The sequence below is a fragment of the Podarcis bocagei genome (assembly GCF_964188305.1).
Source record: "Podarcis bocagei genome assembly, chromosome: 15".
NCBI classification, from domain to species: domain Eukaryota; kingdom Metazoa; phylum Chordata; class Lepidosauria; order Squamata; family Lacertidae; genus Podarcis; species Podarcis bocagei.
Window position 1 is genome coordinate 44,998,769 of NC_138141.1, and position 69,184 is coordinate 45,067,952.

At 50.5% G+C, this 69,184-nt stretch overlaps 3 protein-coding genes and 2 long non-coding RNA genes across 21 annotated transcripts in view; 3 read left to right on the forward strand and 2 right to left on the reverse strand.

The window, feature by feature from the left end:
* Positions 1-5,434: 5,434 nt before the first annotated feature.
* LOC308574019 lies at positions 5,435-7,064 on the forward strand. Its single transcript, XR_014002304.1, has 2 exons — positions 5,435-5,966; positions 6,842-7,064. It is a non-coding gene; the product is annotated as an uncharacterized lncRNA (long non-coding RNA).
* A 10,983-nt stretch (positions 7,065-18,047) lies between these two features.
* Positions 18,048-38,559, forward strand: NUFIP2 (nuclear FMR1 interacting protein 2). Of its 2 annotated transcripts, none has more exons than XM_081172055.1 (4): positions 18,048-18,955; positions 30,194-31,888; positions 35,843-35,875; positions 37,584-38,559. In XM_081172055.1, the coding sequence occupies exons 1-4, from the start codon at positions 18,691-18,693 to the stop codon at positions 37,634-37,636; spliced, it is 2,046 nt and encodes a 681-aa protein (XP_081028181.1). In that variant the 5' UTR covers positions 18,048-18,690; the 3' UTR covers positions 37,637-38,559. The 2 variants fall into 2 exon arrangements, with proteins under 2 accessions (XP_081028181.1, XP_081028182.1); XM_081172056.1 differs by lacking the exon at positions 18,048-18,955 and adding an exon at positions 19,877-19,927.
* A 4,020-nt stretch (positions 38,560-42,579) lies between these two features.
* Positions 42,580-44,414, reverse strand: LOC308574413. Its single transcript, XR_014002483.1, has 2 exons — positions 43,177-44,414; positions 42,580-42,955 (listed from the first exon to the last, which is right to left on the reverse strand). It is a non-coding gene; the product is annotated as an uncharacterized lncRNA (long non-coding RNA).
* A 3,947-nt stretch (positions 44,415-48,361) lies between these two features.
* Positions 48,362-65,530, reverse strand: CRYBA1 (crystallin beta A1). Of its 6 annotated transcripts, XM_081172220.1 has the most exons (9): positions 64,651-65,530; positions 62,215-63,193; positions 57,023-57,224; positions 56,670-56,942; positions 55,511-55,575; positions 54,043-54,161; positions 51,029-51,170; positions 50,014-50,156; positions 48,362-48,886 (listed from the first exon to the last, which is right to left on the reverse strand). In XM_081172220.1, exons 4-9 carry the CDS (start codon positions 56,698-56,700, stop codon positions 48,739-48,741), a joined length of 648 nt encoding a protein of 215 aa, XP_081028346.1. In that variant the 5' UTR covers positions 56,701-56,942; positions 57,023-57,224; positions 62,215-63,193; positions 64,651-65,530; the 3' UTR covers positions 48,362-48,738. The 6 variants fall into 6 exon arrangements, with proteins under 6 accessions (XP_081028346.1, XP_081028349.1, XP_081028348.1 ...); XM_081172223.1 differs by lacking the exon at positions 57,023-57,224 and having other exon boundaries at positions 62,970-63,038; positions 65,269-65,530; XM_081172222.1 differs by lacking the exon at positions 57,023-57,224 and having other exon boundaries at positions 63,039-63,193.
* A 107-nt stretch (positions 65,531-65,637) lies between these two features.
* MYO18A (myosin XVIIIA) overlaps positions 65,638-69,184 on the forward strand; it is a 145,316-nt gene continuing 141,769 nt past the window's right edge. For all 11 annotated transcript variants that reach the window (XM_081171931.1, XM_081171932.1, XM_081171924.1 and 8 more), the window contains exon 1: positions 65,638-65,765. The gene's annotated coding sequence lies outside the window, so the exon portion shown is untranslated. The remainder of the gene's footprint in view (positions 65,766-69,184) is intronic.

Below are 69,184 nucleotides of genomic sequence, written 5' to 3' on the forward strand. Positions count from 1 at the left end.
CAACATCTGGGGACCCAAGGTTGAGAAACGGGGAAGCAGCCACAACTGCTTAAAGCAGAACGATGCTCCTTTAAATGCACAGTGCCGATGGGGCTTTAGATTCTTTGGCCTGATTCCCTTTCTCTGTGGTCTCTTTCTTGTCCTGCTTCCCCAGTCTCTCTCTGTCTCCTCCTCCTCCAGAGAGACACACATTTTTCCTGCTGGCGCTCAGCCGATGCAGCACCAACGAAGAGCCTTGTTTCCAAGAGAACAAGGAATCTCATCGGAAGAGACCTGAGGGGGATTGGCAGGCAGAAGAGAGAGCAGCCAATGCTCTTGAGGGATTCTAGGAAAGCCAACAAGTAACCTCAGCACCTGAGGATCTTACGGGGCTGGAGCATCCTTCTCAAAAGGCTGGCAAAATCTGGTTTGTGAGAGGCTTCCTTCCCTGGGTGTAGCTCCCATTCAACCTGTACACCAGCCAGTGTGGTATAGTGGTTAAGAGCACTAGATTCGTAATCTGGGAAACTGGGTTCGCGTCTCCGCTCCTCCACATGCAGCTGCTGGGTGACCTTGGGCCAGTCACACTTCTCTGAAGTCTCTCAGCCCCACTCACCTCACAGAGTGTTTGTTGTGGGGGAGGAAGGGAAAAGGAGATTGTTAGCCGCTTTGAGACTCCTTCGGGTAGTGATAAAGCGGGAGATCAAATCCAAACTCTTCTTCTTCTTCCGTACACCTGTGCAAATGTGAAACAGCAGGGACAGTCTCCACTGCCAGCTGACAAACAGATTTGATTGAGTGTTTTATTTCCTCCAGGTTGATGGTTTCAGACTGGGTCATCCAGAACACCCCCCCCCCCTTCTTCCAATGAATGAATTGTCTTTTCATATCACAGATATAAATGACTTTCCAAAACTTTGATTCTGCCTCTTGACAACACGCTGCACTCTCTTGACCTGACACTGGATTAGATTCAATATATATTTGTATGTATCTCATCACATCTGGTGTTTATTTTTGGTTATTTGCTCTGGTTTTATGTGGTTTTGCTTGCCTTCCTTTTAGTGAGGCAACTATCTTACACTTTGGAACTCCCTGCCTATTGACTCCAGACGAGCGCCTACACTGGACTCATTTCAGTGCTTGCTATAAACACTATGGTTTAGGCAAGCCTGCCCAGATATTTAGAAAGCTGATGCAAGTTTCAATCTGTTTTTAAACCCATTGTTGTTGTTTTTAAATTTTTTGAAAGTCTTAAATTATAATTGTTAATTCTTCTTATTGATAAATTCGCTGTTTTGATTCAAAAGCAGCTTAAATTGAGAAAACAAAAACCCATCCAATTCATAATGTATTGACAATGCACCTAACAGGCTGAGCTGCTGTGGCTTCCTGGACCTGAACATCACAACCTGGTCTCTGAAACTACCAACATTTTGTTGTGTGGTTGTGCCCTCTGGAGGTGACAAGCAGAACTGCTGAATATGAGAACAGAACACTAATTATTCTCCCAAAACAAACCCAAGTGAAGTAGGAGAACCCTTCCTCCCCCAGATTGCAGAATCCCATGGGAAAAGGTTATTCCAAAGGTTCAAATAGGAGTCCTGCATTTGATGTTCTGTTGTGCATGTGATGAAAGGAGATGGTGCCTCTCTAAAACCGTCTTGGTCCCTCCAGCTAAAGCTGTTGGGAAACTGCCAGGGAGATATAGTCCATCATGGCCCAAGCCGGCTGCCGGACATCCATTGATCTCCTGTAGACAGGCAGATCCAGCAGTTAGCGACACGAAGCCGTTCTGGAAATAGATTGCCACATTCCAGAGCTTGTGCACACTGTCTATCAGCAGAAACACACAGCCAGAAAAGCTGCACCGCAGAAGAGCATAATTTACAGACTTTATTTAGCGTTGAACAGAACAAAAGAAAACATGACCGTTCTGTGTCAGCATCTCTGACCAACTGAAATCGAAAGGAATAGCAAACATACACATCCTGTGAACAGGACATGCACAGACTCTGTTACTTACAAAGCCTGCTCCCTTTTAAGGTGGAACGGAAATATCCTAACATGGGAGATTGCAGAATCCCAAGGGGGGAGGTTATTCCAAAGGTTCAAATAGGAGTCCTGCATTTGATGTTCTGTTGTGCATGTGATGAAAGGAGATGGTGCCTCTCTAAAACCATCTTGGTCCCTCCAGCTAAAGCTGTACGTGAACCACAACTCTGTTAGCCTCACATTTAGACTAGTGGAGACAGAGCAAAGCAATCGTGACTTGCAGCTGTTGATAGGCTTAAAGGTAAAGGTAAAGGGACCCCTGACCATTAGGTCCAGTCATGACCAACTCTGGGATTGCGGCGCTCATATCGCTTTATTGGCCGAGGGAGCCGGCGTACAGCTTCTGGGTCATGTGGCCAGCAGGACTAAGCCGCTTCTGGCGAACCAGAGCAGCGCACGGAAACACCGTTCACCTTCCCGCTGGAGCAGTACCCATTTATCTACTTGTACTTTGACGTGCTTTCAAACTGCTAAGTTGGCAGGAGCAGGGACCGAGGAACAGGAGCTCACCCCGTCGCGGGGATTCGAACCACCGGCCTTCTAATTGGCAAGTCCTAGGCTCTGTGGTTTAACCCACAGCACCACCGGCTTACTATTGTCCCACTAAAAGTATTTTGAAGAAATCACTTTAAGCAATGCTGGCCCATTTTCCACCCATCTGCTGCTTTGAAGGCTTATTGGGCCTATTTCACAAACATTTAAAGGGATTGATTGCTGATTATACTTTTTGCATCTCATTACCAGTCATCTGTCCCTTTTCATTTTTCTCCTTTGAACTGAGTGAAGTGCTTCCTTCTGTCTGCACTGAATATTTTCCATTATTCCCATTTTCCATTATTCCCATTATTTGTTAGTTTTCTCTTCACAAACTTTTTTTAAACCAAGAAGTACATAACATTATATTTATCTTTGTCGTCTCTCTCGTATTTTATTGAGGCAGGTATTTCAAACCTTAAAAAAAAAAAACACTTTAAGGGTGTCTCCCCCCCAATTGCTGAATCATTGGACGGGATTCTTTATCCATTCACAGTCTGCAGAGTCATAGATGTTGTACAGTATCCTTTTATCTCTTGGAGTGCTTGACTTTTAGGGCTCACTTTGTAAATACGAGATGAGTCAACGGAATTGCAATCCGGACCAATGAAGTTTGGTGTCATCAACTTGTGGGTTAAAACGATTTGTTTAAAATCACTGTACGTGTTAATTCACATACGAAAGCGAAAATATCTCTGCTATCTCTGTTCTTAATCAGTGGCGTAGCGTGGGGGGTGCATGGGGTGCCGGGCGCACCGGGCGCAACATCTGGGGGCGCGCGCTCGCACTCGCAGCTCTCTGCCCCTACCTGGCTCACTCACTCTCTCTCACTGCAGTGCTGGCTGTGCGAATCCGATCCGAGCCGCAGGGTCGCCGCCCACTGTGGAGGGGGTGGGTGCCAGGCGTGTGGTGCGGAGAGAGAGCGAGGGACTATCTGGGGGAGGGACAGTGCCCAGTGCAGCGCTGAGCGCGAGAGAGAACCACACCAGACCAGACCAGGCAGCAGCAAGAAGAAGCTGGCAGCGGCGGCAGGTTAGGGGTTAGGGGGTGCAAATTACTTGCTTTGCCCCGGGTTAGGGGGCGCAAATTACTTGCCTTGCCCCGGGTGCTGACAACCCACGCTACGCCGCTGTTCTTAATACAACCATCTTGGCCCTGCCGAGTCAATGATGACCAATGTGGTGCAGTAAAAGGGGCTCCTTTTCAACATCTTATCAGGACAAAGAAAATGCTTCTTCACACAACACATTGACAAAATAATGGAGGAGGGATAGGCTATTGATGGCAGCAATGCTTCTGAATACCAGTTGCTGGAAACCACAGAAAATACACCATATTTTTCCATGTATAAAATGCCCCCTATTTTGGGGGACTCAAATTTAAGAAAATGGTGGGGGGAGAGAAGGCTCAAAGTTGTTGAGCTTTTTTTAGGGGGGGGGTTTGCTGGAAATTGCTCATCCATATGCGGTGGAAAAAAATCCCCTCATCCCTCTCATCTGTCCCCTCACCGTCAGAAACTGCCAATTGCCCACCCAATTCCCGCAGCGTCAGCCTATCAGCACCAGCCCTTGATGCACCATCTAATGACACGCCCAATAGCTGATGGCAGCCGCAGCGGCAACCAATCAATGTCCGCCCTATGCACGCTCCATGTATAAGATGACGATCCCCACTTTTTAGCATATTTTTAAAGAAAATACCTAGTCTTATACACGGAAAAGTACGGTATATATACAGTGGTACCTTAGGTTAAGTACTTAATTCGTACTGGAGGTCTGTTCTTAACCTGAAACTGTTCTTAACCTGAAGCACCACTTTAGCTAATGGGGCCTCCTGCTGCCGCCATGCAATTTCTGTTCTCATGCTGAAGCAAAGTTCTTAACCCGAGGTACTATTTCTGGGTTAGCGGAGTCTGTAACTGGAAGCGTCTGTAACCCGAGGTACCACTGTAAATGTTTACTTATTCTCAGTTCCTTCTCACGGAGGGGCTTCCATGGCCATCCAACCTCTGCTTAAAAACCTTCAAGGAAGGAAAGTCCACAACCGTCCGAGGGAGTCCGTTCCACTGTGGAACAGCTCTTACCGCCAGAAAGTTATTCCTGATGTTGAGTCGAATCTCCTTCCTTGCAACTTGAATCCACTGGATCGGGTCTTTCCCTCTGGGGCAGGAGGAAACAGGCTTCCTCCATCTTGCATGGGGCAGCCTCTCCTTCGACTTCCATGTGGTGGACTCTCCTCCATGGCACGTTTTTCAACAGAGCTTAGACAGACGGCCATCGGGGTTTCTTAAGCTGTGACTCTGCAGTGTGGGATGTCGGGCTGGATGACCCTTGGGGGAATTCTGAGATTCTTGAGTGAAATAATAAATGTGTGTGTGTTAGTGGGCAGGGCAGAGTTGGGGTGGGTCATGTTCACCGGAGCCTGGCCAGGCAGGAACGCCAGCTGAGTCAACTGCATTCCTCCAGCGTCACAGAGCAATCTCTCTGGAAGCCACTAAATCCTGTTAAGGCAGGCGACTGGTACGGCAGCTCAGGTCTACCCTCTTTCTTGCTGAAGAACATTCCCCTAGAAGATAGGAACCAGAGAAGGCATGAGATGATCTAGGTTCGTGTGTATGTGTGTGATGTTCAAAAAGAGGCTTCTTCCTTTGTGTTGCAAGCAAGACAAGCCTTGCCTTTTGTTTTCTCCCTCTCAATGAGGCTGTGCTCTCCAAACTATCGCTGTATGGAGTGCTCCTGCAAAGGGTTTGCACACCTTAGAAGCTGAGGATCCAGAGCATTAAGTCACTGCCCACATGTCTGCAGATCTTGAGTTTAGAGGAAATGCGAGTATGAGATGACAAATGTAGAAAAGAATGCATGGCATGAGAAAGCGGGCAGAGAGACCTTTTCTTTCTCAAAACTCTAGAACTCTTGGGCATCCAAAGAAGCTGAATGGGGAGAGAGAGAAGTTTCAGGAGGAGACAGGACTAACATTGGTTAAGAAAGTGAAATATTTAGGGGTTAACATGACTGCTAAAAATGTGAATTTATTTAAGGATAATTATGAAAAATGTTGGATTAACGTGAAAAAGGATTTAGAAATATGGACAAATTTGAAGTTATCATTGTTAGGCCGAATTGCTGTGATAAAAATGAATGTGCTGCCAAGGATGTTGTTTTTGTTTCAAACATTGCAAATTTTGGATAAGATGGACTGTTTCAAGAAGTGGCAGAAAGATATTTCCAGATTTGTTTGGCAGGGCAAGAACCCTCGAATAAAATTTAAGATACTAACTGATGCCAAAGAAAGAGGTGGATTTGCCCTGCCAGACCTTAAACTTTATTATGAATCAGCTGCTTTTTGTTGGCTGAGAGAATGGCTGCTTCTTGAAAGCACTGACGTGTTGGATCTAGAAGGTTTCAATAATGTATTTGGTTGGCATGCATACTTGTGGTACGATAAGGTAAAAGCACATAAAGCGTTTAAAAATCATATTGTTAGAAAAGCATTGTTTAATGTCTGGATAAGATATAAGGACTTGTTAGAAAAGAAAACCCCAAGATGGTTGTCACCAATGGAAGCGAAGGCACAGAAAAAACTCAATATGGAGGCCAAATGGCCGAACTATAGGGAAATTCTGGAACAAGATAGAGACAGATTAAAATTGCAGAGCTTTGAAAAATTGAAAAACAGAGTGCGAGATTGGCTCCATTATTATCAAAAAATGGAGGCATACAATCTGGACAAAAAAGTTGGTTTCCCGGTGGAAAAATCAAAATTGGAAACAGAATTGTTAGATCCAAAAATCAAGAATTTGTCAAGAATGTATAACTTGCTGTTGAAATGGAACACTCAGGATGAAATGGTGAAATAAGCTATGATTAAATGGGCACAAGATGTTGGACATAACATAATGATGGCTGACTGGGAACAGTTATGGACCACAGGTATGAAATTCACGGCATGTAATGTCCTAAGAGAAAATTTAATGAAAATGATTTATAGGTGGAACATGACACCAGTCAAGCTTGCAAAAATTTATCATCTGCCCGACAATAAATGTTGGAAATGTAATGAGACTGAAGGTACATTCTTTCACCTTTGGTGGACATGCCCAAAGATTAAGACATTCTGGGAGATGATTTATAACGAAATGAAAAAGGTATTTAAATATACCTTTCTGAAGAAACCAGAGGCCTTTCTCCTGGGCATGGTTGGCCAATTGGTGTTAAAGAAGGATAGAACTTTTTTTATGTATGCAACAACAGCAGCAAGAATACTCATCGCGAAGTATTGGAAGACACAAGACTTACCCACCCGGGAAGAATGGCAGATGAAGTTGATGGACTATATGGAATTGGCGGAAATGACTGGCAGAATCCGAGACCAGGGAGAAGAGTCGGTGGAAGAAGACTGGAAAAAGTTTAAAGACTATTTACAGAAATACTGCAAAATTAATGAATGTTAGAAAAATGTTGGAATGAAGTTATATGGCTTTAGTAGAAATGTTATAAGGAATTAAGTATAAATAGATTAAAGGGGAAAATAAGGTTAGAATCTGTTAAGATAATTAAAGGATAGAAAGCAGAGGAAGATGGAAAGGAATTGCTGAAACAATTAACAGAAGTGGAATACAAAAAGGGAGGTGTGAGGAGGTCATTTAAATAAGTGAATGAAATATAAGATATTGAAATTGTTTGATGTGTTTTAAACTGTCTTTGTTTTGTTCTGTTTTGTTAGTTTAATGTGTTATGTAGTGTTTTTGTATTGTTTTGTATTCTTTTCTTTTCTTTTGTAGTGAAAAATTGTTGTTAAATTGTTGGAAAAGTAATAAATATTATTTTCCAAAAAAAACAAAACAAAACAAAGAAGCTGAATGGGGAAGGTTCAGTAGAGAATTTTATTTTATTTTTTAAAAAGAGGCCTTGTTCATGCAGCACAAACTTTGGAACTCACTGCTGCAGGAACAATGCTGGCTTTCAAAAAGGACTGGGCAAATTAATGGAAGGTAAGCCTATCAAACCACAGAGCCTAGGATTTGCCGATCAGAAGGTCGGTGGTTCGAATCCCCGCAACGGGGTCAGCTCCCGTTGCTCGGTCCCTGCTCCTGCCAACCTAGCAGTTCAAAAGCACGTCAAAGTGCAAGTAGATAAATAGGTACCGCTCCAGCGGGAAGGTAAACGGCGTTTCCGTGCGCTGCTCTGGTTTGCCAGAAGCGGCTTAGTCATGCTGGCCTCATGACCCGGAAGCTGTACGCCGGCTCCCTTGGCCAGTAAAGCGAGATGAGCGCCGCAACCCCAGAGTCGGCCAGGACTGGACCTAATGGTCAGGGGTCCCTTTACCTTAGTAAGCCATCATATCTATTCGGACCCAACAAGTAATGCCAAATACCTCAACTTCTACATGCAATATTTAATAGGAGTTTGTGTTCCTTAAATAATGCTATTTTGCTGATCTGCAAAGATATGCAAGTTCAATTGGTTAAATACAGTGGTACCTCAGGTTATAGACGCTTCAGGTTACAGACTCCGCTAACCCAGAAATAGTACCTCGGGTTAAGAACTTTGCTTCAGGATGAGAACTGTGATGGCCTGGGATTCCGAGTCTGAGAGCGATCCGGAGGAATCCCAGCCGGCACAGGAGTCCCCGCCTCCAGGGCCGGCTGAACTGGGGCAAGGCCTAGATGCTGAGGAAACTCAAGAGCAGGCACCAGGTGAAGCCATTCTGGCCCCAGAGGTGCTGGAAGACTCAGTGGCCACAGGTGAGCCTCCTCCAGGGCCCAGTAACCCTTCGGCCTCTCCTGATCTGCAGAGGCTTAGGGCAGAGAGGCGAAGGGAACTGGTTGCCCCCAGGAGGAGTGCTCGCCTTAAGGCCAGAGTAGGCGGGGCTCCTGGGGGTCGGGACCGCCTCTGACCTTAGAAGAGGATAAAAGCCCACTCATCCCGGCCCCAGGTTGCGGGAGCAACGTCGTTGTTGGCTTCGGACCTTCCTGTGATCCTGATCCTTGCTCGGCCTCCTGTTCCTGACTAACCGGTACTCCTGTTCCCTGCTCGGCTTCCTGTTCCTGACTATCCAGTACTCCTGTTCCCTGCTCGGCCTCCTGTTCCCGACCATCCGGTGTTCCTGTTACCTGCTCAGCCTTCTGTTCCAGCGTTCCTGTTCCCCGCCCGTCTCTCTGCATCGGACCTCGCCCCGCTTCGTGTGGACTCTGCTACACTCACGGTACCTTACCCCGGGACCAGCACAGTTTGCTCCCGCCACACCCGCACTCCCCCTTCGTAGGGGTGCGTTCGGGAAGAGCCAGAGGCCATGGAGGACCAGGCGGCTGCACTAGTGACTTTGGCCCAGGAGAACCAGGCCTTGACCCACACCGTGCAGCAGCTCAGTGACGCGGTCGTGGCACTTCAGCAACGCTTAGAAGCCCTACCGGCTCCTGGGGCCGACGCCCCGGCTCCTGGCAAGTACCCAGTGGCTTTGCCTGAGAAATTTGATGGAGCCCCGGCCAGCTTTCCTATGTTCCTGGCCCAGGCCAAGTTATATATCCAGGGGCGAGCCCGGAACTTTCCTGACGACCGCACCAAGGTGCACTTTTTGATTAGTTTGTTAAAGGACCAGGCGGCCAAGTGGGCGTTGCCGCTACTCAGGCAAGACTCCCCCTTGCTAGCAGACTATACGGGATTTTGCAATCGTTTGGAGGCCGCGTTCGGCAACCCCCAGAAAGGGAGTCAAGCCAACCGGGCGATTCGGCGTTTGAAACAGGGCAAGTCCACGGTGGCCGCATATACCACGGAGTTTCGGCTGTTTGCACAGGACTTGACCTGGAATGATTCGGCACTGCGGGACCAGTATCTCGAAGGGCTTTCGGATGAGGTACTGGACCAGTTGGCCACAATGGAACGCCCCACCACGCTAGACACTCTCATTCAACGGAGTCTACAAATAGACGACCGGTTGGAGGATCGTCGTCAGGCTCGGGACCGCCGGCACCTCCAGTTCTTGGCCCCAGTGTCGACCAGCAGCCCCACGGGCCCAGCTAAGTCATTGGAGGAACCTATGCAGCTTGGGGCAGTGCGGCCACGCCTCTCCCCCGCAGAGAAGTCGCGGCGTCGGGAGGGGAATCTTTGTCTCTATTGTGGCGGAAGCGGACACTATGCAAGGTCCTGTCCTGAGAAACGCCAGCCGCAGGGAAACCACCAAACCCCAGTAGCTGATGGCCCTGGCTACCGGGGGTCCCAAACAGCACAGAATGGGGCCGCACCAATTGAATTACAACACCTTATGGTTCCGGTACATCTATACCCTCCAGGAGGGCCATGGATTCTTACCCATGCGCTGGTGGATTCGGGCGCAACCCGCTCTTATATGGACGCTGCTTTTGCTGCCCAGCATCGGGTGCCACTGCGGAACAAGCCAGAACCGGTGCAGGTGGAGGCAATCGACGGACGGCCCCTGCGTTCGGGTGCCGTCACTCAAGAGACCCAGCCCCTGGTCCTGTGCCTCCAGCAGCACCGTGAGATGCGAACTCTGGATATTGCCTCCATGCCCCGGTTCCCCCTGGTGCTTGGGATGGACTGGCTGGAGGCTCACAATGTGCGGATTGACTGGGTCAAACGGACTGTACACTTCCCAGACCCCAGTTCTCCGGCTGAGACTGAGATGCTAGCGGCTGCGCCCACTGAGGAGGTTGCTGCAACGCTCCCCGCTGAATACCGGGACTATCACGACGTGTTTGAGGAACGGGGGGCAGACCAGCTGCCGCCGCATCGGTCCTTTGACTGTGGCATAGACCAGTGTTTCCCAAACGTTTTTGGGCAACGGCACACCTGTGTACTAAAAAAAAATCTCGCGGCACACCACCATTAAAGCCCCGCCCCGTGACGTCAGCGCGCAGCGTCACGCCGGGAGGGACGCACAAAAGTGAACGTTTTTTCCCTCGGCAGCTCCTCTCAGCTGCGCTCAATCCGCCTCCGCGCAGGCTGAGGGAGGGAGGGAGGGGCGCGTGTGACCCGTCTCTGCTGGGAGACCAAACCCAGCGAGACAGAGTCGCGCGGAGGCGCCCAGGCAGCGCTGCCGGCTGCGAGGAGGAGCGCCAGGCAGCAGCAGGAGGCGCGGCCTCTCCTCGCCGCCCCCGCCCCGCCTCTCGCCGCCCGACTCGCCCGCCTCCCTCCAGGCATCTCGCGGCACACCAGCCGGTGTCTCACGGCACACTCGTGTGCCGGGGAACACCGGTTGGGAAACACTGGCATAGACCTCCAGCCCGGAGCGCCTCTACCGGTGAGTCGCTTATACTCGTTAACCGAGCCAGAGCGCGAGGCTTTACAGGACTTCTTGCGCAAGAACCTGGAGCGTGGGTTCATTAGGCCTTCTACCTCGCCCACTGCTGCGCCAGTGCTCTTTGTTAAAAAGAAATGTGGGGAGCTCCGCCTTTGCCATGATTACCGGGCCCTGAACAAAATCACCATCCCGGACCGGTACCCTTTGCCCCTTATTTCGGAGTTACTGGAGCGGGTGCAAGGGGCGCAGGTGTTCACCAAGCTAGACCTCCGGGGTGCCTACAATTTGATTCGGATCCGCGCCGGGGATGAGTGGAAGACCGCATTTGGGACCCGGTACGGTCAGTTCAAATACTTGGTTATGCCCTTTGGTTTGTGCAACGCGCCTGCTGTGTTCCAACGGTACATCAACCACGTGTTCCAGGACTTGCTAGACAAGTATGTGGTGGTGTACTTGGATGACATTCTGGTTTACTCCCGTGACCCGGCGTGCCACGAAGGCCATGTCCGGACCGTGCTGCAGCGCTTGCGCGAGCATCGTCTGTATGCAAAGCTCAGCAAGTGCGAGTTTCATCAGCGGTCAGTGGACTTCCTGGGTCACCGACTCTCACCAGGTGGGGTGCAGATGGATCCTGGGAAGGTGGCAGCGGTTCGAGAATGGGCAGCACCTCGGAACCGCAAGGACCTACAGCGTTTCCTGGGGTTCGCCAACTATTACCGAACCTTCATTGCGGACTATGCTCACCGCACCACCCCGTTGACCCGACTACTGCGCCCCAAGACGCCGTTTTCCTGGGACAAGGAGGCGGAGGAGGCGTTTCAAGGGTTGAAGGCCTGTTTCCAGAGAGCGCCAATCTTGCAACATCCGGATCCTTCTCGACCCTTTGTGGTAGAGACTGACGCCTCCAGTACGGCTCTCGGTGCCGTCTTGTCTCAGCAGCACGGACCGGAAGCGCCACTTTTACCCTGCGCCTTCTATTCCCGCCAGCTCCTCCCAGCGGAGCGTAACTATACTGTGTGGGAGCGGGAACTACTGGCCATCAAGGTAGCCTTTGAGGTCTGGCGCCACCATCTTGAGGGGGCACGACATCCGGTGGAGGTGAGAACCGACCACCGGAACCTGGAGTACCTCCAGACCACCCGCAAGCTGAACCAGAGACAGATCCGGTGGGCGTTGTTCTTTTCCCGGTTCCAGTTTCGGATCCGCTACATCCCTAGCTCTCAGAATCAGAAGGCGGATGCTCTGTCCCGGAAACCTGAAGACAACGCAGACACGGTACAGCAAGCAGAACCCACCACGATTCTACCTTCGGCTGCATTCCTGGCCACCCAGGAGGCGCAGCCACTGCAGGTTCGGGTGCGGGAACAGCAGCGGGTCGACGCTTGGGCCCAGGATCGTCTCCGGGAGCTGGCTGAAGGGTCCAGTCCACAATATCCGGGGCTGGTCCTGCATCAGGGCCTGCTGCTGCACCACGGTCGTCTGTACGTCCCGCCAGGGCCACTACGGCTGGAGGTTCTCCGGATGGCCCATGATGCCCCAGCAGCGGGGCACTTTGGACGGTATCGGACCACCCATTTGGTCAGTCGGGAGTTTTGGTGGCCCCGCCTGAAGGCTGACGTGGCTCGTTACGTTGCTGGTTGTGATGTCTGCCGTCGCGCCAAGGGTCCTACCGGGCGACCCCCCGGCCTACTTCAGCCATTGCCAGTTCCACCGCGCCCTTGGCACACGGTTTCGTTGGACTTTATAGTGGAATTACCCTCGTCTCGTGGCTGTACCTGCCTTCTGGTTTTCTCCGACCATTTCACCAAGATGGTACACTGCGCTCCCTGTCCATCTGTACCCACAGCCAAGGAAACGGCGCAGCTGTATCTTCAGCATGTCTTCCGCCTGCATGGACTACCTGAGCGCGTGGTGTCCGACCGGGGCGTTCAGTTCACATCCCGGTTCTGGCGAGCATTACACCAGACCCTCGGGACAGAGGTCTGTCTCTCGTCAGCCTACCACCCACAGACCGATGGCCAGACGGAACGGGCGAACGCGGTGCTAGAGCAGTACCTCCGGTGTTACTGCAGCTACCAGCAGGATGACTGGGTCGACCACCTGGCATTGGCGGAGTTCGCCTATAACAACGCGGTGAATGCGTCCACCCAGCAGACCCCGTTCCAGGCCAGCTATGGTTATCATCCACGGCTGTTTCCAGAGGTGCTGCCGGCATCCGCGGTCCCGGCAGTGACGGAGTGGCTTCAAGAGCTCCAGTCCCAGCAACAGCTTTTGGTGGAGCAACTGCACCAGGCCAAGGAAGCGTACAAAGCCCAGGCCGACCGCCACCGCCAGGTGGGGCCGGAACTTCGCGTCGGTGACCTGGTTTGGCTCTCCACTCGCCATCTCCACCCTTCTCGACCTTCGCGGAAGCTGGACGCCCGGTTCACCGGCCCATTCCCTATCGTGAACCAGGTCTCGCCTGTGGCATTCCGTCTCCGGTTGCCAGCACACCTGAAGGTTCACCCGGTATTCCACAGGTCCCTTCTGAGTCCGGTGGCCCCACCCGACGAGTTCCACCCGAACCGTCCCCGACCGCAGCCAGTTTTGGTGCAGGGAGAGCCTGAGTACGAGGTGGAACGCATTCTGGACTCCCGATACCGCAGGGGAAGGCTGCAGTATCTCATTGACTGGAAGGGATATGGGCCAGAGGACCGTTCCTGGGAACCAGCGGCCAACGTCCACGCGCCTGCCTGCATCCGAGAGTTTCATGCGGCGTACCCCAGCAAGCCGGGTCCGGACCCTCAAGTGAGGGGGGGGGCCTGGGAGGGGGGATGGTGTGATGGCCTGGGATTCCGAGTCTGAGAGCGATCCGGAGGAATCCCAGCCGGCACAGGAGTCCCCGCCTCCAGGGCCGGCTGAACTGGGGCAAGGCCTAGATGCTGAGGAAACTCAAGAGCAGGCACCAGGTGAAGCCATTCTGGCCCCAGAGGTGCTGGAAGACTCAGTGGCCACAGGTGAGCCTCCTCCAGGGCCCAGTAACCCTTCGGCCTCTCCTGATCTGCAGAGGCTTAGGGCAGAGAGGCGAAGGGAACTGGTTGCCCCCAGGAGGAGTGCTCGCCTTAAGGCCAGAGTAGGCGGGGCTCCTGGGGGTCGGGACCGCCCCTGACCTTAGAAGAGGATAAAAGCCCACTCATCCCGGCCCCAGGTTGCGGGAGCAACATCGTTGTTGGCTTCGGACCTTCCTGTGATCCTGATCCTTGCTCGGCCTCCTGTTCCTGACTAACCGGTACTCCTGTTCCCTGCTCGGCTTCCTGTTCCTGACTATCCAGTACTCCTGTTCCCTGCTCGGCCTCCTGTTCCCGACCATCCGGTGTTCCTGTTACCTGCTCAGCCTTCTGTTCCAGCGTTCCTGTTCCTCGCCCGTCTCTCTGCATCGGACCTCGCCCCGCTTCGTGTGGACTCTGCTACACTCACGGTACCTTACCCCGGGACCAGCACAAGAACAGAAATTGTGCTCCGGCAGCGCGGCAGCAGCAGGAGGCCATTAGCTAAAGTGGTGCTTTGGGTTAAGAACAGTTTCAGGTTAAGAATGGACCTCCAGAACAAATTAAGTACTTAACCCGATGGAAACTGATGGAAACTCACAAACTTGCAAGGCAATTGTGTACATATCGGCTCAGGGGTAAGAATAGGACTTATTCCTTCTTCTTTGGCGACCACTCGTAGCTGAGTAAGATTGTTTACATAAACACGGTTATGTATATGATTGTAGCCCTAAATGAATACAGTTGCTGTTCCAAGTGTAGATCATTGTAGTCCTAAATAGGTTTGGAAGAAATTAAATAACTCCTTCAACAGCAGAATGTCTTCTAGAAATTTTGGACTTGTTAACAACTCCCATCAGCCCCAGTCAATACAACCATGTTTAATTTTGTTTCATGATGTGTTTAATTTTGTCTTAATAGCATAATTCCACATTTTACTTATCCAATACTCAGTGGAGGGTATTGTGCAAAATACATGTTTTACTAGAACAGAAGACCTCGAAGCTATTTACAAGACAGTGTTTAATAGGCATTTAAAATACCAATAAAAAGATTAGAAAAGTAAAATATAAATCCAGCAATTGTGTTGAACAAGGGGAAAAAATGTAATCAAAGGTCCAAAACAGAGGTTATATTTTCCAAATGAATAGAGTGCATATTTTGAAGAAAAATGAAAGCAGCAAAACACAAAGTGAACAGCCAAATTATGCAATTCTGTGGTGGAAGAGAGTTTTGTATATTTGAATCTGACACATAAGGAATGAAATCCTACCCAATGGTGTAGGCATGTTCTGGATCTTAGGCTTAGTGAAATCACATGCCTTGGCAGGCTTGCTGGGAAAAAATGTTTATAGCAGGTGCTGCAAAGAATTCATTGAAGGTGCCTTTCGAATATCAATGGGCAGGGAGTTCCAATGGTGAGGTTTGCCCCCCCCCCCGCAAAAGAGCATTTTGTGTTATTACATGTTGTGCTCTTATATATTTATTATTGCTTGCCACCTTGTGTGAAATGTTTCACAAGGCTGGATAGAAACTGATGAAATAAACATGAAAACAAATGGATAAATTGCATATTTCCTCTATCGATTTGAGGTTAACATGTGACCCATCCCATTCCCTCTTGTTTTATATGTTTGCCAAAGTTCATCAGGCTTGCCATACTTCAGGAAAATTTCTGACATGTCCTGGTTTTCGGGTGTACAAATGGCATCAGGGTCAGGGGGGAATTTTGCCCAATCGGAAACAGCTCCAAAAGTTTAAAATCACTGGTTTTTTGGGGGGAGGTTCCCCCCAAAAGCTTAATAATTTTGGGGTCTTCCTAAAAAAAGGCAAACAACTTTGCAGGAAATTTTGAAATATGGCAACCTTAACTTTGTATTACCGGTCAATAAAACAACATAGCTCAGTTGGTTACAGCACGGTGCTGATAACACCAAGGTTCCAGGTTCGAAACCTGGGGAAACTCAGCCAGATGGGCAGGGTATAAATAGTATATTATTATAATTATCTGTGTATTCCTGCATTGCAGGGGTTTGGACTAGATAATCCTCGGGTCCCTTCCAACTCTACAATTCTATTTTTCTATGATCAATGCTAAGTTTGCCTTGGTGACCATTCCTTCTCCATATCCATTCCTGGCTTTACTTGTAGCTGGTATTAAGTAGTTGGAAAACTACCCCCTGTCTTACGTCAAAGGGCATAAGCTGTTTTTAATATAATGTTGCAACTCGCCCTGGGACATTAAGATGGAGGGCGGGCAATTAATCAATTAATAATTCGCAGCTGCCTTTATTGTTTCCTGGGGGCCCTCGTGCGCCTCCCCTCCTGCTTTTCCCAAAGCAGCATCTCTTGTGTGGTTAAGCATGCCTGCGCGCGCGTGCGCGTGTGGATCTATAGAGATCGCGTGGGGGGGGGGAGCGGCTGCTTGGATGATCCACGTGTCTTTCCGGGAAGTGTCGCTCCTTCCTGATCCCAGCTCCGGTAGTGAGGTCATCGCCCGGATTTAGGGCATGAGACCATCCATTGCCAAGACTGGCAAAAGGTTGGTGGCTGGGGAGGGAGGGAGGGGCGGGGGGCTCAGAACAAGTCACTCCTAGGATGGCAAGGGGGAGGGAAGCGCCCCCTGCCGCCCAAATCTGCGCTTGCAAAGTTTGGCGTGCCCGTGTTGGAAACATGCAAATACTGTACGTCTGCATATATTGCCGCTTTTCCTCGCGCGTAAACGACGCGCGTTTTAAGTCCGCCTGCGCCTCTTTGCGCAAGAAAATAGAGAGGGAATAAAATATGAAAGCAAGGGCTGTGCCCAACTGAGTAGACCCATGGAAATCAATGGCGCCTGGAACGTGCATTCATTCCGATGAGTCTACTCTGAGCAGAGCTCGCGTTGGCTCCAACTCCAAGCGCAAGGAAAGGCCGCAAGGCGCTTTCTAAGTTCACCCTGGCAACAAAAAAGGGAAGGGAATATCCAGCTGATTTTTTTTCTTGGAGAGGAGGAGGGATCAAAACAAGTTCAGTAAACCTGGGCCCTCGTGTTTATGGGGCAACGATCCTTTAACCAAGCTTCCCTGGGATTAAAGCCCCCCCCCCCCGAACTCAGTAGGGGCCGACTTCGAAGTCGCCTCACCTAAACTGTGGGCTCTTAGGCCTGCCTACCCCGAGATCAGTGGGGTTTACTCCCGGGTAAGGAGACACACAATGCACACGTGACGGAGCAGGATGCGTGCTGAATTCTGCCTAGTCTGCAGGCATATAGACAGTCGAAGAGCCAGCGGTCAGTGTCGGACGAGGCCCGGGTTCAAATCCCTCTCTCAGCCATGAAGCTCCCAGGATGACCTTGGGGGTCAGTCCCTGCCCGCACAGGGTTGTTGTGGGGCGTAATTGAGGGGGAGGAATCAAGTATGCACCACCCTGACCTCCTTGGAGGGAAAAAAGGGATAGAAGTGCAATAGATAAATACAAATAATTAAATTATATATCACGTACACATATACATACATGTTTGTGTAAGTTATTTAAACTGTTTTAATTACTGTACTGTATTTGTGTTTTACTTGTAACCCGCCCTGGACCTTAGGGGCGTAGGGTGGGTAATTAATAATGATAATAACAATAATAAATGTAAGTCTATTGGAGACGTTATTAGATAACAAGTGACCGATAAAGACCAAGTAATAATAAAATAATAATAATAACAGCATACACACATGTACACACATCCACATCAGGATAATGTCCCATTCCCATTCTGGAATAAATATATGTGGTTGTGTGGATATATATATAGAGAGAGAGAGGAAGGAAATTGACAAAACCCTGATCATTCCGGAAAAGGGAAATGGACAAAACCCTGATAGTGACCACAGAGGATAGCAAAACAGACCCGGATCCCTTTTCCTCTCAGGATCGCCTTGGGTTTCCTTGTTTTTGTCAACTTTCTATTCTTTGCTGCTCCTCCTTGCAGCCCCAAGCCGCGCCGCGTCCATCCCGGCAGCCAGCAAAGCCCCGAAAGCTCCAGAAAGGGGCGGCGGCGGCGGGGCGGGCGGCAGGAGCGCGCGCGCGGGTGGCGCCCCGTCCGCTCCCAGCTTTCCACGTCTCCCTTCCTGGGGCCGGGAGGAGGCGGGCGGAGGGGGGGTGGGGAAGCCGGAGGGGGCGGGGAGAACCCAGGCCGGGCTCGGGAGCGCGCGCAGCGGCGGCGGGGCTGCGTGCGAAAGCCTTTGGCGAAGCGAGAGCCGGATCGAGGGGAGCCGCCGCCGCTTCAACGCCTCGCCAACGCCGGCTTGCCGGGGAAGAAGGAGGCGAGACTCCGAAGTGCCGACGTTGGATTTGGCCGGAGAAAGCAGCCCGGGAAGCCCAGGGGGAAAAAAACCTCGGGAAGGAGACCCCCCCCCCCAGCCCGTGCCAAGAATGATGGTGCTGAAAGGAGGAGGGAGTTTGGCACTTGGGAAGTAATACCGGAGGAGAAGAAGGGGGCGCAAAAAACCAAAGGGGGGGTCTGGCTAGGGCGGGGCCAGCGAGGCCCGGAAGCTTCTTGATTGCTGGAGATCGGTTGTCAGTCTGCTTGGATTCCCCCCCTCCACCCCCCCAGCTCTCTTTCCAGGCCGGGAGCGGAGCGGCAGACGGGCTGGGTGGCTGGCTGTTGCGCGCCGCGCTCCCCCCGGCGAGCTGTGGGCAGGGGCGTCCGGGAAGCGAGCGCGCGAGCCGAGAGAGACTCCCCTTTTCCCGGACGGTGCAGCCAACCAAGGGAGGATCCGGAGAGAGGGGGGCGCCAGAAGGATCGGGGGTGGGGGGAGAGCCAGCCGCCGCCGCCGCCATCATCATCCGGAGGCCCCGTGGCTTTTCAATGGAGGAGCAGCCCGGCCATCAGCCAGCACAGCAGCAACAGCAGCAGCAGCAGGCGCCTCACCACCACCACCAGCACCACCACCACCATTACTACTACTACAACCACAACCACCACCAGCACCACCAGCAGCACCTGGCCGAGGGCAGCGCGCCCGCCAAGGCCCCGCCGAAGGCGCCTTTGCAAGCCCTCAAGCATGAGCCCAAGCACGGCGCCGGAGGAGGAGGAGCAGGCCAGCAGCCCGACGCGCCCAGGAAGAAAGCAGGTCGGCGGCCCAGGGCGCGCGCAAAAAGCCGGCCAGGGGTGGAGAGGGCGGCGCCGCCGGTCGGGGGCACACATATCGGGGCTGGGGGGGGGCAAGGCATGCGGGCGGTTGAGAGGGGGGCTAAGCGGCTTGACCTCCGAGTTCTTTTTTGGGGGGGGGGTGGGAGATCCCGGCTGGAGGTCTCCGGGCGTGTTGCGCGCTTTGGAGAGGCCGAGGGGGACCCCTTTGCCAGGAGGGAGGAAAAGGCTTTCTGGATATCGGATGGGAGCTGGCTGGTTTTTTTTCGGGAGCAGAAGTAGATGGGGGTATGGATCTGGGCCTTTTTTGGGGGCGGGGGAGAAAGCCAGACCCCGGTGTTTCCATGGTGCCTCGCCACCCCAGACCTTGAGCGGCGTCGGTCTCCCCACGGCTTGCCTCGGATGGGGCCAGAGAGGAGGGAAGGCAGCTCGTTCTTTGGGGACAAGAAGAATAAAAATATGCTACCAGGAAGGTTTGGGAGGGGGAGATTCCCACTGGATCCCGGCCAGAACCAGGATGGTGGTGGGATTCGTGGTTTCTTGTTTTTTTTTGGGAGGAAAAATCACATCCCGGATCTGAATCGGGAAGGCAGTAGAGAGGGTCTTTATTTGCTTTCACTTTTTAACAGGGTACACTCGGACCTTCACAACCTGAAATGTGGGAGCTGTTTTGGGGATGGAGAGAGAGAAAAAAAATCAGATTATTTCTGGTGGCGGGCGCATTTCGTGCCGCAGACAAAACATTACACCTTTTGGGGGGAGATGAGGGAAATACCTGGGACCCCCAGTCCGAGCCAGGAGCGACCCTTAGTTAATGTATGGGAGGGGGTTTAGGGCGACCAAGAAGGGCTGGGGTCCCTCTGCTGGTCCCCAAATATCTTATTTTGCCTGGGGTCGGGAGAGAGAGACTCTCAAGCCAGGACGGGGATGGAGGTGGGGGGCGAGTCGTGGGCAGGTGCGTGGGGGGCTGGGGATATGTGAACCATGGCTTGGGGGGCTGGGAATGATGGCGTGTGTATTGGGGGGGGGGCTTAAATGTGTACTTTTGGGGCGAGGCCGAGGCTGGCCTCGCTTAGGCCCGAGCGCGGTGCTTCTCTCCTGGGGGAGAAGAGGGGGCTCTGTTTGGGGCGGGGGTCTTGGGCCTGGCTGGGCCCGGGAAGAGGCGGCGGCAGCGGAGCGCAGAGACCCGGGTTTTCCGCCCAGGCCTCCTCCCTCCTGCCGGCCCTTTCGGGGGGCCGGGAGGGACCCCGTGCTCTCGAGGCCTGGCAGCCGGCGAGGCCGCCTCCTTCCCGGGCCTTCTCCTCCTGCTCCGCCGGGGCCTTCGCCGCCATGTTGGGCGGGAGGAGAGCCGCCGAGACCGCCACCGCCCTGGCCTGGCTCGGGCCTAGATGGGCCCCGGCCGGCTCCGCGCCATTGTCCGCCAGGGTCGGGGGCTGGGTGGGTTTTGGGGGGGGCGGCGGCGGGAGGATGTCTGGAAGCAACAAGGGGTTTTTGGGGTGGGGGCGCGGGATGGAGGAAGGGGGCTTTCTTTTGGGGAGACGGGGGTGGGTGGGTTTTTAGGGGCGCAAGGCAGACCGGGAAACCTGCGAAGGACAGGCAGGGTTTTTTGGGGGGGGCTTTGTTAAGATTTATGGTTGAAAGTCTTGCCTCCCCCTCCCCTGCAAGGGATTTGGGGTCGTGTGTTACGTTCACCCGGTTTTGCCCTCCTAACAACCCTGCCAGGTAGGCTGGCTAGAGGAAGAAGAGGTGATTGTTCCCAAGGTCACCTGGTTAGCTTGGGGGTGGGGGAGATGATTTTTGAACCCCGTGCTTTTAACCTGCAACAGCTTGTTTTCTTCTAATTATCAACAACTTCTCCCTAATGATGATCTCTGTCGTGCAAGCGGAAGGGAGCTCCAAAGGTCATCTAGTTCAGCCTTGGATAACGTGGTTGCAGCTGATGGGAGTTGTAGTCCAAAACATCTGGGGGGGGCACCAGGGTGGCCAAGCCTAAGCAAAGGGGAGCCCACCACCTCCCAAGATGGATTTGTTCCATGGTTGTTACTACCCCACTCATAGGAGCTTAGGGATTCTTGCTGTATTTTATCCTTGCAAAAGCTTTGCAATGAGGCTGGGTATGTGTGTGTGTGTGAGAGAGAGAGAGAGAGAAAGATTTGCTTCTTGGCTGATTCGAACCCAGGTCTCCTAGACCTAGTGTGCTGCTTGAGCCACAGTGCCACAAGGGCTTCTGTTTACAGATAGGTAGCCGTGTTGGTCTGCCATAGTCAAAATAAAAAAATTCCTTCCTGTAGCACCTTAAAGACCAACTAAGTTAGTTCTTCTGTTGGGCTTCTGTTGTGGAAGTGTCTGGGAAGATTTGTGTGGGTACCAGAGCCTCCAAATGTATAGCAAGGACTTGAGCCGTGGGTGCCATGGGGAGAGAGGCAGGTCTTGGACAGAGAGTTTAAAGCCCCCTTTCACCAGTTGAACAGTCATGGCCCTCTCCATCCCATCCACCTCCCAAAATGCTGGGAGCTGTGGTCTGTTAAGGATGTTGGGGGTTGTAATTCTGGGAAGGATCTCCTGGTGGTCTCCTCAGCACCCTTTGCAAACTACAGTTCCCAGGATTCTTTTGGGGGATGGATGTGTCCCTTAAGCAGGTCCAAGGGATGCCTCTTCCTGAAATGTTTTGAGCACTAACTGCCTGGAAGAGTGGACAATTCTGGGCCAGATCAGAGGAATTTGTGGCCCCCTGGAAGTTGCTGGGCTTCCTATAGCCAGTGTGCAAGTGGTTCGGGGATGGTGGAGCCGTGGTCTAGCAACATCTGGAAGTCTCCAGGTTCCCCTTAGATCAGGCATGTCCAGCAGGTAGACCGCAATCTACTGATAGATTATGGGGGTATCCCAGGTAGATCGCCACCTCCTAGGCCAATTCCCGCTCCCCCTAAAGAAGCTCAAGAACTTTGATTTCCCCCAAAAAAGTTCAACAACTCTGGTCCATCTTCCAGTGACAATGGCCAGATCACTGCTAGTTTTTTTTAATACTGTGAGTAGATCGCAGACTCTTGGAAGTTGGACATCCCTGCCCTAGATGAAATTCCTTGTAGGGCAGCTGCTTTCTTCTGCTGAGGCAACCACTTCCCATAGTATTTTTGTATGAAAACATGAATGCTTAAGAAACAAACCCAACCCTCAGTTATGTCCCTTAAGCCAATACAATATGGGGCATTTCCTATTAAAATCATTTTGTGGAGGATGTTGGCCAGATTTTGCGTGGTCCAGATCTTTACCCTGCAGCTGGCAAAAAACTTGAATGAAGCCTCCCTGCGTTCTCTTCATGGGCCTTATAAGTGACCAATTCTGAAATAGTGAGCCCCCAGACATGAAGTGTGCAAGGTGGTCCAGGAGCCGTAAACTTCCCTCTCCCTTTTTAGTGATCCATTAAAACCTTCCTTTCATGGATAGGAAGGTGTGAGGACACTGATGTCCCTGTTCTGTAGAAAACTCCCCATCCTGTCTCTCCAAATAAATCTTCAGTAAGTGGACAGAAGAGGACTTGTGGGGGAAATCTTTGATTCGATTCCTCTCTTTTGGGTTGTTTTAGTTAGGAACCAGCGTGCGCGCGAACACACAGATGGGTATTTGTACGAAATAGTAATAATACAAATAGCAACAGAAATTTATATATTGTTTATAGGTCAGTAACTCTTCACATGGTTCACAGTAACAATATTTAAAGGCAGAAGCAAAATTTTGTACCCCAAAATTTTGCAGCAGTGAAGCTAATTTGACCTGAAGGTTTGCTTAAAAAGGCAGGCCTGCAAGCCTGTTTTCCACAGTAAAATGTTAACAGCAGGATGATGCTCCAAAGACTTGGTGCTGCCGTTGAAAAGGCCCCGTCTCGCCTTAGTGCAGGTGTGAGGAACCTTTGGCCTTCCTGATGTTTCTGGGCCATGGCTCCCCTTATCCCTGACTGTTGGGTCTGCTTGCTGTGGGGGATGATGGGAGTTGTAGTCCAACATCATGTGGAAGGTTTGTCATCCCAAGGCCTTCACAGGTCGAAGACAATGTACTGTATTTTTCACTCTATAAGATGCACCAGACCATAAGACACACCTAGTTTTTGGAGGAGGGAAACAAGAAAAAAAAAATCTGAATCTCAGAAGCCAGAACAGCAAGAGGGATCGCTGCGCAGTGAAAGCAGCAATCCCTCTTGCTGTTCTGGCTTCTGGGATATCTGCGCAGCCTGCATTCACTCCATAAGACGCACACACATTTCCCCTTACTTTTTAGGAGGGAAAAAGTGAGTCTTATGGAGCAAAAAATACGGTAGGTTAAAAAGATGCAGTAACATATTGCATCCTTGGAAGTTCTGGGAAGCTCAAAAGCTTGTGCATCCCAACAGAGGGTCCACCAGAGATCCTGGATCTTATTCATGACATTCATAACATTAATATTTATTTACTGTGTGCAGTTCTGGTTGCCTCACCTCAAAAAGGATATTGTAGAGTTGGAAGTTGTTCAGAAAAGGGCAGCCACAGTGATCCAGAGATAGAGCGAGACTCCTAGGAGTTGCAGCATTTGGGGCTTTTCAGCTTAGGGGTGACATGATAGAAGTTTATGTGTTTATGCATGGAGAAAATGGATAGGGAAAAGCTTGTCTCCGTCTCTCATAACACTGAAATTCGTGGACACCCAGAGAAGCTGATTTAGATTTAGGACAGGTAAAAGAAAGTTCTTCTTCACACAGTGCAGCGTCAAAGCTATGGAACAGGAGGCAGGGATGGCCACCGACTGAGGTGACTTTAAAAGACTATTAGACAAATTCTTGGAGGAGGAAAGTACCATATTTTTGCTCTGTAAGAATCACCTTTTCCCTCCTAAAAAGTAAGGGGAAATGTGTGTGCGTCTTATGGAGCGAATGCAGGCTGCGCAGCTATCCCAGAAGCCAGAACAGCAAGAGGGATTGCTGCTTTCACTGCGCAGCGATCCCTCTTGCTGTTCTGGCTTCTGAGATTCAGAATATTTTTTTTCTTGTTTTCCTCCTCCAAAAGCTAGGTGCGTCTTGTGGTCTGGTGCGTCTTATAGAGCGGAAAATGCGGTATGTCAAATGCTGCCAGCCATGGTGGCTTTGCCCTGTCTCCACAGTCAGAGGCAGCAGTGCTTCTGGATGCTGGTTGCTGAAAACCACAGAATGTGGAAGTGCCCTTGTTCTCAGTCCCTGCTTGTCGGTTTCCCACAATGGGCATCTGGTCGGCCCCAGTGAGAGCAGGATTCTGGTTGAAATGGGCCATTGGCCTGATCCAGCAGCCTCTTTCTTCTTATGTTCTTGCTCAATTTATATCACACCATTCCTCCCAAAGGAGTCCAAGGTGGCTGGCTATTATTATTATTATTCTATTTATCCTCTGAGAATAGCTTCCTGTGAGGCACCTCTAAGCGATTTACAGTAATTTCATCTCTCCCAAATGCAAAAGACACCCTTCCCAGGCCTCTTGACCTTTGTAATGTTGCATCAAAGTTGGAGGAGATCTCTCCAGAACAAACATCTGCCATTTGCCCTGCACACATCACAGATTTCTCCTCCATTGCGTTGGCATGGGCTGATCTCCCACACTGCTGCTGGACCGTTGTGGCCACATAACTGCTGCATTTGGGGCCTGAAGTCTCTTCTCCCCACCCCCCACTGGAATCACAACATCCGTCAACATAGTCAACCCTGGCACCCTTCGCTTTGCATGAAAGGAGAGGGTGCTGCCATACCTGCAAGTCATGGGTGCACCCCTGGCTTTCAAACTGGGTTCTGGGGCTCATCAGAGGTGGCCGTCCCAAAAGCCAGTTTTTGTCCTCTCTGGACAGCTGGCTCTCTGCGCTGAGATGTGGTTTGGATGTGTTCTGGGCCGCACCCTTGGTTTAGTGGGGAAACTCCACACTGTTTGGATTGCACCCCGCAGAATGCGTCCTAGAATCATTTGCGGCACGCCGTGATTTGTAGCAGGTCTTTGGTTTCCTAAATAATATTATAATAATAATTTATTATTTATACCCCGCACATCTGACTGGGTCTCCCCAGCCACTCTGGGCGGCTTCCAACCAAATATCAAAAACAATACAGCGTCAGACATTAAAAACTTCCCTAAACAGGGCTGCCTTCAGATGTCTTCTAAATGCCAGATAGCTGTTTATTTCCTTGACATCTGATGGAAGGGTGGTCCACAGGGTGGGCGCCACTACTGAGAAGGCCCTCTGCCTGGTTCCCTGTAACCTCACTTCTCGCAGCGAGGGAACCGCCAGAAGGCCCTCGGTGCTGGACCTCGGTGTCCGGGCTGGACGATGGATAAATGCAGAAGTGGTTCTAGTTCTCTGAAGTTTGAAAACCACCTTAATAACGTGGTGAAAACCAGTGGAGAAAAGATTGGTGTCTTTTCCCTGTGAGATCCTTGGAATGTTTTCAGGCTCCCAGCAACCAGCATGGCCAGTGGTCATGGATGGAGGTACTTGGAAGTCCAGTGGCATTTAGGAAAAGGCCATAGCTCAGGGCTGGAGTATTTGTTTTGCATGTAGGAGGTCCCAGATGCAGTCCTTGGTATCTTCAGGTCAGACTGGGAATGAATCCTTTCTGAAGCTGGAGAGCTGCTGCCAGCCAGTGTAGACAGTACCAAGTTAGATGGGCTCTGCATAAGGCAGTTTCCTATTTTAATCCTTGATTCAGAGCCATCAGGTTTGGAAACTTGCTGCATTTTGAGGGAAAAGGGCTGTAGCTCGGGGATGGGGGGGGGGGGAGACGACCTGTGTGGCCTTCCAGATGCTGTTGGACTCGAAACTTCCAGCAGCCAGAATGGCTGGGGATGATGGGAGTTGTAGTAACATCACACCTTGGAGGGTCACTGCCTCCCTGCACTGCCCTCCAGGCAGTGTTAGAAACTAGAGTGGAAAAGCTAGGAGCCAAATGGCTCCTGGGACCTGGGTTGTGGGCGCCAAACAGAACGTCTAGTTGCCATTTTGGCGGGGAGTCAGCAACTATTTATTTATTATTTTGATAAGCAGGAATTAATTTGCAATTGACGTAAGCAACACATTGTTAGTATCACTTTTTTAGCAGAAATTGTTAACGCACGTTTAATTTGGTGTTGACAATAAAAATACTGGTACCGTACTTCAGTTTTCAAAACACTCTACTCTTTATTGTTAAACTCTTTGACATATTGTCTGTCCTTAACAGTTACTTCGAGGCTTCAAAGGGCCTACATTTCCGTAATCCTGGAGTGTCAGCCAGGAGCAAAAAAATGGCGCCCAGTCTTTTTGAGGCGCTTGCAAATGGAGAATTTTTAGGCGCAAAATTCGCCTGGCGCCCTGCTAATTTCGAACTCTGCCTCAAGGGCGTCTTCTGTTTGTATACTTGGAAAATCTGGACCAGAATGTAAAATAATAATGGGATGGGGTTTTGGTGCTCCTGGTTCCCAAGCCCTGCATTTCTGAATTGCGGTGTCTGTTTGGTGACTTTCGAACTCGCTGCCACAGGAGGTAGTGGCAGCCTGGGATGGATGGCTTTAAAATAGGATTGGGCAAATCAGTGGAGGGGAGGGGTATTAATGGATATTAGCCACAATGGCTACTCTCTGCCTGCTTCTAAATCTCAGTTGCGGGGAACTGCAGGAGAGGCGAGGGCTGTTGTGCTCGCATCCTGCATGCAGGTTTCCCACAGGCATCTGACCGGTCACTGTGAGAACAGGACGTTGCACTAGATGGGCCTGATCCTGGTAGTTTTCTCTCCTTAGGTTCTCAAGTTTCTTACCGGTTCATCACCTTCCCCCAGTGCAACACTGCTATGCGCATGTGCCTTCTCTTTCTCTCTAAACGTTTCTAAAGAACAGCAGTGGCAGAATAAATATTAACAGGAAGAAAAGATCCTTTGCCAGCCGAGTCTCTGCGCGCTTAGCAGTTTCCAGGCTGTGGAAATGGCTGGTGCCCTGGCCTAATCCACTTAAAGTTGGAGCTGGGAGCAGCCTCTGCTGCTCGGAGGTGTTTTGTCCCCTCTCTTAGTCCGTAGTGCTTGGGATGGACCACTTGGGACGGTGGTGAACAGGGGGCAGCTTGCATCATCAGCTCATAGCTCTCTCCTGTATTATAAGGCAATAGCTACATGCAGAAAATTAAGTGTTAGCTGCTTGACGGTGGAACAGACTCCCTTGGAAGGGAGAGGTTAGGACTAGATGGACCTTGTGATCCTTTCAATCTCTACAATTGCCACAGAGATCATGGAATTGTTGAGTTGGAAGGGACCCCAAGGGTCATCTAGTCCAGCCCCCTGCGATGCAGGGATCTTGTGCGCAACATGGGGCTCAAACCCACAACTCTGAGATTAAGAGTCTCCTGCTCTTACCAGCTGAATAAGGGCTCGTCCTGCGGTTCCAGTTTCCCTCGTGCCTTCGCATGGTGTTTTTATTTGGGAAGGAATTGGAGAGCATAGGGCATTGGTGCTTTTGAACTGCTAGGTTGGCAGGAGCTGGGACTGAGCAACGGGAGCTCACCCCATCACAGGGATTCGAACCACCAACCTTCTGATCAGCAAACCCTAGGCTTTGTGGTTTAACCCACAGTGCCACCCGCGTCCCTGCTCCTGCCCACCTAGCAGTACGAAAACACATCAAAGTGCAAGTAGATAAATAGGTACGGCTCTGGTGGGAACGTAAATGGTGTTTCCGTGTGCTGCTCTGGTTTGCCAGAAGCGGCTTAGTCATGCTGGCCACATGACCCGGAAGCTGTACACCGGCTCCCTCGGCCAGTAAAGCGAGATGAGCGCCGCAACCCCAGAGTCAGCCACGACTGGACCTAATGGTCAGGGGTCCCTTTACCTTTACCTTTAGGGCATGGGTAGGCAAACTAAGGCCCGGGGACCGGATCTGGCCCAATCACCTTCTAAATTCGGCCTTTGGGTGGTCCAGGAATCATTGTGTTTTTACATGAGTAGAATGTGCCCTTTTATTTAAAATGCATCTCTGGGTTATTTGTGGGTCATAGGAATACCTTCATTCCCCCCCCCAATATAGTCCAGCCCCCCACAAGGTCTGAGGGACAGTGGCCCCCTGCTGAAAAAAGTTTGCTGACCCCTGGCATAGGGGCATAGCTCAGGGGTAGAGACCATCAGCCTGGCAACCAGAAGGCTCTTGGTTCCATCCCTAATGGCATCTCCAGTAAATACAATGCTGAGCCGCCCATAGATTTACTCTGCGTTAGAAAGCTCCCCGCATAAGCCTGAGGTCTCCTGGGCATGGGCTGTGGCTCAGCTGTGGAGCATCTGTTTTGAATTCACAAGGTCCTAGGTGCATCCAGGAACGCAGGAAGCTGCCTTGATCAGAGTACACAGAGAATTGGTCCGCCCAGCTCAGTGCAATGGGTTTCAGGCAGAGTCTTCCCTGGCCCTACCTGGAATGGATAATTTTTTTTGTCTGGGAACAGCAGGGCCACGTCTCAGCACCAAAAGTTCCCTGTTTCCATCAGTTGGGAGGTTTTTGGCATTGTGCTTGGTGCAGCAGAGTTGTGCTCCCACCTTGTAGGGGGAAAAATAGGTGGGGGGAATCTCTTGAGTCATGTTGAATTTTGGAGCAGGCAGACGTTTCCACCCACTCCGGAACTCAGCATAAGACGGAAGTTCTGCCCCCAAGTTCTCTGCAGTCCGCGGGGAATCTGTGGGCCCCATTGCCAGAGGGCAGGAGATGCAACACCCCCCCAAAAAAAACCCCAGTTAAAAAACGAGCATTTAAAAACATTAATAAAATAAAATTAGCGATAAGCTAAAATACACACGAGGGCGTTCTGCATTTCTGGGTAGGCTTGCCTAAATGAGCATGTTTTGAGCAGTTGCTGCAAAGTACAGCGAAGGCGCCTGCTTGGTGTCAAGTGGCAGGGAGTTCCAAAGTGTAGGGGCTGCCACACTAATCCTTACAAATGTGAAACGGGGATTATGTGGTACCCGTAAGAGGGCCGCTTCTGCAGAGTGAAGCTGTCAAGTGGGCTTATATGGGGCAAGGAGATCTCTGGTCCCAAGCTGGCAAGGACATTGTCTGCTAATAGTAACGCCTTGAACTTGGCCTGGCAGCAAGTGGGCACGCAGCGCAGATCTCTGAGCACCTGTGTCGTGGGTCTCAACTTCTGTCAGCAACCGTGCTGCAGCATTCTGCATTGACCGCAGCTTCCAGATCAGGTGCAAGGGAAGCCCCACGTAGAGTGCCCTGCGGTAGTCCAGGCTTGAAGTCCCCAGTGCCTTTACTACTGTGAATCTGTTTGGTTTGGCGCATCCACATTGTGTGGTCCATTGAGGTCCGTGCTCCTATCGTACGCCTGCCCCCCGTGCAAATCTTGAGGGAAAATGAATAAATAACAGACGTACCTGGGTGCTGAGCACATAGATTGGAGTGCTTGGTATTCTAACAGGAGCAAAAGCAACTTTTAGCTCCTTCATGTGTAAGAGTTTGAGGGAGAACCACATATGCTACCTTGCCTCAAAGAAAAAGGTGAAATATAAGTACAATTAATCGATCGATTATTTTTTGTGGTAACCCACCCTGGCACCTTAGGTTGGAGGGCAGGAACTGTATCATTCTGCACCCAGATGTTCTTGAATACAAATAATAACAATAATGTTTGATGGACTGAGTTTCTTTAATATCCTGCCTTTCCCCTGTGAGTCTGACCCAACCAGCTTACAGCCAGTGTTAAAACTCGGATATATGATCTGATCACCAAATAGCACGTTAAACCTAGGTTATGGTTGCCATAAATGGAATGTCTAGGTGCCAGGTTTTTTCACGTTGGAAGTATTATTATTATTAATAATAATTCCATTTCTATACCACTTTATATTTTAAAGTACAGATTTCAGTGCAGTTGACAACACACTAGAACATCAAATGAAACAATCCAGAATAAAACAAATTCAAGCTTCCAGGGCAGTATTTCAGATCCATTTTGCTTTACCCGGCTGCCAACTTGGCATCCAGGGATCTTCAAATGGTTGCCAAAGGGCCCACGCCAGTCGCAAAACGCACCTGGTGCCTGGCTAATTTCTAACCCTGATTCCAGCAAGTGTCTACTTGCGGGCGATGACTGTGGTGAGCCTCCAGGCGCAGAGGCTGTCTACCCTAAAAGTCCCAGTTGAAAGCGGGCAAGAGGGCAGTCTAGGTGGGATACGAACACAGCACAGCCTCTGACCTTAACGCTTCTGCCTTTCTTTCCCTCCTAGGCTACGGTGAGCTCAATGGCAGCGTTGGAGAACGGGAGTCCCCCCCAAAGAGCTTGAACGGGGGTGATGCTGCGGCCAGCCCCATTTCCCGGGTTCCCAACGGCAGCCAGACCCCCGGGGACCCCGCCCTGGCGCTCAAGCAGACTGTGAAGGGGAGCGGTGCCTTTGGGAAGCTGGGGCTGAAGCCCAAGGGCTTTGTCCCCAAAGGGGCTGCGGACAAGAAGCCGGAGAAAGGCTTTGAGGGCCGGTCCCCCGACAAGCCTGAGGCCCTCTGTATCCCCAACGGCATGGTCTCCACGGGGTACATCGCCAACGGCTACGTTGCCAGGGGGGCCGACAACGACGGCAGCGGCTCAGAGAGCAGCTACACCACCCCCAAGAAGCGGAAGGGGCGCCGCAACAGCGCCAAGGGCTGCGAGGCGCTCAGCCTGGCGCAGGCCGTGCCGCACGAACCCTCAGCCAGCATGGCGGCCTCGAAGCAGGAGCCCGAGGGCGGGGAGGCGAAGGCGGGGAGCAGGGTGGACGCCCCCAAGCCGGCTTGGAAGTGCGAGGCCGGGCGCGGGAAGCCGGGCGACGTGCCACCGCGGAAGAACTCGGACGGGAAGGCCGGCGCCGCGGCGGGCAAGAAGTTCGAGGAGCGGCCGAAGGGCAAGCACGTGCCGGCGGCCTCCTCCAAGGAGGACTCCTGGACGCTCTTCAAGCCTCCCCCCGTCTTCCCGGTGGACAACAGCAGCGCCAAGATCGTCCCCAAGATCAGCTACGCGAGCAAAGTCAAGGAGAACCTCAACAAGGCTGCCGCGCAGAGCGCCTCCTCCCCGACCCTCTCCTCATCCTCGTCTTCGTCTTCGTCCTCCTCCCTGTGTTCGTCGTCTGCCGCCGAAACCCAGGCGCAGCCCCCCGGCCGCCTCTCGCAGGTCCCCATGTCTGCCATGAAATCCGTCACCTCGGCCGGCTTCTCCAACGGGCCGGTGTTGGCGGGGGCTGACCGGGGACCCCAGCCCCTCCTCGTGCCCGGTGGGGTCCTCTTGGCCTCGGAGGCGGGGCCCCTGGACGTGGCGGGCCTGGGGGGTGCCCCAGCGGAGCCTCCGCCGCCCAAATCCAGCCTGTTCATCTACCCGTCGAATATGCAAGCCGCTCTCCTCAGCGCCGCCGCGCAAGCCGAGACGCCGCCGCCGCCTCAGGCCAGCCAGAAGAGCCTGGGCGACATTTTCCAGAACCAGTGGGGGTTGTCGTTCATCAACGAGCCCAGCGCCGGCCCAGAGGCGGGTGCCAGGAAGCCGGCAGGCCCCCAGGCTGCGGAGGTGACATTTCAGGGGGAGGGCCCGGCGGCCCTGGCACCCCCAGGGGCCGAGGCGGCTCCCTTGGGGCCCGAACCGCCCGCCTTCCCCAAGGCCTACGAGCTGGACAAGCGGACTAGCCTGCAGCTGCCTGGCAGGATCCTGAAGCTGGCAGCCGCGGGCGAGGCAGCCGGCGGCTTCCTCTCGGAGCCCATTCGGCCCGGCGGGCAGTGCCAGGCCGAAGCGGGCGGCACCTTTGTGTTCCTCTCCAAGGACTGCCACGTAGAGAGGCGTCTGGCCTCGCCCACGAACCATTTGTTAGTTTCCGCCAAAGAACTGAGGTGCCAGAGTGGCCTAGGAAGGAAAGAGAGTTGGGGTGATTTTGACCTGAGGGCGGCTGTTCTATATCACACTCAAGGTAAATCTATATCTTCGTTGGTGTCTTGCTTCAGGCTCCGGTTCTGTCTGGATTTAGTGCGAGTTTGGGGAACGGTTTTTTATTTTAAATCATGCTCTTCGGAGATAAACGGGGTCCCAGAGCAGCTTGCAGACCATTGACAGGGGGAAAAGTAAAGTAAAAAAAAAGGCCTTTTACAATCTCAAAGGACGCAGCATTAAAGGAAAATGGGCTGGGAGGGAGGAGGAAAGAGACAAACCCCACTTGGTTTTGGGGCGCTTTTTGTCAGGGGGAAATATCCAAGTGGGCAGGTGTTGTGGTGAGAAACAGCCGTGCGGATGTCAGAAGATAAATGGTTTTATAGATTATGTGTCTGGTTGGAGTGTCGGTCTGAGAAAATGGATGGTCGAAGCATCTCACTTCTTATTTGAGGCTGCTAGAGCATCGTTAACATGCCTATTTATTCATTTTTTATTTTCTCCCCTGCCCCTTTGTATTTGTGTGTGTGTGTGTGTGTGAGAGAGAGAGAGAGATCCAACACTGCCCCCCCCCGATTCTCCTGCCCCATGCCATTCCGACATCTGCAGCCTAAGGATGTGGGGAAAACACCTCTTCCTTTCCTATCCAGATGTTGCGTTACGCTGTTGGTTCTTTATAGGTTGCCTTGCAGACCCCCCAGGACGGCTCACCATGCAAATACCATGCAGTAAAAATCGTACTGTAGCTTGCAGCACTTCACAACAACGTGTTCGTTGTCCCATCCCAGTGAAAACTATAAGTACTTTAAGACAGCAGGGGCTCCTTATCCCCTTTCCTTGCAAAAAAAAGAAAAAAGAAGAAGTGAAAATATGGGTTGCTGTGTTTTGTGGCAGCCACCAGGTCTCAGGAGCAACAGTGATTTCCAGGGGGCAGAACTCACCAATGGTGGGAGCTGCTTAGGTGCCCAAGTGCTAGTGTGGGGAAAATCTGGTTCTAAAGTTGTCTTTTTCAGGGGGTCCAGGACAAGCCTCAGTAGTGTAAGGGGGGGGGGGGAAAGTGGCAGTTTTGCAAAGGGACCCCCCTCAGCCGTGGAGGTGGCCTCACTGCTCTCTTATGGTGGCCTCTGCCAACCTGACAACATTCTGGGTGTTTTCGACTACAACTCCATCAGCCCCACCTGGAAGGAGGTTTTTTTTGGGGGGGGGTGGAATGGTGGGGGAGAGCCTTTCTTTCTCTTGACGCCCCCTTCGGCATCTTCAGCTGTCCTCTTCCTTTGAGATTAGGGAGGGGGAGCCTCTGGCGGCCCCTCCAGGCGCCGCTAGACTACAACTCCCATCTTTCCCAAATGTGATTTGGAGTCCCAGCACCTGGGGGGGGGCATGTAGGTTCCCCACCCCTGATGTCATCCAGTGCCAGATAGGGGCAGAGGGGTGCTTCTGGGAAGGTGGTTAGCGGGGCAAAGATGTCAATCGTCTTTTTGAACCGCAGCAGCTGGTTCCATAAGGTAGACTGCGTCCAGACGTGGAGGTTATCTTCTCTGGCAGCAGAAAGGGGCAAGGCTGACTTCGAATCATAGCCTTGTAGAATTGGGAGGGACCGTGAGGGGCATCTAGCGCATCGCAGGAATCTCAGCACCAGGTCCCCCATCCAATTTGAAACCATATCAGACCCTACTTGACTTTGCAAATGTGCTAGCCGGTTTATGGCTACACCAGTAACAATTTTTGCAGATCGGGGGCCGTAGGGCAGGGATACCAGAGGCGGCAACCCCCCTCCAGATGTTTCTGGTCTCCTGACTTCTTATTATCATCGTCCCTGGCTTTGCTGGCCACTAGGAGTCGGAGTCCTGTCAACATCTGGGGTAACGGAAGCCGTTAGGGAACAAAAGAGAGTTTGGGTCGCTGTGACTCGTGCACTGCCCCCTTCCAACTCTGCCAGCATTCTGTGAATGGATCTAAGCTCACCACATCCGCTCTTTTTCTAAACTGCGTAGTGATATGTTTTCAATGAATATCTGACACACGCAAAAAAGGAGGTGGGTATTTATAGCAACACTTGAGCTGCTTCAGAGTCACAGGGAGAGGTTTGCATGCGGAGCAGGCCTTGACATTAAGAGCAGGGCCTCAGCCCGACGTCAGAGCGTCCGCTTTGAAGGTGCCGGGTTCAATTCCCGACGTCGTCTCTGAAACCCGGTCAGTGCCAACATTGCTGAGCTAGGCTCTGTTTAAGGCAGCCCCCTTTGTTCCTCTGAGACGCCACCGGAGCACCACCTGCCGCCTGGGTCCTTCCCAAAGCGATGCTTTTTGAGGGCATCCGCCAGGAAGCACCCCAGCCGAGTCTGAGCCCTTGGCAGGGGGCGTGAGAGTTGAAGTGCCTTGTGTCTTGACCGTCCCATTGGGCAGAGGAAGCTGCTGCCTTCTAGCTGAGCAGGCTCTTCATGAGTAAAGCTGCCCAAGGCAGGACCCTGAAGAGGAGGAGGAAGAGGAGAAGGAGAAGGCTTCCTCTCCAAATCTTGGACAACGCCGGCTGCTCCCCTTTTAACGGGCTGGTCAGAAATAAAATCAGAGCACTCCTCTTTTGCTGAGTGGTGTTTTGATGCCTCCAAGAGGCGTGATCACTCTTTTTTTAAAAAAAATATAAATTTTTATTAATTTTTTAACATACCATTTTCAACAATAATTCAACATACTTTTACATCTTATTCAATTTTTCTGCTTCCATCAGTCCTGTCTGAAAATTTTCCAATCTAATCTCTTAGGATGTGTTTCTTACTTTCCCTTTTACATTTAAAACTCATAACCAATATCGCTTATCTTTTTCTACTTTGTAACACTTTGTATATTTCTCCTTACAAAACGTCTTGTAGCATAAATTGTTGGTTACAATTGCTCTTCAAATAGTTCATATACTTCTTCCAGTCTTCTGTAAATCTCTGGTCCCGCAGGTTTTGAATTCTTCCTGTTGTTTTGCCCAATTCTGCATAGTCCATTAATTTTGTCTGCTGTTCTTCTTTCGTTGGAATTTCTTCTGGCTTCCACTTCTGGGCTAACAAGATTCTTGGCGCTCTTGTTGCATATAAGAACAGTTTGACATCTTGCCTCCAAGAGGCGTGATCACTCTTTTGCCCATCTACCCCAAGCTTCTTGACTCTGACCAGCAGCAGCTTTCCAATCTTTCTGGGCTGGATAGATTGGTCTCAACTAGGGCCAGGGCCATTTCAGTACAGTGGTACCTCGGGTTAAGTACTTAATTCGTTCTGGGGGTCCGTACTTAACCTGAAACTGTTCTTAACCTGAAGCACCACTTTAGCTAATGGGGCCTCCTGCTGCTGGAGCACGATTTCTGTTCTCATCCTGAAGCAAAGTTCTTAACCTGAAGCACTATTTCTGGGTTAGCGGAGTCTGTAACCTGAAGCATATGTAACCCGAGGTACCACTGTACTGGCCCCGACTTGGTGGAACGCTCTGTCACAAGAGACCAGGGCCCTGCGGGACTTGACATCTTTTCACAGGGCCTGCAAGACAGAGCTGTTCCGCCTGGCCTTTGGTTTGGACTCAGTTTGACCCTTATGTTGCCCTCCCCTTATGGTTTTGATCTATGGGCTATTATTAAAACGAGGCTGCATTTTAAATTGTATTTTTAACCTGTATTTTAAATTGCCCCCCCCATTATGTTTTTATTGTAATTTTACTGGTGTTACTTGCCCTGAGCCCAGCTCTGGCCAGGGAGGGCAGGGTCTAAATAAACATTTATTATTATTATTATTATTATTATTATTACCCTCTTTGGCCTGATTCAGCAGGTGACCCTTTTCTTCAAGGCAAACCAGAGAGCCTTTAAGTGTAGCTAAATAAAAATAGGTGCTTGGCGTCCCAGGAATCCTGTTGAAATTGGGGGTGGGTGATGGTATCGCTTGAAGAAACATCCTTTTGTCGAATGCTCCACAAAGATCTGAATCTGAAATACTTAACTTTCCCCTCTTCTCTCTCTCCACAGAAATGGAAACAATTTGTAATTTGAAAAAGCAAGGTAAGAATCTCTCGACGGCCACGACAATCTGCTTTGCCTCTGCCCCACTGCGAAGGAAGGGCCGGTTAATTTATTTTGTGTAGGGGGAGTTGTGTGGAAATTCGGCTGCCGATGGTGGAGGACTGTGGCCTTCCAGTGTGACCAGTGGGCAGGGATGCTGGGAATTCCAATTCAGCAACATTGGGAGGGCCACTCCATTAAAAAAACCACAATAATTTACCACCAACAACAGCCCTGTGGTGTAGATCAGGCTGAGACCATTGGGACCCTCGCAGGGCTTCCTTGCTTGTATAAATTTGAACCCAGGGATGATGGGATTTTTTTCCAAGAGGGAGAGAGACTCTGCCACAAACCAGTGTTTGGGAACTCTCCTCTGGGAGGCTTAATTGTTTAGCTGGTTTAAACTAATCTTAATTTCCTGTAGGAAGGACCCCAGTGGCTTTATGTCAGGCGAGGGGAACCTTTGTCCTTCCAGATGTTGCTGAATTGCAGCTCGCCTCATCCCATTGGGGACGCTGGCTGAGTTCAGTAACATCTGCAGGGCGAAGGTTTCCACCCATCAGCTTAATATGCAGGAGGAGGGAGAAAACCAGGTATTCTGCCTTGACCTCTTTGTTTTCATAAAATTTATATACTGCTTGATTATAAGCTTTATATAACACGTTAATTATTTTTTTAAAAAGCAAAAGAGGTTTGCAAGAATAATGATGCAACAAAATGATCAATCCAAACCATTAAAAGCAATCATTTGAAACACAGAAGGTGATTAAAATCAGGACTCTGCTGTACAGCTGCAAATAAAACGTTTTAGGTGCGTTGTAAAAAAAAAGTAGCAAAAGTGCCATTATACAAATGTGACACTAGATGGCGATGGTGAGCTATGCAAAGCTCAATGTATTTTTCAAAACGTTTTTTAAAAAAGCATTTTCGCAGCATTTTTTATACCGTATTGGCCCTAATATAAGCTGCACTCCCCCCCCCAAGATTCCAATCGTGAAAAGTAAAAAGTGCGGCTTATATTTGCGACCTTATGGTATCGCTGCTAGAGCAGCTGCCCACGAGGGCTGCCGGGGGTGCAGGACGACAGCGCCCCTCCCGGCTGCAGCTCCCAAGCCTCCCCTGAGTAAGGAAGGGGGGAAGGAGGCCGCCAGCAAAGTGGAAAAATAATAATAAATTAAACTGCAAAAAAAGAAAATGGAACACATGTCAACATGTCTGGACAGGCTTGCCTACAGAAAAATGCTTTCAGCAGGCGCCAGAAAGAGCATACGGGGATATCAATTGGCAGGGAGTTCCAAAGATCGTTTTCCTAAAAATGCAGAAAGGGCCACCCATGTTTGGGCCGGTTCCACAGATCTAAGTGGGCGTAGGCGGGGAAGGGGACCACGCAGGTAGTTTGTGTGCATGAGGACCTGACTTGACGCTCGCTGTGTTGGGAGACATTCTGCACAGAAACATGTTTCTACCTTTAAGAACAGTTTTTGTAAGCTCTAGGCTAATTGATTGCAGCTGGCCATGGCTACAAAAGGAGAAAAGCTGCAGCTTCACCTCTGCCTGCAGGAAAAACACCCACAAGCTTTGTTGTTTTGAAATAAAACCTTTATTTGGTTTGGTTTTACACCAGTCTCATGGTGTCAAAGTCTCTTGTCATCTGCCACCAGTGAAAAATCCCCCTCTAACACGCTGTGTTTCTCCCCCCTTTCTCCAGACCCCAAAAGGATAATCACTTACGACGAAGCCATGGATCACCCCGACCAATGATAGGAGCCGCGAAGGGCCGCTGACTCTCTCGCCGCCGCCGCCGCCGCTGTTGCCTCTCTGCCGCGAGCCTCGCAGCTCCCCACACATCCAGAAGGGCGGGTGGCTGGGGCGGCAGTTCTGGGGTGGCAAAAAAGGAACTAGAATCGCAGGATAATATATACAAATCTATATATATATATATAAATCTATATATATATATAAATATATATAAATATATATATATTAGTTATTTTAAAACAAATTGAAAAACAGGGGCCTGCGGGCACGGCGAGACTTTTCACGTGGAATTGGCAGAGACTCGCGTTACGGAATTATTTAAACTTCGGTTCTGAGTCCTCTCCACTGCCCTCTCCCCTTACAAAAAAAGACTCCTGCTTCTTTCTCCCGCCAGCGCCCTGTGCGAAACCGGACAAGAATTCTTAACGGGTAGAGACTCTGCCCCCCCCCCTGCATGGTTCTGGACATCTGCAGGAGAGAGGGGGGGCCTCCAGCCGTTTTTCCGCCGGGAGTCTGCAATGGCCGACAACACACTAAGTCTCCGGGAAGCCCCTCTGTTTTCCTCCCCTTGCGCCCCAATATTTCCCTCCATTGCTTTTGGTTTTACTGGAATCCTAAAACCGAAAACTGCAGGGTCACTGGGGGGGGGTTGCTCGGAGAGTTGGAGGGTTATTTCTTTCCCCCACCCCACCCCTTGTCGAAGTGAAGGTGTGATGTGGAGGGGAAATCGGTCTTAAAAAACCCTGCGTCTTCCCCTCCGCTCTCCTTCAGGGGAAACCAAAAAGATGCTATCACTACAGTCGTGTCATCTGCACACACCTGCCGTTTCGGTTATGATGGGTTTGGGGGGGGGGAATGTGTCATCTGTGACGGCCACCGTCCAAAACTTTACAGATCGCCAGAGTTTTTAATTTTATTTTAAAGAAGCGGTTTTGGGGGGGTTGGCTTTTTTTGGGGGGGAGAGGGAACGATGGCAAAGGCAGGGGGGGTTAAAATTGCCGTTCCTGCCGCTTGGCACTGTATCCCTAGGAAGAAGCCAGCGAAGCAGTTTGTTCAGCCTGTAGGTACTCTTTTGAGTTTTTCCTCCCCCTGGATGATCCTTTCATTTTTCCCGTTCTCTGTCAGTCCTCTGCTGCAAAGCTGGAAACGTAAGGAAATTGTGATTTCTTCCTTCCGCTCTTTGCTAACTTTTCTAAATAACGCCGGTGTGTGTGTGTGTGTGTGTTTACACACATTACAACTCCTATCTGGGAATTTCTTTTTCTAAAAGGAAAAAAAAACCCCACCAGGCCTTACCTTTTACTATTTCTCTCCCCCCCCCTGCTCATTTCCCTCAGGCAATTAATGTTTTTTTATGGTCTGACATTGGGAGGCCTGTTCTAATGGATTTCCGCTGTCTATTTTTATTTTTATTTTGATCTGGGCTTTGCTTCTGCTTCCCCCTCACCCCCAGCTTTTCACCGCAAGAGCAGAAACGGAAAGAGGTTGCAAGTATGGCGTAGAAAGCTCTAATAAAGTCATTATTATTTTTTTGCCTTTTGCAGAAATCCAAATTTGGGGGGTGGGGCTGGCAAGGTGGCAAGCTGTGGAGTTTGGCAAGGCGGTCGTGCTGTGATTTCTTTTTTTTGGAGGCGCCGATAGGCAGGAGCCCCTCTTTATGTGAAAGGGTTGGCCCAAAAACAAATCAATTCCTGGGTGCCCCATGGAAGGGGGTCTGCTCTTCTGAGAATTCCCCAGAGTGGACTCAACAAAGATCTGGTGGTGGTGGGGGTACATCTTGCTTCAGTGTGGCCTGTTTTTTGTGGGGGGGGATAGGTGTTGAGGAGGGGGGCACGCCCCAGTTCAGCCCCCTGCCCTGCTCAGACCTCCACTGCCTATCCTCAAAACTACTGGAGTGTCCTTTTAAAATGCCTTTTAAGAAAGAGAGGGGAAAGCCCAACTTGAATGCTTCTGTTGCAAGTTGCTCTTGGCCAAAAAAGTAAAATAAATCTTAAAGTGAAGCCCCCCTCTTTTTTTTAAAGCAATCATGTGAATTTAATAAAATTTCATAGTTGAAGTGCTAAACAACTGATATAAAAATACATCTGTGAGTTTTATACAATACAAATTTAGTTAGTAGAAGTGAAAAGGTTCATTCAGCAGCCAGAACCTTATTCTTATCTTCACACCAGGAAAGTAAAAGTCCTTTTCAGGGTACCTTTATACATAAATTTCATTTCAGCCATAGATAGAAGTGTTAACAGTAAAGTCTTGGCTTGTTTTCTATAGATACTGGCTGCCTGAGAAAGGTGTAGAACGAAGGGAGATAGGACGACAGGGAGAGAAAGTCGACCCCTGCCTTGACAATGAACAAAGCAAATTCAAGTTTCCAAATTCATTAGCAATGCCATAAGAGTTTCAATCAGCTTGACAAGTGAAGCCCTTTTTAAAAGAATGCTAGCTTTTTTTCTCCCCCCCCCCAAAAAAAAACCCATTTTCCTAGATGTGCTCTTCCCTTCTTTTTTTGTAACAGCTGCCTTCTCCATTCTGTTACTAAATTTCCACCCTTAAAATTAAAATAAGGCCCCCCTTAAATCCCAATGGGGGTTTGACCAGTTTGCAGCCCAGGCTGGTGTGTTGCTGCCTAGTGATTTTCCTCTGGTGGCTCTGATTGGCCTCGTAAGATGTCGGGGGGGGGTCCTCTTATTTGTGGGTGCCATGTTCCTGCCTCCTCCACAAACTCCCCCCCCAGCCCCCTTAAACCTTCCCATTTTTTGAGGGGGGGTTTTCTCTTCACAAGGTTCTCGACATTCTTTAATAATAAGAATTTAGTCTCTCCCTCAGTTTTATTTGTGTGTCAAGACGTAGGGGGGGGGGAGTTGAGCTGTGAGGAATGTAGCCCCAGCGTGGGGAGCCTTCAGTCCTCCAGGCGTTGCTGAACTACAACTCCCATCAGCCCCAGACAGTGTGGCCAGGGATGTTGGGAGTCGTAGTTCGGCAACGCTCAGAGGGCGCATTGCTACTGATGGCAGCACATCAAAGGGATGCTTTTAATACACGGTCTTCTGCCGACTGGGCGCCTTCCAGATGTGCTGCGCTACGGCTCCTGTGCTAGACTGATGGGAGAAGTAGCCTGGAACATCTGGGGAAGCTGGTGTGGCTTAACAAGAATGTTGTTGGGCCTCCAACTCCCATCCTCCCTGTCCATCAGCTATGCTTTCTGGGGGCTGATGGGAGTTGTAGTCCAGCAGATCCGAAGGTTTTCCGCAGCAGCCGTGCCGTAATCTAAAGAACAGGCAAAATGTGTCCAAGTGTGACTCGCCGGTTCTTCCTCCCAATACAGCCCACCATCTTTAATGGGGGGCAGGAGAGTCAAGGTTTTAGTCTTTTTCAACGCATGTGGCCCCCAAGGTGGAACTGCAACCCTATTCTTAGCTGCAGAGGAGAGAATTCATGTGATATCTCCCAGCTTGCAAGATGGCTTTGTTTGATGTGCCTGGAGGGGGGAGAAGGTGTTCACCCCCCCCCCCATTTTCTCTAAATCCCCTTCTCTCTGGTTGTCAGTATTTGGGGGAAAGGGGTGGGAATAGGACAGGATGTGGCCTTGCTGGAAGAGAGTGGATTTATCTATTGGACATTACCCTGGAAATATTTTGATCGGGGCGAGCAAATTCCTGGACGCCGTGGGGCACAGGTGTTGTGTTTGCATTGCAGCTGGATGCTCCCACGGAAATGGTAAAAATGTACAAAGGAAGCTGTCGAGATGCCGTTCCCTTGGCTAACCTGTAGAATTTTTTTAAAAAAAATAAACAGAAATTGAGACTACTTGCACCGACAAGTTTCTAGCTTCCAGCCAGAGTTCTCCAGCTCTCGTTTGTGGCTCCGTTGATCTGCTTTGCCTACAGCCAGCTCTCCATCCCCCAATATGTGGGAGACAAAAGATGTTGGGGGACGGACCCCAGACCTCTCTGTGCTGCATTGCTTGAACCTAGGAATTTGGATGTTCAGAGGCGGTCGGGTTGGGAAATTGCAAGGGCGAAAGGCTGGGCGCTTCACAGGTGCTGGTGGGTGCATGGCAGCTGAGCAGTGATCAGGATGGGGCCGAATGGGCCACTTTTTAAACCAGAGTTGGCATCCCCATAAAGTCAAGCCTTCTGTCCTGTTTGGTCCCTGAAGTTGCCCCACTAGCTCCTGTCTATGAGGCTTATTGTGTATTGCTAAGCCAGATGTGTGTACACTCTGTAGCTGCCTGCTCCAGCCACCTGTGTGGCCAGGGAAGATGGAAACTGGTCCATCAGCATCTCTGGGCGGACCACAGGCTCATCACCTCTGCAGCAGGGAATTTGCTTCTAGAGGGGAGAGGGGCAGTGGCGGGAGTCCCAGAAAGAGAGTTTGTGTGCTGCCAACAAAACCGAGCCACCCCTGGTCTCTTGCGACGCTGCAGACCTCTCATTTCCGAAGAGCAAAGGTCTTGGTGGCTTTTTCAGGCAGTGGCAAATATATCGATTCCTGTTGAGCACCATGCTTTGTACCTGGCTAGATTGTTCTCTTAACTCCGCTTCTCTTATCGGCCTTGATGGGTTTTTGAAATCCATATCATTCTGGGGGCCGGGCCGGGACTCCACATTACATATAAGCTTTTGCAGATTTCCTGTCCTTCCCAGCACTGGCTGCCCTTTCCCGTTCAAGTGCTGGGAAGATAGTCCAGCCTGCTTGACACTCTTTTTTAAAATTATAAAATAGTTATCATAAAAACAAACTTTGTAGGTGTTGCAAATACCAAGGACAGGGGTGGGTGGGGGTTTTTTTTTGGGAGGGGGGAAAGCTGCTGGAATAATTCCCCAGCCTGGAACTCTATAGATGTTTTGGACTACAACTCCCATCAGCTGATGGGAGTTGTAGTCCAGAAAGAAAGGCACAAGGCTCATTAAAAGCTTTTTTTTTTTATTTGCTAAGGGGTTCTCTTTTGGCATATGACGATGTTTCTCATCAGGCTGTGAGGTGCTGAACTTGCGAATCCAAATCTCTGCCAAAAATACAATAAGAGGGGTGTCTGTTAAGGCTTAAATTTGAAGGCTTCCAGGCCCCCAGGACACTGCTTTTGCACCAAGGGCTACCAAAGATGCCGAACTTTAAAAAAAAACACACAAAATGGCTCTCTAAATGCATTTAATGGCCACTGCTTTTGCCTGAGACCCTTGGAAACGGCTAGCTTATTGCAAGGGTATCAAAGGGACTTGGAAGTTCCCTAGCTCCTATTGACAAGGCTGCATTTCCCAGGGTTCCCATGGAGCTGTCAGTTTAACACAGTTTTGAGCCACCTGTGTCCTTAAGCAATGCCACCTTTGCAGTGGCGTAGCGTGGGTTGTCAGCACCCGGGGCAAGGCAAGTAATTTGCGCCCCCTAACCCATGGATTTGCGCCCCCTAACCCATGGATTTGCGCCCCCTAACCCATGGATTTGCGCCCCCTAACCCGTGGATTTGCGCCCCCTAACCCTAACCCCCAGATGTTGCGCCCGGTGCGGCCGGCCCCCCCTGCACCCCCCACGCTACGCCACTGCACCTTTGCAACCCTGGGCGCCCCCACATTTGACTGCTCTGTGGGTGAAGCCCTCTTTGGAAAGTGTAGAATATTTCCAGTTTTCAGTGGGGCGGGGTGGGGGGGAACGGTGATGGGAGGAAGCCCCATAGCCAAATGCAATGAACCATTCTAGCCTTGAATGGAGATGCAAACACATCCTATTGTTGTCACTCTTGGTTTCTTTCCTGTTGCCAAGCCACATTCTAAAAGTATTATTGGGGGGGGGGGCAGAGGAGTAGCATTGAAAATACTTGGTTGCAGTTCATTCACCAGTATTGCTTCAGATCACCTTCCCATGCATGGTCGCTTGGATTAAGATAATTTGTTATTTTTCTTGCATCGTGACAAGTAATGTGTAGTTACCCTGCTCTCTCCTAGCAGAGCTCCAGATCTGGGCAGGGGTTGTTTCTGGGGCATCAATCTTGTCACTGATACGGGGAATCTTTGTCAATCCAGGATGCTGGTGGGACTTCCGTCCTCCCTGACCATGCTGGCTTCTGAGGCTGCTAGGACATGCTGCTGACCACTAACATGATAGGTGGAGATTGGTTGGTTGGTTGATTGAACCAACCAACTGCATTTTAGTTCCAGAGCCTCTTGAGATGTCTTTTCTGGACGCCCCCCCCCCAAATTACTGAAGCTTATGGGCTGGCTTCAGAGTCCAGGCTGGTGGAGCCCAAACCTTTTCCAGAGCTGGCAAGGCGCTGGGGAAGATTTCCACAGCCTCTTCATGGTCAAAGTCTTTTAAAAAAATGAGTAATGGGGAGGAATGTTGGATGTGACCTCCACACCCTCCAGGTTTCTGACCCTCACCCTTCAATACACAAATTGGGTTTGTGTGTGTGGCACTCCACTGATCTGTTTGTTTTTTGCCTGCCTGCTCATTTTTTTTTTAGTTCTTTAGTTCTGCCGTACTTTTTAGTTCTTTCTGTTGGCTATTTGGGGTTTAGTAGCGCTGCAGAGAGCTTGCTGGGGAGACCATGCATAACAAGGAACTCAAAAATAACTTTAACAAGATTTTAATAAATAAAAAAACCTCCTTTTACACTAAAGATAACCACAACAAACATGACCAACCCACCCCCCAGGGTAATGAGAGAGCTAGAGTTCTGCTCCTTATATACTATGCCCAAATGCTGACACAGCTTAATTAACACAACCTAGCAGCACCCGCTATGTTTCACAGCTGCAAGGCGGGGTATCGTTATTTGCCCTGGCCCTTAAAGCAGTGTTTCCCAACCTTTTTTGGGCAACGGCACACCTGTTTAATGAAAAAAATCTCGCGGCACACCACCATTACAGCCCCGTGACGTCAGCGCGCAGCGTCACGCCGGGAGGGACGCACGAAAGTGAAAGTTTTTAATTTTTTTCCCTCCCCCTTGCCGGGGAACCTCCAAGCTTTGGGGGTGGGGGGGGGGAGGAGGCAGCAGAGCGAGGGACTGAGGGACGGCGGCAGCTGAGGCGGCGACGGCTGTTGTGGTGGTGGCGGCGATAGCGGGCGGGGGAGGGGGCGGCGGCGGGAGTTGCTGCTGCTGTTGTTGCTGCTGCTGCCCGGACATGCCGTCCTACTCCTCCTCCGCTGTCTCACGCTCCTCCCTTTTGCACGCGCTGCCCCGCCGCTCGGCACCACCACCGCGGAGCCGCCCCCGGCTCGACGCGGATCCTCGCCGCCGCCGCCTCTCACCGCCCGACTCGCCCGCCTCCCTCCCACGGCACACCAGCCGACGTCTCACGGCACACTAGTGTGCCGCGGAACACCGGTTGGGAAACACTGCCTTAAAGACATAACACAACTTGTGAAACAATAATGAACCTTCACATTTTACAGTGACCATTCAACACTTTCATTGGCACCCCCACTTCATGCCAGTAGTCCTCAAGCTTTGTAGGGGCACCTGATGCCCCTTTGCAGAGTCTCCAGAGTATTTTTCTTTGCCACTGGGATTTGTTTGCACACAGATTTCCATCCAAGAAGCTGGCTTTCTTAACCAACGTGAGTTACCTCCTTCCCTCTTGTGTTTTGGGGCAAGAATCATGGCATCCTGTGTAATGAGAAAACATGTTTTGGAATCCAGGAGGTGTAGGTTTACGTCTCTCTTTGCTTGCTGCAGAGTGGTGTGCATCTAAGTTAAACATCTAACACAGTTTCTGAGCCCATCTTTCCGTGCAGGCTCTTAATTCAGTTGGTCAGTTGGCTGCTTTTCAGGGTGGGAACTAGAGAAAAGAAGGAAAATGCACTTTGCATTTGAAATGACACCTGGAGAGACGCTAATTGCTTGCATCCTTGACATAATGATCTGCGGAATTAAACCAACCCCTCCACGGCATAATTTTGGTTTTCTCTTTCCTGCCTCCCCCACCCTATATATGGATTCCCAGGTGCATGGCGGGTGGGGAATGCTTTTTGCTTGGGTCCTCCTTGCAGGCTTTCCACCGGCATCTAGTTGGCCACTGTGAGAACAGGTTGCTGGACCAGCAGGCACTTCCTAATGGATGCATACAGAGTGGAACACCTTTGCATGCATTGATGATGATTATTCCAATGGCTTTTGCACATTTGCTTGTCGCCAAAGCACCATTTGGTGAGTGCTGGAGAGTTTGCAATCTTAAAAGTGGGCAAAATAAAATGGGACAATTTCTGGGAAATTCTTTCCTTCCCCTACCAGCTGATCTCTGCTAGTTCCACGGGACTCTCTAGCGAAGCATGTCTTAAGGATTGCAAGTTCAGGGTGCCTCTGAGAAGCGGGTGTTTCTGTGTTGTGTGTTGAAGTGTTAAAGGGGGGCATTCTCTTGTATTCTGATGAATCAGTTTCTGGTTGCCTCTCTCCCTGCTCCCCAGTTCTGTGTGATTTCTAAATCCTGATGTTGGGGTAGCTCCCCAACTTAAGTCACAGCTGCTGTTTTCTGCCTCTTGTCTGCTGAGGTGCCTGCCCTCCAAACTTCCTTCCTGTCCTTCAAGCCCCATTTAAATGTACAGCTCCAAATCTTATCTTTTAAGTTTTGTCCTTGACTGCTGTTGGTGAGCTGCCTTAAGTCCCTCTGCCCTTCCTGGAGAGGGAGGGGAAGCGCAAACTGTTTTGGAATCTGCAAATGCTCATAGTTCAGTGTCTTAATCTTTTATAAAAAAAAATTCCTTCCAGTAGCACCTTAGAGACCAACTAAGTTTGTTATTGGTATGAGCTTTCGTGTGCGTGGATCTGAAGAAGTGTGCCTGCACACGAAAGCTCATACCAATAACACACTCAGTTGGTCTCTAAGGTGCTACTGGAAGGAAAAAAAATTATTTTGTTTCGACTACGGCAGACCAACACGGCTACCTACCTGTAACTTAATCTTTTACATATGTGATGGGGGGGGGAGGGTGTTTGAATTTTGGGAAGCCTGACACCACCTTGGCCCTCAATATTTTGCACGGATCTCTTGCCCTTTTGACCGCAACCTATTCTGCAAAGTGCAGAAGTGAAGAGAAAGTGGCAGTGCTGGGGACTGTCTTTCTGAAGAGTCTGTCTGCATCTTCTGCAGTGACCCTCTCAGTCTCCTTCCTGTTTCATCTCCCCCACTCCACCCCACCCCAGAAACAGGGTCTTTGAAAACTTGGTTCCAACACTTGCCTGGTTCGCTTCAGACTCGGGGGGGGGGGGGCTGACTTGCCGCTTCATTTCTTTCCCATTGAACCACAAACCTTATTAATATAAATCTTGAGATGTCACAGCACTGGCACGCAATGACTGCACTCTCACCTTTCCTGCTTGGCCATTTTGCAGTAGAGCAAGACCTTGTGGGGGGTGGGGGGGGCTTTATTTTTGCTTCTGTCCCAGAACATGAGACCACTTGACCTGAAAAATACCACCGAGTCCTTTGCAAAGAACTGGGTCAAAAAGCGAGGCAGACTGGCCTAGATTGTATGTGTGAGATACTCCCTGTTCTTCAAGAGGAAAAAATCCACCTGCTTAGAGCTCTCTTACTCCATAACGCCAAGACTGGAGAGACATTTCTGGCCAAAAGGCCAGAGCATTTTGCCGTTTCCCCTCCCCTTCTCTCCAAATGTTTCACGGTGGATAGGAATGGGCTGTGCGCCCAGCTGTAAAAAGGGCACTACTTCTCAGACTGGAGGAACTGGTGGGTTTTGTTGGGTTTTGTTGAGGAGGTTTGCAGTGGGGGTGACAGACCCAGAACCAGCCAAATTTCACCAGTCCATCAATCCGTCTCCATGCTGTTGCTCAGGCTAGGTCAGTTTTGTCACTTAACGGAAGCAAAATCTCAGCTTCTCCCTCCCTCCCTTTTTAAAAAAATGCTATTCCACAACAGTTCTTAAAACTCCCCCTCCCACTAAAAAGAATCTATTTTATATTTTAATGAAGAAAACTAAAAATGGAGAGAGATGGTTGTAGAACAAAATAAATTAAGAGATGCTACATGATGTAAAATGTTCAATAAAAAAAAAATAAAAATCAAGTTTCCATGTGTCTGTTGTTTTTCAGTTATGATTTTCCAACCAGTCCTGTTCTTGGTGATAATTTCACTAGAGGTAATTATACCATTCGGGTAGTGATGTTGGAGGTAATAAGATAGAATTTCTGTTTCCAGGAGAATGGCTGGCCAATGGTGCTGTGGTGAACTTTGCAAACAAAGCAGTATCTCATTGGGGGTGGGGAAAAACATTTTGCCTCCTAGCTCTGCTTCCTGCCTCCTCCTCCCTTCCACCCCATAGTCTCCAGATGTTGCTGGACTCCCTCCCACCTTCCCATATAGCCATGCCAGTCCCAACATCTGGAGCTGTGTAGGTTCTTCACACCTGGCTTAAGCGGCTCCTACTAGTGTTTGAGCCCCACCTAAAGGTGACTTTGTGTAGCCCCTCTGCAGTTGGCAAAATCTACGCTCAAGAGACCCTCGGGTGTATTGTCTGAAATAAGCTGCACATCTGTATAGAATGCTAGAGTGGATGCCGGATTCAGCTTCACAAGACTCCCACCTTCCATGTGTGTGTTTTTAAAACTGCTCAAGTTTCTAGCCCTCGATAATGTAATTGAAAATATGTGCTGGTGGGTGGGTGGAGCCTATTGTCCCTAGCCAGAGAGGGAGGTGATTCTATTTTAAGGTTTCCAAAACATGATTTGACCGCAGCTTTCAATCACGTAAAATGTAAATCATACAAAATCACTCCTGCTTTGAGCACAAGCCTGGCTTTATTTTTAAGCATGCAGGGAACATTAGGCTGCTGTCTTTCTGCCTGCCTACAGCGCCCTGTGCATCTTGCGCAAACACATTGACACCAGAGCATGTACAAAGTGCTTCCTGCTTCACACACACACACATTTCCTTCCCAGGTGTTTGCTTCCTCTTTGTGGCAGCAAGGAAGATGCTGGAGAGAAGGATTCCCCCAGCCCAAGAGGACCAAGGGGGGGGGGGGAGAGAGGTTTAAGCACCTGTGTGGGGAACTGGGGAGAAGTGGAGTGAAAAGGGGAGTCCTCCCTTTTGCGCTGGCAACTTGCAGCCCTGACGCTCTGCTCCAGGGTATGTGTGTGCGCACACTTGCCTTCAGGCCTACTGCTGGATGCGCCGGACTGACTGGATCTGGAAGGTCTGGGCGTGAGAGCCCCACTCCCGCCAGTGCTTGTAGTCTCCGCCATGGTGGTCGGACTCGAGGATGTACTGGTAGCCGCGGTAGCCGGGGTACTGGTAGCAAACCCACCTGCAGAGGAGGAGTTGCGGAGAGATACAAAAGCTGAGTTGCCCAGTTGGGGCCATGAAGAGCTGTCCAGGGAGCACAGCTACCCCTCCACATCCTTCGACTGTAGAGTTGGAAGGGATTCTGCCCTCCCCCCCCGGTCATCCTAAATGGCCTCGGTCCAGTATACCTGAAGGAGCGTCTCCACCTCCATTGTTCTGCCCAGACACTGAGGTCCAGCTCCAAGGGCCTTCTGGAGGTTCCCTTCCTGCGAGAAGCCAAGTTACAGGGAACCAGCAGAGGGCCTTCTCGGTAGTGGCACCCGCCCTGTGGAATGCCCTCCCATCAGATGTCAAGGAGATAAACAACTATCTGACTTTTAGAAGACATCTGAAGGCAGCCCTGTTTAGGGAAGCTTTTAATGTTTGATGCATTACTGTATTTTAATATTGTGTTGGAAGCCGCCCAGAGTGTCTGGGGAAACCCAGCCAGATGGACGGGGTATAAATAATAAATAATAATAATAATAATAATAATAATAATAATAATAATAATAATTATCCAGTCTAACCCCTTGAAATGCAGGAATCAGCAACCAGGTGTGTGTGACCCAGTTGCAAATCCCTAGTAGGTGCAGAAAGTGCTGTTTGCCTGCTTGTTTCTAGGGCGGTTTGGTTAGGCCAAGGGTTGTCAACCTGGTCCCAACTGCCCACTAGTGGGCGTTTCAGTATTCTCAGAGGGCGGTAGGGGGTTCTATGGCACAAGCAGAACCCTCCTTCCATTGGGCACTGGTGGGCGGTAAGGAAATTTTACCCTCAAGAAAGATGCATTAGTGGGTGGTAGGTATAAAAAGGCTGACTACCCCAGGTCAGGCCATCTTGGCACATCTGGGGTAGAGGTGCCCGCTCTCCCCAAGATTAAGGGGGTCACGTTGCACGCGCATGACGTCACACTTGTCTCCTGGCAGTGTGCAGGACAGTGCTGCCTTCCGTGATGCTGCGTCCTCAACATTGAGGGGGCCAGGTCCCCTTCAAACAAATATCGGGGGGGGGGGGGTGAAGACACCTTGGCCCCCTGGAGTTGGCATGGCACCCTTCCCTGGCCTCACATCTTGGCTCAGAAGCTGTCTCCTGCCATCGCCCCCCACTTACGCGCCACAGTGGATCTTCATGGAGCCCACTTCGCTGTTGCTCCAGCCCATGGCCTGCAGGGAAGGGTAGTCATCATGGACCTCCCACGGCTGCCCCATGAAGTTCTCCTTTTCGTAAAGGGTGATCTTGGACTCTTTGTGGCTCTGTGGGGGTGGAGGAAAGAGCAAAGCAGCCCTCTTTTCAGTGAAAACACCAGTCCAAAATTCAGGATGCCAACTTCGTGCTGCCACCATAAAGGTAGGGATGTTCCCATGACTTCACAGCCCCTCCAGCACACAGGGCTCAAGGGGCCTGAGATGTGGGACAGTAATATTGGGGTAAGATCTGTGCATGACACTATGTGCCAGGCAGGGGCTGCCCGTGGCTTCAGCTGCCCAGGCCCTCTATTGTTCTCTCCCAGTTTTGGACACATTGGGACTGAGCCCTCATAGCCTGTCTGCCTAAAAGCTGTTGATACGCTTCTTCTGCAGCAGTTTTAATTTAACTTGAAAAGCCGTGATGTTGTAATTCCTAACCCGGGGGGGGGGGGGTCCAAAGAGGGCTGGCCTTTAAGCCTTTTCACCCCTACAGCAAGAAGTAAAAACAACTCCAGTTTTACCCTTTTGCAGAATTTCAGCAGCTTGCATATCACTTAATTTTTTTTTTACAATATTAAGCAGTTTATAAATTATGATTAAGAATCTTATTTGTACCCTGCCCATGTAAACTAAATTAACAAACTCAACTCACACCTCCCGACACACCCCAATCTCTGGACTGGAGATGGTAGTATTATTATTAGGCAACTTTGTTTTTAAAAAACCTCCCAAGAATCTTATTTATTTTTTATTTATGCTAAAGAAGAACTCTGTGAAGCTTGAAAGTTTGCTTGTGGCTCAAAAAGGAGTTCTGTGAAACCCGAACGCTTGCCTCCTGAACTGGGAAAGCTGGTTCCTTCTCCAGAGAGGTCTCGTTTTAACAGGCCTGCGATTGTGGTCCTTGCATAATGCCGCGCAGCAAAGGCGATGGGACTCACTGCGGAGGAGATAGGGCGGAAGGACATCAGCCGCTCCACGTGGTAGGCGTTGCTGCCGCTCCAGGCCTCCCAGCGGGGGTACTCTCCGCGCTCCAGGACAAACTGCTGCCCACAGAAGTTGGTGTGCTCATAGCCAAACCAGCTGCGGAGAGGAAGGAGGAGACGCTCAGCAAGAAACCACATCACCACACCTTCCCCAGATGAAAAGAGGGGCATGTCTCACTCTCCACCCTCCTCGACCCCCCAAATTTTGGTCCCCCCACCAAGAGCGAGTGCCACCCCCACGACACCAATGGGGCACAGCGCACAGGCCCTCCACTGTCCTGAGAAAACCTCTTAGTCCTGATGTTATTTTATTCTTTGGTAGATTTGCAAGAAGAAAAACACACAGTCATAAATACATTTTAGAAAGGGGCAATATTTGATGTGGATACACAAAGCATTTTTTAAATTAACAAAACCAAGGCTCCTTGTACTGCACCCTTCTTGCTGCCCAGGGCGGTCCTGCCCTCTGCTGACCCCTCAGAGCCAGCATGTGGTACGGGGCTGGGCCTCGTTGGTGGTAGCCTCTTCTCCTCCTTGCCTGCTCTCCAGCAGCTGCTGCGAGCTGCCCAAGGGAGGAGGCAGCCATGGAGAGGCCTGGAAGAGGCAACAGGATGCTTCCTCACACAGGCAGCACTGCCACCACCCAGGACAAGCATTGGCACATTGTACTCCCCGAGCTCAGCACTGGCAGTGCTGGAGGGGAAAAGGAGACATCCTGGGGTCAAATCAGAAGCTGGGGTGGCTTTGTACTTCCGGGACTGTCCCTGGAAAATCAGGACACTCAGAGGAGATGCAACACATGCCCTCGTTTTATCCCACTGGCGGAGAGGGCGGTCTGCCCCACAGCAGGACGGCTGAGCGACGGGCCCTCGAAGAAGTGATAATCCGGTTCTCGTTATTCAGCCTAAATATAGCCTTGTGGGTAGCCCCGGACTGGTCTGATTCTGGGGCTGGGTTCTTGACCTGCCTCAGTCAGCTATGCAAGAGCCTCTTGTGTAAAGGGAGGTTTCTCAATACTTTCCTTTGGCCTGGGAATCCCCAACTTGGTCACCTCAGGGGACCTCCCAGGCAACAGCTGGGGTATTTTAACTGTCCTTTTTAAGACGACAGCTTTTCACTGCTTCATGTGTGTGCGTGTGTTTCTGTCATAGGCTCCCCTTTAGATGCCGTTTTTAATTTCATGCCCTTCCTGACAACCTGTTTATTAAGCACCCACCCTACAGGGACATTATTTTCATTATATTTTTAATTGAAATTGCAATCAGCAGCAGCACACAAGAGGATGGCAGGGAAGACAAGAGCAAAAGGGAGGTGCACCTGGAGTTTTCATTGAGAACGCTGATTCGTTAAGAGTGCACAAAGCATGGACCCTGCGGGCTGGAGAAAAGGGCAACCCCATGTTTTCAGAAGGACTTTAGGCAGCCTATATTGCAGCAGTACGGACAAGGTGACTTGTGATGGAACAACAGTCCAACAGCCTATCTTTTATTAGCCTCAATACGGCCCGATGGATGTGCTTTCAGGAGCTGCTTGCGCCAGGGCCAGCCCAAGACATCTGGTCACTTGAGGCAAACCAGAAAATGGTGCCTCCCCCCCTCCAGGGAAGAAGAGATGGGTGAAAATCCACATTGGGAACAAGGTAGGGAATCACATCAACCATAGCTGATGGCAGCTGTGGGAATCAAAGGCCCTGAGGGCAGCCCCCACCATTCTCTCCCCATGGGTGTGGGGAGACAAGCAGCACCTCCTATTCCCCCAGAGGCCACTGCAGAGGTAGCATTTGGGGAGGGGGCTGCCAAGGAGGTGGCTGATCTAGCTTCCAAGGAGCATGCAGCAGCCACTGCTGTCACTACAGCAGCAGCAGCAGCAGCAGCAGCAGCAGCAGCAGGCAATGCATTCCTTGGAGGCTGGATCTGCTCCTCTATGAACCCTGCTGCCTTAGGCAGCTGCCTCCCCTTGCCCCATGGGTGGGCTGGCCCTGGCTTACACCATTTCAACCCTTGGACTCCTTCAAGCAAGTTATGCATTCTGGCATAATATCCCATATGATTTTTTAAAAAAAATATATTAAATGTATAATGAGATTAACAAAGTATTATAACAATAGAAAGAGAGAAAGAAAGAAAGAAAGAAAGAAAGAAAGAAAGAAAGAAAGAAAGAAAAGAAAGAGAGCACGGTAGGTAAGGAGATGAAGGATATAAATAAACACATAAAGGAAGCTTGCACAAAAGAGGCAACACCACAGTGCTCCAGGAAATTCCAGGGAAATCAGATGCTACGTTGGCTATTTAATAGACATTTATTCTGATTTGTTTGCAGGGAAGCCAAAGCAAGCACCCGTCCCATGCTTTCCAGTACATTTCCTCATCACTTTCCTTATTTCAAAAAAGAGAAGGGGGGGGGGAATCCATTTTTATAGGGTGGGGGGGGGGAGCCAGTTTCTTGCACAGGGCCTCATAATCAGCTCTAATTACACAACCCCCAATTTGCCAGCAGGTGGCTGGATCCACAACAGCCTGGAAGCACCCTTCTGTGTTGTTTAAGATGCCTTGGAAGCTTAAATCAAAAGGTGGCATATAAATGGGACGAGGAAGGGGATGTCCAATGAACTTCACCTTTGCCGTACGTGGCTCAGGGAACCACCTTTGTCAAATCAAACCAAGGCTATGTTTCCTGCGGGCTCTGGAGGAGGGTCTTTGTGGGTTCAGGTGGGCTGGGCGGTTTTGGAACATGTGACTGAGAACAGGAGGACACTTGCTATGGGGGCCCGTGTGACCCACGGTGATGGGACCGCAGGTGGGCAGAGGGCTCTGCTTGAAGGCTTCCCAATTGGACCTCTGGCTGGCCCCTGTGAGAACAGGATGCTGGACTCAGATGAGCCATTGGCCTGATCCGGCAGACGCTTTCTTCTCATCTTCTTCTGAACCTGACTTCTTGCTTTCGGAAGCCCCGCTACCCCCTGTACTCACGCGCCACTTTCCACCTTGAGCGAGCGCACGTTGTCGAAGCTGCACTCCACGATGTTGGGGCAGGAGGTGGCAAACTCCATCCGTTTGCCCTGGAAGTTCTCCTGATCATAGGCAGTGATCTGCAAGAGAGCAACAGCGTCAGGCAGGGCAGGGCAAGGGCTCCCGCTTTCCAAAGAGGGAAGTTTTAAGGACCTGCTTTTGCTGCCCTTGAAAGACACCCCGTTCCAGCATCTCTCAGCCTCATAGGAGGGCCAGCTTAAATATCTCTCTTACACTCTCTTTGCTCTGGTTGAAAATGACCCCTAGGCCAGGAATGGGGAGTCTCAGGCCTGGGGATCAAATGCGGCCCTCCAGGCCTTTCTGGCTGGCCCTCAGAACTTTTCCTGGGCCACGCCTCCTCCCTAGCCACACCCCTCCCTCCAGGCCACGCCCCTCCCTGTCCCTCCTTCAGTGTTTTTGCCTGGCTAGAAATTACTCTTCCTTGATGGGATGGAAAAGGGTTTGTGGGAGGAAAGGGTTATTGGTTTGTTCCTGTTCTTCTTTTTCTTATGTATTTTGTGTTTTTATGTTGTCAGTTTTAGTAAACTTTATAAATAAAAATTAAAATAGAAAACAGAGGGATGGGTGTGTTAACATGTGTAGGAGCTAGCCTACTGTACTAATTTACACCCATTGTTCTGCTCGTCCACCACGGGCATAGAATAATAGAACTGTGGAGCTGGAAGGGACCCTCAGGGTCCTCTAGTACAGCCCCCTGCAATGCAGGAATCTGGTGCCCCCCAGTAGCCAGGCTGGCTCTAGACATTTGGCCGCCTGAGGCAAAGGACAAGGTGGCGCCCTCCTCAAGGCATCTAGAGAAGCCCATTGAACTGGCAGCTGAATCTTACTCTGACACTGGGAAAAGGAAAACACTAGCAGGCTAGTGAAGAGGGTAGAAGCCAGGCATCATGGCAGCCTCACAGCTCCATCTCCTCCCCGCCCCTCAGCATCTTCCGCCTGAGGCAGCTGCCTCACTCTGCTTCATCATAGGGCTGGCCCTGCCCAGTAGGGGTTGTGCTCTATGGCCTGAAAAAGGTCCCTGCCCCTAATCTAATCCGCAGATCAGGTTCCAGCATGCCAGCCCCACTCGCCCAGTGTCAGGATGCCATTTTAATCACCTACAACACCCCTGAAGTAGCGTCACCCCAGGGTACTGTAAAATGGTGGCTTGGCTCCTAGCCACTTAGATTGCTGCCTGTTGCTGGACCAGGTATGCCCACGAGGAGCAGGGGCCAGGAGGGCACTAGGCTGCCCCTTTGCCAAGGCCCCCTCAAACTTAAAGCCAACCCTGGCCATGAAAGCATAATCCACAGAATTGTAGAGCTGGAATGGTCACCTAGTCCAACCCCCTGCAATAAATCTGCCAGTCTTTGCATTGCCACAGGAGTCTTTGTGGCTCTCCGCCTGCGTTTTAACCACCGGGACGTACCTTCCACGTGCCCACCTGGGCCGGTTGGGGGTTTATCTGTGCCATCTTGGCTGTGTGGCTGAATTCTAAGGGAAAGAAAAAACAGGGGGAAGCATCAAACTTGTCTCAAAATCTGCATAGGTGCCCATATTGACAGCAAGGTCCTTTCAGGTTCGTCCTTGCTGCAGACACAAGTGCTTCCAGGAGAGGGCAGTGTCTGGCAGATGCGGGGCCCCAAAATCACAACATAGATTTCTAAACCCCAAAAGCAAATTTAGGAGGCTCCCACCTCACCTGCAATGAACAGAGGTGCAAGTTTGTCCGGTTTGTGACTGGATGACTTTTCCTGTCTCTCCCCTCAGTTTGTGTTCCAAAATGGGACAGTGGTGTGCAGATAGGCATGGACTCATCTGTCAGTCTCAGATTCTAACTTCTGCATCAGCATTTATTTATTTTTTAAGTTCTCGTGAAATCCATCAGCCTTTTAGTGCCAATTTTTCCAAATATACACATTCTTGCATGCAGTTTTGCCTGATAGGCACATTATTATTTTTTGCAAGCGATTTCCCCTATAATTTTAATACGTTGATTTCATTAAATGCACATTTCCCCCATAGGCATTATTCACTTGGAGAGCAGCATCACAAAATTCAGAGATGTGCAAATCTCAAAGAATGGCTGCGTTTCGATCTGCGTATTTTTCCGCAAAGTTAAGAAGTGGATCAGTTCACCTACAAAAATGCACAAAGTAGGGCGGTGGAGGTGCAAATTATTATTATTAGCTACATCTATCCTCAGTTGAGAGCCAGCATGGTGTAGTGATTACAGGATTCAAATCCCCACTCGGCCACAAAGCTCCCTGGGTGCACCCTTGGGCCAGTCCACTGCCTCTCTCAACCTAACCTACCTCACAGGGTTGTTGTGAGGATAAAATGGGGTGGGGGAAAACCACATACACCACCTTGAGCTCTGAGGAGAAGTGGGATAGCAATGCAATGCAAATAGGTTGTCCAAGACCTGCCATTTTCCTCCAGTTTGATTATGGGGGGGGGGGGGTTTTCAATTTAAGAGACAGCCTGTTGGGAGGATTTCTTTCCGGACAGGAGTCTCGGTCTTGATGAATAAAGTCCAGACGGGGGAGAGAATTTGGGGAAGGGGGGTCTTCTCTGGAGTGACTCACCTCGCTCGCTGAATGGTGACAGTTCCTCCATGGGCCGCCCTGCTGCCTGGACCGTCCCTGTTTGTTTATATAGGGACAGCGTCCCAATAGGCACCGGGCAAGCTTTGAGCTGCGGTCAGCACGATGCATTCTCTGCCCCTGAGCCTCCCTTGATCCCCAGAGATTTCAACAGCTCGCTTCCACCGTCCAAGTTGCATTCTTGGCTGAGGGTGCATCCAATCGCCCATCACCCACCCAGGGTGGGGGCCGCCTACAGGAATGCCTGGCTAGTGTCTGAGGGAAATGAGAAGGGGGAACTTTTAGCACAGCACCCATCTATGGAACTCCCTCCCACAGGAAAGAGTGATGGCAACCTAGATGGCTTTAGAAGAAGATTGGACAAAGGCATAGAGCAGGTGGCTACTGATGGCTACTGGCCACAAAAGCTATGCTCTGACTCCACGGCTGCAGGCAGTGATGCTTCTGAATACCAGCTGCTGGAAACTCCAGGAAGGGAGAGGGCTCTTGTTCTTGGATCCTGCTTCCAGGCTTCCCATTACAGCCCCTCATTGGCCCCTGCGAGAAAAGGATACTGGACTAGATGGGCAGTGGTTCTGATCCAGAAGGTTCGTAGAATGGGAATCTCAGGGAGCAGGATCCTGTACCTAATGCTACATTCTGCGTTTTCTGAATTATGCCAGTTGTACCCAGACCCCTCTAGGCTGTTCTGCTCTCTCATGTCCCCCTTTAGCTTCAGCGCAACTTGGCCACTAACAAGGGGCACTAGCTAAAGGAGACAGCTAGGGATCTTATACAGCAAGCCCACAAATTACATGGGGGTTACGTTTCAGGGGTCGTGTCTAAAGCCAAAATATAGTCAAAACCCATTGGCTTCAACGGCGGGTGGGAATGCCGAAGTCATTTTTCCTTGAACCCCACTCCATTTTAAAAACTTTAATTTTTTGCCATACATGTAAAGCATGAATGCACACAAGTTAAATGCACATAAGTTGAGGGCTTACTGTAATAACCACATCCCAGGGTGAGAGCTACAACAGCATTGAGGGGGATTGACAGTTAATGAAACACCATTGGACTGTCCCCCCCGCTTGGGGTGCGGTTGGTTGGGTTTTATCTTCTAGGGATACTTACCCTATCAAACCTCCACCTCTTTCCCATACCATTTTGACCCAGGAGTCCTGGCCCAAGGATGACTTGTTATTGAGGGGATGTTACCCATCTATTGGGGAGGCTAGTATGGGATCTAGGATTTCCACAATTGAAGGGCTAGGGAGGAATGGCGGTAGGGCTAGATATCTCTATCGGCGAAGGGTTTCGAGATGCAGTGATCCTCGAACCCCTTCCAATCTACGCCCCATCCCAAGGGATGAGGGTAGGGAGAACAAGGATTACACACCTCCGTCATTGGTGCTGTGCAATGCCAGGTCCATAGGCAACAAAACTGCCACCATGCGTGACTTTTTTGTCTCGCAGGGGATTGACCTGGCTTGCGTGATGGAGACCTGGGTACGGGAAGGCGAAGTAGTCTCCCTACATGAGATAACACCCCCAGGTTTCTCTGTCCTCCATCAATCGCGGACTGTAGGTCGGGGGGGAGGAGTAGCGTTGTTATTCCGGGAGGATTGCTCTTTCAGAGCTCTGCCATCACCGGCAATCTCCGGCATTGAATGTGTTGGTCTCGTGTGGGGCACCAAGGAGAGCTTGGCTGTCTGGCTGGTGTACCGACCACCCAGCACATCTGCAGCCACCCTGTCAGATCTGCTGGAGGTGGTGGCGGGCTGGGCCTTGGAGTTCCCAAACCTACTGGTTTTGGGAGACTTCAACGTCCATGCCGATGCCGCTCCCTCCTCACAGGCTCTAGACCTAGTGACTTCCATGGCAACACTAGGGCTCTCCCAGTTTGTTTTGGGCCCCACTCATCAAGCAGGCCACACGCTGGATCTGATCTTTGGGGCTGGCATAGATGTGATCATGCTCCCCGCTGTGAAAGTGCCATGGTCTGATCACTACGCTTTAAAAGCCAAGATTGACTTCCCGCTCCTCCCCGGCTCGGGTGCCGAGCCTATTTGGGCTCGTCCGCGAAAACTGATGGATCCTGATAGATTCCGACAAGCCTTGCGGAACCCTGCTCCTCCTGGCGACTCATTAGATGACCTTGTTGAGGACTGGAATAACCGGCTCTTGGCAGCCATTGATGAAATCGCGCCTAAGCGCCCTCTGCGACCCCGTCGAAACCGGGCCCCTTGGTTTACTGAGGAGCTCCGGAAAATGAAGCGGGATCTCAGACGGCTAGAGCGAGTATGGCGACGGACTCATGACGGAGCCTCAAGAACATCTTATAGGACGCTTATGAAAGCCTATGAGATGGCTATGAAAGCTGCTAAGAAATCTTACTTTGCAGCTTCTATTGCATCCGCTAGCTCTCGCCCGGCACAACTTTTTAGAATAATTAGGTCAATAACGTCCTTAGGAGGACAACCAAATTTAAGCACAAATTCGACCCACAGCTGTGAGGCATTCGCGAGCTTTTTTGCGGAGAAAGTCCTGTTGCTCCGCCGTGACCTCCCTGCCAATTTAGATACAGTGACTGAACTGGAGGCCCCTCGACTGACTTCAGGTCCAGTGTTGGACCATTTCGATCGGATACTCCCTACTGATGTGGATAGATTCCTCCAAGTTGGTAGGCCCACCACCTGCCTCCTTGATCCGTGCCCGTCTTGGCTGATTAGGGAGTGTCCAGATGTTGCGCGGACCCCCCTGGTTGAAATTATCAATTTGTCCCTTGACACGGGGACATTCCCAGGGGAACTGAAGGAAGCAGTGGTGCGTCCACTCTTAAAGAAAGCTTCATTAGATCCCTTAGACCTATCCAATTACCGCCCAGTTTCAAATCTTCCATACCTGGGTAAGGTAATTGAGAGAGCGGTTGCTGAACAGCTTGGTAGGTTTCTGGAGGAAACATCGGCATTAGATCCATTTCAGTCCGGTTTCCGTCCTGGTTTTGGGACGGAGACGGCTCTGGTTGCCCTAACAGATGATATCCGTAGACAACTGGATCGAGGCGGGTCAGGACTGCTGATCCTTTTAGATTTGTCAGCAGCCTTTGACATGGTTGATCATGATCTTCTGGACCATCGCCTTGCAGACGTGGGGATACAGGGCATAGCCCGTAACTGGTTGTGCTCTTTTATCTCTGGTCGGGGACAGAGGGTGGCACTAGGGAGGGAAATGTCGTCACGCCACTCCTTGGTGTGTGGAGTGCCGCAGGGCGCAATTCTCTCCCCAATGCTTTTTAACATCTTTATGCGCCCCCTTGCCCATATTATCCGGAGCTTTGGGCTGGGCTGTCATCAATATGCTGATGACACTCAGCTCTATCTACTGATGGATGGCCACACCAACTCGGCCCCTTACACACTGACCAGATGCTTGGAAGCTGTGGCTGGATGGTTTCGTGGGAGCCGATTGAAACTAAATCCTTCGAAGACAGAGGTCCTATGGCTAGGTCGGGATAGCATGGGGATGAGGGACCAACTCCCTTCTCTTGCGGGGGCCCAATTAGTGCCATTGCCTTCCGTTAAGAGTTTGGGTGTAATCCTTGACGCCTCCCTTTCCATGGAGGCGCAAGTCACAGAAACAGCCAAGGCGACATTTTTCCACCTTCGCCGCATCAAGCAGTTGGTCCCTTACCTTTCCCGCCCCGACCTGGTCACAGTGATCCATGCGACAGTCATCTCCAGGCTTGACTACTCGCTCTACGCGGGGCTGCCCTTGAAGCTGTCCCAGAAACTCCAGCGGGTACAGAATGCTGCAGCGAGGCTCCTCACAGCGTCTCTGCCATGGGAGCATATTCATCCAGTGCTTTTCAAGCTGCACTGGCTCCCGGTGGAGTACAGGGTCAGATTTAAGGTGCTGCTTTTGACCTTTAAAGCCCTTCACGGCCTAGGACCCTCGTACCTACGGGACCGCCTCGCCTGGTATGCCCCACGGAGAGCCTCAAGGTCCATAAATAACAACACCCTAGTGGTCCCAGGCCCTAAGGAAGTTAGATTGGCTTCAACCAGAGCCAGGGCCTTTTCAGCACTGGCCCCAACTTGGTGGAACGCTCTGTCTCATGAGACCAGGGCCCTGCAGGATCTGATCTCTTTCCGCAGGGCCTGTAAGACAGAGTTGTTCCGCCTGGCCTTTGGATTGGAGCCAATTTGATTCCCTCCGCCCCCTTTTTCTTTTTTCTTTTCCTTCTCCTGCAATGAGGCTCCATTTTAATATTTTAATGTTCCATTATTTTAATGTTGTATTTTATTTTTGTTTTTAAGTTGTAATCACTCATCTTGTTTTTATTATTGCTTGTAAGCCGCTCTGAGCCCGGCCTTGGCTGGGGAGGGCGGGGTATAAATAAAAAATTATTATTATTATTATTATTATTGGGCTAGGATCTGAAAAAGGAGCAAATAGTTTTGAGTTTTGGAGCTTGTTGGCATGAAGCAAGATATGCTGTTGCTTTTGAGCAGCAACGGGGAACCTGCAGATCAGGAGAGAAATGTGGCCCTGCAGGCCTTTCTGTCTGGCCCTTGGGACTCTTCCCAGGCCACAGCCGCTCTCTCCAGGCCACACCCTTCATCAGTCCTCATTCGCCCCCTCCTTGAGTGCATCAATGAGTCACTGAGCTCTGGTAAGGCCTCCTGCTTGTCTGGATAGAGGGCAGAGAGGGGTGCTTGAGTGCAGGTGCAGAAACTAGCCTACTGTATAAAGGTAAAATTTGCATTCATTGCTCTGGCACCGCCCACCAATGGCATGTGGCCCCTTGGAAGGGAAATGTGGCCCTTGGGCTGAAAAAGTTCCCCCACCCCTGCTGCTTTTGAGGGAGTAATTGTTCTTTAGGACAAACATGGCTTATCACTTTTTTTGCATCCCCCCAGATATTGTGAAAGACGCACAAGATTCTGTGTTTCTCTCCCCCAGGCTAGGGCTGTGGAACTCCCTTCTGCCCAGGAACCTTGAAACAGCTAAGTCTGGCCAATCTCCCAAGATGCCGGGGAGAGGGGTCACTTATTTTCTAGGGGCAGCATGCTGGCTTCTCTCTGCCCCTCTGGGAAGCAGGCAGGTGGGCCCGTGGCTTCCGCTCAGAGGGATTGCCAGTGGCGGCCCACAAGCTGCCACCTCAGCACTCTGCCTGGCGTCTGAGCGAGCGCTTTTGTTTTTTGGCAAATGAGCAATAGAGAATTGAACAAAAGGCACCCTGCCTCTCCCCACCTCCTTGGCCTGGACCCAGCAGCAGGCTTAATGGAGGGACTCCGGAGCTGCAGTTTGAGATGAGCCTGTCTAAGGGAAGGTGAAGGGGATGAAGCATCGTAGACAGTGTTGGCAGCCATTGTGGAAGCATCGGGTGCTCCTCCTGATAGCCAACTCTGAATTTCATTGCCAACCCTCCACTCAAAATGGTTTACAAAAGAAAGAGCAAAATAAAATTTTCACTTGAGAAAAAGAGCAATAATTCAATACACACAGTTAAAATAACAACAGGCTAAAAGCCAAATTAGCTCACATCAATGGTCACCTGCTAAAACCACCACATCCCAGGATTTGATTTCTCCCATGATGCCCACTGCTGGTTTGTGGCCCCTGACAGATTGCTTGCTGTCAAGGGAATGTGGCCTTGGCACAAGAAAAAGGGTTGTCTACTCCCGCACTAGACTACAGCACCTAAGAGACAATATACTATGAACGCCCTCGGACACCTGCTCAGAGCAGTGCAATAAAGGAACAAAGAGCAAAACCAGCCAAGAGTCTTGTGGTACCCAAAAAACTAACAGTTTTACTGCTCATGGGCTAGCGTCCACATCGTCAGATCAACCAACAGGAATCTGAAAGACTCTTTAAAAGAAGCATCGATTTTGGTGGAGAAAGTTGAACTTTGGAAAAGAGAACCTAAATGTTCTGCTCACTGGATGTTCAAAGGAATAGCAGCCCAGTCCTAACCACGTTTACTCAGAGGTAACTCTACTGAATAAGCGCAGCAGGTAAGCAGGGTTAGACTTGCAGCCTTATGTAACCTAAGCATGAGACTCAGCAGAATGTGAGCACTCTTCATTCATCCCATGCTGGTCTTCCAAAGCAAAGGTGGATGTGCCTTTTGAAGCAGAGTCCACTAGAGGGCAGAAAAGTTGTTCAAATAATCATTTTAAAAAAGAGAAAAGAAATCTCCCTATTATTTTAATTGAACTTGGCATCCAATAAAGAAAACAGGTCAATACGCTTTGCTATGTGGAGCAAACGTCGAAAAGTGCTCTGTGTACTTACAATTGTTTTCTGTTTGCGTGGAAAGAGAGGTGTCTATTTATTGCATTATCTGTCATGAAAATCTGTTACCTGTTAACCATAAGAAAGGAGTGTGTCAGGAAAGCATAAGTGGTCCAGCATGCAGAAGTCAAAGTTTTGCTTTTCAGAGAGAGCCCCTTACTGAAGTGAGTGCCTTGTCAGGAGTCTGGGCATGCCACCCTCACCGCCGGCCCTGATCCAAATCCCTGCATGGGGAACAGTCAGAAAGCCTTATCAAATGAAGTGCAGATGGGGACTCCCTTAACAAAATGACTAGATGAGGAACGTCTGCTAGAGATTAAAAGGTTTTGTTCCTAACTAATGCAGAATACTCTGCTATCAAGTCCCTATCACAATATATATTTCTTTTTAAAATGGCCTCAAATACAACAGAACCCTTGTAAACAATAGGATGCATAATGGTTGACAGCTCTGTTTCATCAATACAGACAAGTCTGCAAAAACAACAACAGCAATGCCCTGATAACTGAGATTGAAACACCAGTTCATAACTTCTCTCTCAAAACAAATGTATACCTGGCCAGTTATTGTTTTGTACATTGATAGACCTGTTATAGCAACCCAGTCTAAAGCTGACAGTAGAGCAGGGTGCAAGAGGGGGGCTGCAACAAAACATTGCAGCGCATCATCTTTTAGCGGGAGGACTGCTCCTGGCCAGGGTCCCAGCCAGCTGTTTCCCCCAAGCTGGGCATCCTACCCTCTCTCCCCATTTCTGTTTTCTCCCCTGAAATGATACTCAAAGTTTGTTAAGGGTGCTGGGAACTACAGTTCCCATGATTCTTTGTGGGAAGGTGTGTGCTTCAAATGCCTGGTGCATACCTGTTGCAGCCTCATTTCTGTGAGCACAGAAGCACCAAGTTCACCCAAAACTCCCCCAAATAAAACAGTTTCTAGAAATACGATGCAAAAAGAACTGGGGGACTAGAATGGGGGGAAAGAGGCAGGGCTGTCCTTTTGACCGAAGAAACACGAGTGGATTAATTGTTTGAATAGATTAATTTGCGCAAGTGTTTGTGGGGATATAATTTGCGTGTGCCCAATGAAGTGTGCCTAGGATTGCAGTTTTAGTTGATTAAAGAGATGCCCCTAATGAATTGAGCTACAGGCTTCACAAAATGATGATTAGTTTTTAATTACAGTGCTGAGAAATCCATGGGTGGCAGGCACCCTGTTAGGAAAAAAGCATTCCTCCTCCACCCTCGCCCAGGAGGGAATATTTCTTCTGAGATGGCGCCTACTGTTAACATTCATTCTTATTGTGCCATCCGCTGGCACTTTACAAAGACAGGGCAAGTCTCTGCCTCAAGGAACTTACAATCTAGGGACGGGGGAAAATACTCCCTCTGCCCTCTGGACCTTAGGTAAATGCATGCAGATATAACCGATGCATGAAACCTTGTGCAATAGATGGATTAATATCTCTTTAAACACTTGTCGTCTCTAGATGTGTTTTTTTTTTTGTGTGTGTGTGTGTGTGTGTGTGTGTGAGAGAGAGAGAGAGAGAGAGAGAGAGAGAGAGAGACAGCAGCCATTTTGTGATGGCGCCCACAACTTATTATATAAAGATAAAAGAACTGGCACCTCTTTTTTAAAAAAAAACCAAAAGGGGTATTGATTGCCAACAATTGAGAGTCATGCTTACTGGGAAGTAAGCCTCATCCGGTGTCCTCACTGCCTGCCTTTTCCTCTCAGGGAAGCTAATAATAATGATGATGATAATAATAATAATAATAATTATAAGAAGAAGAAGTAACAAAAATGTTGCCTGAGAGAAAAGTCCTTCAGGGTGCCAAATGGGGCTTGCCTTTGCGAGGGTAATAATAACAATGTAATTAATAATGCTAATAACTCAGAAGTAAGTCCCACTAATTAATAACAACTCAAAAGTTAGGTCCCAGCCCTCCTTGACCCTGACTAGCTTTCCCCTCAGAGAAGCTCAGTGCCAGTCAGGGCGCCCAAAGGGGACGACAGACTCCTGGGTAAGCGGTCCCACTTACTTGCGAGGAAGCCCCATTAGATGCCCTGACTTCCCCCTCAAGAGAACATTTTGTCGTGGTTGGGAACGTTATCATGGCCACCATTAAGAGCTGCTCTGAGGGGAAAGTCAGTTCGACGCAAAAGGGGCTTGCTAAGAGGAATAATCCCCTGACTGACAAGCGGCCTACTCGGAAGCAAGCCCCTTGAGAGACACCGCCTGCCTTCCCCCTCAGAAAGAGCATTTCCTTTACTGTTTCCCCCCGAGGTTGTGCCTTCTTCTCACCATTACCGCCCCCAGCGCTTGCATGAAAGCGAAGGGACCCCTTCATTTCAGTGGGGAGGGAGGGAGGTCTACTCTGAGTAGGACTTGGCGGGCCAGCAGCACCCATTATTCCCCTCTGGATCTGGGTGTGAGGGGAAGGGAGCGGCCCTGCTCTGAGTTCGCCACGAAGCCGCTGAGAGAGACCCCGCGGCGGAGGCCCGTGTCTTTTCAAGGCGGGCGGTCTACTCTGAGTAGGGCCTCCCCCCCCACCTGCCTCTTCCCCGCCTCGCCCCTCCGAGCTGGAGGGAGAAGGCTGGCCTCTTCCCGCTCCTCCTCCTCCTCCTCCTCCTCAGCGCCCGCCCCGTTCTCCTCCTCCGCCGCCGCCCTCCTGCTCCTCCTGCTGGCGGGCTGGGCTCGCTCGATGCCGGCCCGGGAGCGGCCGCAGGAGGCGGAGGCAGCGAGCAGCCGGGGCCGAAGGAGAGGCCGGGCCGGGCCTCGCCATCCAGCCGCGCTGCCCGGTGAGCGAGGGAGGCGAGGGGCCGGGCGGGGGGCCCCGGAGGATGGAGGCGGAGCGGGACGCCGCCATCGCTGTGGGAGAGGGGCGGACGGCGGCGAGGAGGATGAGAAGAAGCGCCGCCGCCGCCTCCTCGGTGTGGATGTTTTGGGTTGGGGTTGGGAGAAGGCGTGTGGCACCGTGCAAGCGCCGCTCGTGTGAAGGGAGCGACGCGTGCAGCAGCGGGATAACGCGTGTTCCCTTCCGGGTTGCATCCGGCTGACTTTCCCTCAGGGGAGGCTTTCCCTCTTGGGTTGGGATGAATGGGCCTGTGTCAGTCGAGGCGCCCCTTGAATCCCACGGGTCGCCATCCCAGAGTAGACCCGTTGAGATCCATGGGCCTGCGTTTAGTCAGGGTGCTCCTTCAACGGGGTTCTCCTCCGAGGAAATCCACCGGGATTAATGGGCCCCGGGTTGGTCGTGGTGCCCGTAGTAACTTCAGTCGGCTCAGCGGAGTCTCCTCAGAGGCAAGGCACTCAATGGGCCTAAGTTGGTCCTTCATTTCAGCAAGGAATAAGGCTGGGTGCAGCCCATACACACGAGTTTGTGTGTGTTCTTTTATACCCATAAACGGAGGCACGCAAATGTAGGTCTCCTTGAATTTTGGAATTCCTGAATTTAGGAGAGGAGCGGGTCCAGGGTTTAAAGATGCTTGGGAATGTCCTAGGGGTGGTGGTTGTTGCTGTTTTTGCAGGGGTGTGTGTGTGTCACTCTGCCTACAGGTGTGATTGCATGTCCACACAGGTGGGAGGAGGCAGGTTGTGGGTTTAAAGGTGCTTTTGTACAAAGGGTGTGTGTGTTCACACACAGCACATACTGATGCTACCTGTGGCAAAAGATGTGCCTCTCTAATAGCTTCCTCCCGAGTTCAGCTCCCCTCTTCCCCCCTCTCCCTATAAAGTAGCTTAGGTGTGTTGGGTGCATAGTCCTCTCTGCCTGTGAGAAGCAGGTCTTGGGGAATGTGTGCATGAATGGTATAACACAGGTAGCAGAAGTCACGGTCCTTGTGTTTCTTTCCCTCATTTGCATGTGTGCACATGTTCTTTATATGCACATTCACACATTCATCTGGGCATGAGCAGGAGGCAGGTCCTAGGTGTGTTTGTGCGAAAGGATGCATGGAGGGTGTGTGTGTGTATGAGAGTGAGGTTTGTTTATGGTCTAGTCTCTCTCAAATATGCATTCACTGTGTACTGTACCTGTCAAAATATGTACCTTTCTTGTATGCACACGAACATGTGGTTCCTCCCTCCTGCTTTGAACTGACCTAGGTGAGTTGCAATGTGCAGTTCTTTGCGAGTGAAAAGCACCTCCTGGGTTTAAATGTGGTGTGTGTGTGTGTGTGTGTGTGTGTGATGATCTTGGAGTGACCAAACCTTGTGCTCTTTGAATAGCCAGATCCTTCAGTGTTGTGTTAAAGTGATAGTCTTTGTCTCTCTCACACAGCAAGGAGGTGTCAAAAATCTCTCTTGCCTCCATCCTTCCGCTTTGTCCCTATTTCCAGGCTTTTGAATTGGCCTAGGTTGCGTTGTGAGCATGTCCTGAGAAGGTAGGTGTGTGTGCATGAGAATGTTATATGGAGAGGGAATATCTAATGTTTTTTCTGTCCACGGTAAACATCCATTTGGGTGTGATTTGGAAGGCAAGCCATGGGTTTTAAAGTGTATTGATGTGTGAGATACAGACAGGGAAGGGCTTGGCTGTCTTGCTCGCGTGCACAGAATTGTAGATTGTGCGTGTTAAATGTGTCGGCTTGGACATTTAATACACACCTCTTTACCCTGGCCTTTGACACCTGGGAGATATATATTTTAGGACCCACTTTTTTCTTTTGATCCTAATCTGTTTTAATACTATATTTTTTAACTGCTATAACCTGTCCTAGGACCGCATAGTAAAGGGTGGGGAAGAAATCTAATTAATAATAAAAAACTGATATGAGGAGGGAAACAATATGAGGAGGGAAACGGTGGACACCATACCTTGAGAGTTCAGGGTGTGTGCATGTCGGTCACACCCACAAGGTTTTGGTGGTGCTTTTGTGTGTGGCTACAGTGTACCACTTCTCCCCAATCTGATATGTGTCACATTCCAGGTTTGCAAAGGTTGGATATCTGTGGTTGGGTGTGCATAGCGGTATTTTTTAGGTAGTGGGTATAGTGGTGGCTGGAGAATTATTGTGTGCTCACGTATGTAAAGAATGAGGGTTGTTTCCTCCACCCCCACCCCGTATCCAGGGTGGGCTGCCATTAACTCTTTGCTAGGATTGCATTTTTTGTTTCTTAAAACAGCTGTATGCCAAGCAGCCATTCAGCAAGTGAATATTTTCTGGCTAAACAGCAGCTGTAAATTGGGTGCAGCTTTGCTTTGATGTATGCACAATCTGTGGTTGCCTGGCTTTCTGGGGGATCTGTGCATCTGTCCTGGTATTAGAGGAGGGGCTGTAGTTCAACAGCGGATCATATGCTTTGCATGCATTAAGTCTCAGGTTCAATATCTGGTGGCATCTCCAGTAAGGCTGGGAGCAACCCCTTTGTAAAACCCCAGAGAGCTGCTGTCAGTCAGTGTCAACAATACTGAGTTAAATGGATTAATGTTCTGGTTCGGCATAAGACTATTTCCTAAGTTCCTGTGGTCCTGTCCTGTCCCGTCCAGCATCCCTGCAGCTTGAAGACTGCTTCCTTACAGACCCCCTTGGCTGTTAAGATTGGCGGGGGGGGGGGGCTTCTTGCTCTTTCCACTGCTCTCAGAGGTTCGGGGGGGGGGCAGGTGGGAGAGAGCACTCTCTGTGGCAGCCCACAAGCTGTGGAATTCCCTCCCCACAGAGTTGCCACTGACACCTTCATTGTACAACTTCCATCAGTTGTCTTATATGAGTTTTAATCTTGTGTTTCTATTGTTGTAACCTACCTTTGGACCTTACGATGAAGACTGAGCAAGAAATGAAGTAAATAATAATGATGGTAATAAATTGTAATAACAATTATTGGTACTTCCATTAAAGAACAGCAGCTGCTTGGCACGTCTGTGGGCACAACAGTTGGGGAAGCATCAGAGTCTTAAGGTTTGCTGTGAGGCATTTAGCCCAAACCTGGACAGGGTTTTTGAGGTGCAATTAGGATAGTTTCCAGGGGAATTGCAGATGTCAGCTTTCGTCAGTGTACCTGCGCTTGGTGCTGGTCCTTTGACTGTGGCTTGCCCTGCTCTGTCCAAGACAGGAGGCAGTAAAATAATAATAATAATATAAAAATAATTTATTATTTATACCCCGCCCATCTGGCTGGGTTTCCCCAGCCACTCTGGACGGCTTCCAACTGAATATTAAAAACAGTACAGCATCAGACATTAAAAACTTCCCTAAAGAGGGCTGCCTTCAGTTGTCTT

Bases quoted from the DNA above. Each gene is read 5' to 3' on its own strand.
- CRYBA1 (XM_081172223.1), bottom strand. From the start codon at position 56,700: ATGGAGGAACTGTCACCATTCAGCGAGCGAG. The intron at 55,576-56,669 runs GTGAGTCACTCC...TCTTTCCCTTAG, and splicing joins GTCACCATTCAGCGAGCGAG to AATTCAGCCACACAGCCAAG. The intron at 50,157-51,028 runs GTGAGTCCCATC...CCACCCCCACAG, and splicing joins TCCGCCCTATCTCCTCCGCA to AGCCACAAAGAGTCCAAGAT.
- NUFIP2 (XM_081172055.1), top strand. From the start codon at position 18,691: ATGGAGGAGCAGCCCGGCCATCAGCCAGCACAGCAGCAACAGCAGCAG. The intron at 31,889-35,842 runs GTAAATCTATAT...CTCTCTCCACAG, and splicing joins TGTTCTATATCACACTCAAG to AAATGGAAACAATTTGTAAT. The intron at 35,876-37,583 runs GTAAGAATCTCT...CCCTTTCTCCAG, and splicing joins TTGTAATTTGAAAAAGCAAG to ACCCCAAAAGGATAATCACT.